We start from the raw sequence: 72,089 nt of genomic DNA on the forward strand, positions 1-72,089 counted from the left end.
CCGGCACCTGGAAAACCTCCGCCGTGGGGAGAATTGCCCGCAATTTTTAAAGAATCTGTAAAAGGGAGCAGAAATGAGCAAAATGGGTCAAAATTGGAAAAAGTCAACAAAAGTCAACCCTCGGGAAATGAAAAGTCAACAAAAGTCAACTCCCGAGAAAATATTCCAAATATTGAGACAAACTTACCTCAAGTGGCGAAAATGCAAAAAGAAGCTCCGAAGCCGGAATTTAATCGCTTCAAAGTGCTTGAAACTGAGTGTTTTTGCGAAAACAATTTGCACGGGGCGTTGGAAAATGCGCGTGAAACTCAGATCTGGAGAGGAAAGTGTTGTAGAAGGCAAGAAAGGGAAGGGGCCTCGGCTGCCTTTTATAGGCCTCAAGTCTTGGTTGAAGAAGCATGCAAAAAGGGAGTGAAAAAGACCAAAATACCCCCGGATAAGGCAAATGGCCGGCCGGCCCCTATTTCTAGCCGGCCAGCTATCTGCTTTTTGCAGAAATGGCCGGCCAGCTATCTACTTTATTGGAAACCGGTTGGCCACCTCCCCTTGGGAAGATAAACGGCCGGCCATGTTCCCCACATGCCCACCTAGCTCTCTGCAAATTTTGAGAAAGATCGGAGTTCCCGAGACCTGAAAAAGTTCAAGAAAAGTACACTTCCGGTCGCGAAATTGCTCCGCCGGGACTTCAGCTTCAAGTTCTGACATATGTCTCATCATCATTCATCGAAATCAAAGTGTATCCTTTTTGAATGAGTTGTAACCTTTCAGGGAAGTGGATCGGAGGCCGCGATTGAGTTGCCTTCGCCGAAACACGTGTTTCCGTACTCATTTCATGACAAATGAACACCCTGATTCATGCTCGTGTCACATTATCTTGCATTCTCATGAGCATACCCATTTTTTTATGTACATTTCTTGATATTGGCATACCTCCATGTTTGAGCATGCGTTGTCACGCATGTTCCACTCTTGCATTGCGATGCATACACTCACCGGCACTGCGTGTGTCGAACTTTCGAAATCACATTAAATACATGTTGTCAGCATATTGTATTTGTTGCAATTTCTTTCTTTTGCAGGCACGATATTGTATGTACGGTTCAATTGAGGCTGGTGCGACCAGACGAATCGCGCAGGTATCGTATCTTCTCCGTGTGAGACGTGGCGGGGATTGAATAATCCTCCGCATTCTTAACTGCATGAAATATAGTTGTTGCTTTGCATTCTTGCTTAAAACTGTTGCATCTATTTGCGAATTCTTGCTTCATTACAGCTTGCTGTATTTGCATGATCATTGGGTTACCTCCGGCTTCTTGCATATCATTTGCATTTTGCCCCCTGCCTGCGGGCATGCCTGCGGGCACATCTCTGTTTATCTTGCCTGTTTGTCTAAGTCTTCGGCCTTGTCAAAAATGGGTCGTCTCTGGGCTTTGACATTCACTCCCGTCACTTGTGACTTCCGAGTTCTGTCAAAGAGGGGCAACTGTAGACACCCCATTTTTGACCGACCTTAAGACTCAGACGTCACCGATTGAGTGCTTGGTGATGTTGCATAATGTCACGACCCGAACCCGCCCCCGTGGGTTAAGGACGTAACCGGCCAGTAATCATGAGATTACCTACGGCCTCAAACTGTTCTAAACGTATTCTAACAGAGTTAATGGGGGCCAAACGGAAGCAAAATTAAAAACTTTGTCCATAGAGCCGTGCTTATATGCACATCAAACAAACCATACTCAGATACGTTAATAACTCACATCAAAAGTACAGTTTCACAAAATTCATTACAGACAGGATCGTCCAAAACGGGTCAACCTATAACAGACTATGTACAGACATGCACTAGGTCCTTGCCAACAAGACAAAACATAGGTACATAGTAAAAGGGCAAGGATGGTCTCATGCGCGAGGCACAAGGCTGACTCTCCCAAAACTCCTGTTGTTCCTAGCAGACTTCACTGGGGCTGGGTTTGGACTTCCCTTGGCTCACCTACAAATACATGAATGAGCGTGAGCGATAGCCCAGTGAATAATATCAAATATAACAGTTACATAACAATATGTAGAACAACATGCTCCAAACGGCCTTGGGCCCAATTCATACTTCCGTTTAACAGCAAAATATATATAACTATACGAAATGCAAGTCAAGTAACTGTAGCTCCAAACATTCTGGCCTTTGGCCCATCCGGGTTTCCATTCATGGCAAAACGGCCTTCGGCCCATTCATTCATGTCAAACGGCCTTTGGCCCATTCATTCATGTCAAACGGCCTTTGGCCCATTCATTCATGTCAAACGGCCTTTGGCCCATTCATTCATGTCAAACGGCCTTTGGCCCATTCATTCATGTCAAACTTTTGTCCACAATCCCAATTAACAACTCATAATATTTATAGGGGAATAACAATTGGACATTGACAAGTTTTCAAATATTGATATTACTCACAGTGATCGGCTTGTGGATGCGCCCTGGAGCTTGACCCTACACATTTCATGAATACAAAAGGATCACTAACAGTTCAATTCGTTCTTTAATTCACATATTCCTCTTTAGGCTTTGTTCTTATCTCATTAACTCATTTACAATGCTTAACACATGCCTAAGAGTGCTTACAAGTGAAAGAGAACGGAAAACGAATCACAGAATGTATGAACAAAATTCCAGAAAACAGGGTCCCCGCTCGAGCGTAATATTCTCCGCTCGAGCGGACCCTTAAGGCCTGCAAGGTACTGGTTGCACAAAAGATGCGCTCGAGCTGAAGGTCCGTCTACAAAGATCCACGCTCGAGCGTGAAATGTCCCGCTCGAGCGGGCATCCAACTCTGCAAAAATGCTGGGAGCACGATTTTCCCGCTCGAGCGGCCATTACCCCGCTCGAGCGGACCTCAAAAATCTGGGTTTCCCAGATCGTGTTCTTGAGCTCCAAATCAGTTTTCCATCTACATTTCTTGCATGCAATGGTTCAAATCACACATTTACACATGCTAACATGCTACTAATGCAGATTACAACATTAGGAAGCTCAATTACATGAATTATCTACATGCATGTCCCAAATTGCCTCAAACCCATCATCAACATGCTCAAATTCAAACATTCAAGACTTATACTCCCATGATTTGTACATGCATGTGGGAGATGCTCATCATTCTCAACTTAGATGGTACAAATGGTGACTACAATATGAGCTTTACCCAAAACTCCACATGAATCATGTGTTTCAAGCTCAAACATGCAAATTCAAAGTAATTTCTTACATGCATGAGTTCTAAGACTTCAATCTCAACAAAATCAACTCATTACATGTTCTTGATCACAAACAACCCTTGAACTTACAGATTACAAGTAAGATTTCATGAAATCACTTACCTAAGAGCTTCAACACTCAAGCCCTAGCCAAGTCTTGAGCTAGATCTTCAAATTCCCAAGTCTTGAGCCCAAATTACACAAATCTCTCCCTTTTTCTCTCCATGGCCGGCCTCTCTCTCCCTCTCAATTGTCTAACTCAGATTTTGAGTTTTAAGAGAGCTAAAGGGGAGTGCAATGCAAATATAAAACAAGCCCCACTAATAAATATTTTAATATAAAATAATGGGGTACTTAATTTATCAATTTAATCAGTTTAAATTGGCCAGAATCAAATTTCAATTAAATTTCACCGTAGGCCCTAAAAATTATGCCAACCACAATGGCGTAATCAATTTCGGGTTCCGTGGCCGATAAGGCCCTCAATTAAATTTCCAAAACAGACTACTCAAACAGATATTCCTACGGTGAACAGATAAAATTTCAAACCACATATTTTCACATAGTGGAACACAAAATCATATCAAAATACATAATCACATCATGTTAAGGACTAATTAACATACTACGGAACAGGGGTGTCACAGTCTTCCCCCCTTTAGGAAGTTTGGTCCTCCAAACTTAACTTACCTTCGTCGGGAAACAAATGTGGATAGCGTAGACGCATTTCCTCCTCTTTTTCCCATGTAGCATCTGTCCCATAGTGTTCCTTCCATTCCACTTTCACCATTGGAATGGATTTGTTTCTCAATTCTTTCACTTGTCGGTCAACAATTCTTTCCGGCCATTCAGCATATTCCATATTTTCGTCAATAGCAATCCGGTGATAATCAATCACATGCAACGGGTCTCGGAGGTAACCCCTCAACATTGACACGTGAAACACATTGTGGATTTGCTCAAATCCCGGTGGCAAAGCAACTCTATAAGCAACTGGACCAAGTTTCTCCAAAATTTGAAACGGCCCAATATAACGGGGCGTCAACTTGCCCTTTTTCCCAAACCTGACTTGGCCTTTCATTGGAGAAATACGGATGAACACATGGTCGCCGACCTCATACTCAAGAGGTCTTCTCCGGACATCTGCATAACTCTTCTGTCGGTCTTGAGCTGTTTTGAGCCTTTGCCGAATAGTCTTGATCTTTTCAGAGGTGTCTTGTACAATTTCAGGCCCGAGCAAAGCTCTGTCCCCGACCTCTGTCCAACAAATAGGTGATCTACACCTCCTACCATACAAAGCCTCGTATGGTGCCATACCGATGCTGGAGTGGAAGCTATTATTATAGGCAAATTCTGCAAGAGGCAGGTAATCTTCCCAACTCCCCTGAAAATCCAAAGCACACATGCGAAGCATATCTTCCAAAGTCTGTATTGTTCGTTCTGACTGCCCATCTGTCTGTGGGTGGAATGCAGTGCTGAACCTTAGTTCTGTTCCCATAGCTTCCTGCAAACTCTTCCACAATCTAGATACAAACTTCGGATCTCTATCCGACACAATGGATACTGGAACTCCATGTAAGCGGACAATTTCATCAACATAAATAGTAGCCAACCTGTAAGCAGTAAATGTAGTTTTGACAGGCAGAAAATGTGCAGATTTAGTCAGTCTATCAACTACAACCCAAACAGAATCCATACCGCGGGAAGTCCGAGGTAGGCCAACAACGAAATCCATGGTCACATGTTCCCACTTCCACTCAGGAATGGGGAGAGGTTGAAGTAGACCGCCTGGTTTCTGATGTTCAGCCTTAACTTGCTGACACTGAAGGCACTTGGACACATGTTCTGCAATCTCTTTCTTCATTTTAGGCCACCAATAGGTTTGTTTCAAATCCCGATACATTTTATTGTTACCCGGATGCATGGCAAATACGGATCTGTGGGCTTCATCTAAGACCCTCTTCTTTAGCTCCGGAATAACTGGAACACATATTCGGTTTCGAAATTTCAACATTCCATTCTCGATACTGAACTCTGCTTTTGGGCTGACTTCAAATTCATCAATTACCTTTCTGAGGAACTCATCCTTTTTCTGTTTTTGCTTGATTTCATCAACAATTGCCGGCTCGGCTGTAATAGCGGCTATCAATCCGCCCTGTTCGCACACTACCACTTCAATTTCAGACTTTTCAAAGTCTTGCAAAATCTCCCTTTGTTCAGTAAGCAAGCAAGCCATACTCCCTGTTGATTTCCTGCTCAAGGCATCAGCCACTGTATTAGCTTTTCCGGGGTGATACTGAATTTCTAGGTCGTAATCTTTTATCAATTCCAGCCATCTTCTCTGACGCATATTCAACTCTTTCTGCGTGAAGAAGTATTTTAGGCTTTTATGATCTGTGTAGACTTCACACTTTGCCCCATACAAATAATGCCGCCAGATTTTCAAAGCAAAAACAACTGCGGCCAATTCTAGGTCATGTGTTCGATAATTCTTCTCATGTGGCCTCAACTGTCGGGAGGCGTAAGCAATAACCTTTCCGTTCTGCATTAACACACAACCCAAACCCTTATAAGATGCGTCACTGAAAATCACAAAATTTTCCGTACCTGAAGGTAGTGTCAAAATTGGTGCAGTGGTCAATCTTGTCTTCAATTCATGAAAGGCTGATTCTCTTTCACTATTCCACTCAAATGGTTGTCCTTTACGTGTCAATTGGGTAAGAGGCACAGCTAATTTCGAAAAGTCCTTTACAAACCTTCTGTAGTACCCAGCTAAGCCCATGAAACTGCGAACTTCTGTCACATTAGTTGGTGTAGGCCAATTCACAATTGCTTCTATTTTCTGCGGGTCCACTGAAATTCCTTCCTTGTTGACCACGTGCCCTAAGAAAATAACCTCATCCAACCAAAATTCACATTTCTTTAACTTAGCAAATAGTTTTCTTTCCCGAAGTATTTGTAAAACAGTCCTCAAATGATGTTCGTGTTCAAGTCTATCTTTAGAGTATATTAAAATATCATCGATGAAGACAACAACAAACTCATCAAGGTAGGTTTTAAAAATTCTATTCATTAAGTCCATAAATGCTGCCGGAGCATTAGTCACTCCAAATGGCATAACAAGAAACTCAAAATGACCATACCTCGTTCTGAATGCGGTTTTCTCAACATCTTCTGCCTTAACCTTCAGCTGATGATACCCGGATCTCAAATCAATCTTAGAAAACACCTGTGATCCCTGCAACTGGTCAAATAAGTCATCAATACGGGGTAAGGGATATTTATTCTTTATCGTTACCTTGTTCAATTCCCGGTAATCAATACATAGGCGTAAGGTACCATCCTTTTTCTTTACAAATAACACTGGTGCGCCCCAAGGCGAAGTACTGGGCCGGATAAACCCTTTATCAAGAAGGTCTTGCAACTGTTCTTTTAATTCTTTCATTTCGGCTGTAGCCATCCTGTAGGGAGTTTTAGAAATAGGTTGGGTGCCTGGCACAGTTTCAATAGTAAACTCTATCTCCCTGTCTACCAATTCCCCTGGTAATTCATTTGGAAACACATCTGGGAATTCTCTAACGATGGGAATATCATTCAATTCAACATTCACGGATTGTTCAGTCAATACATAACACAAATAACCCTGGCATCCCTTCCTGATCAATTTACATGCTTTCATTGCAGATATCAAATATGGTGGAGGTACTACCCCATTTCCCACAAACACAATTTCTTCCTGTTCTGGTGGTTTAAATACAACCCTCTTTGTCACACAATCTATAGTGGCACAGTATTTGGTCAACCAATCCATGCCCAAAATTACATCAAAGTGTCTAAAGTTTAAGGGCAACAAATCTACATACAGGGTAGCATCCTCAATATGCATGTCACAAAACCGATATATATAGTCACATAACACAGATTCCCCCGATGGAGAAGACACACATAACAAATATGGCAACAATTCTAGGGGTCTTTTCAGTCTAGATGCAAATGCATATGTCACAAATGAATGCGTTGATCCAGAATCAATTAACACAAAAGCATCCTGATTACATATCGAGATAGTACCTGAGACAACGGCATTGGCATTCCGTGTATCACCCGGAACGAGTGCAAAGACTCTCCCTTGTCTCACTGTATCCCCAGTAGTAGCAGATCTCAAAGTGTTTCCCGGCTTCGGGATCGATGCAGTGGAGCTAGCAGCTATCTTCCCACTATTCTGATTACAATCTCGGGCTATATGCCCTTGTTTCCCACACTTAAACAGGCTCCCGATGCACGGTAACAAACTCCACGGTGCCTTTTGCTACAAGTGTTGCACATGGGAGTCGTGTCTCGGGAAGAACTTGAGGTAGTTGAGGAGCCCGTGTTTTGCTTTTTCAGAAATTTCTTCTTCGAAAAGAAGCCTTGTCTTTTGTTGCCTCTCCATTCGGTTGTTGGCTTAGCTTGTCTAGCTATATTAGCCTCTGATATGATGGCCCGGTCAAGCACTCCAATGTAGGTCTCCAATTTTAGGACATTCACCCGCTCTAGGATGTCACTTCGGAGCCCACCTTCAAAATGCCTTGCCTTCTTATAATCAGTGTCAATTACGTGTGGTGCAAACCTGGCCAACTCAGTAAATTTGGCCTCATACTCAGCTACAGTCATACTGTCTTGTTTGAGTTCCATGAACTCTGCCACTTTCCTGTCCCGGACACACTGCGGGAAGTACTTGTCATAGAAGATTTCCAAAAATTTCGCCCAATCAATATCTCTGTGGTTTTCCCTCATCAACATCCACCATCTTCTCGCTTCATCTTCTAGCATAAAGGTGGCTAGAAGCACTTTCTGTGTATCCGAGCACGGAAACACCTCAAACAGTTTTTCAATCCCAAGTACCCAAGCTTCGGCTTTTAAGGGATCTAGTCCACCATGGAACTGTGGTGGTTTCATTTTCTTGAATTCCTTGGTGAGAGCGATTATCCGATCATCATTTTGATTATCTGGCACAGGTGGTGCCGGAGGTGGAGGTGGCGGATGTGGTTGCTGCCACTGTTGTTGCCACTCCTGTTGCTGTCTCAAAGCTTCTGCCATTTCCTGAATCAGTCTTTCCATTCTGTCCAGTCTGGCAGCAGAGGATTCCTCTAACTCATCACCTCTGGTTCTCACCATCTAATTAAACTTGCATTATATTCCATACCAAAGGTACACAAGTACACATACACTAAGGAGCACATATTTCCAGATAATTCGTAATGCAAGTAGTTCACAACTTACACATATAATTATTCATAACAAAACATTTAAGCATATAATCAATGCTTCCAAACTCGTATTTATCACATGAATGCATCCTAGATCTTATCTAGACGCTTATTGCTCCTTTTGGACAAGTGTGTGAGTTATTAACTCGTGCTCTGATACCACTCTGTCACTACCCGAACCCGCCCCCGTGGGTTAAGGACGTAACCGGCCAGTAATCATGAGATTACCTACGGCCTCAAACTGTTCTAAACGTATTCTAACAGAGTTAATGGGGGCCAAACGGAAGCAAAATTAAAAACTTTGTCCATAGAGCCGTGCTTATATGCACATCAAACAAACCATACTCAGATACGTTAATAACTCACATCAAAAGTACAATTTCACAAAATTCATTACAGACAGGATCGTCCAAAACGGGTCAACCTATAACAGACTATGTACAGACATGCACTAGGTCCTTGCCAACAAGACAAAACATAGGTACATAGTAAAAGGGCAAGGATGGTCTCATGCGCGAGGCACAAGGCTGACTCTCCCAAAACTCCTGTTGTTCCTAGCAGACTTCACTGGGGCTGGGTTTGGACTTCCCTTGGCTCACCTACAAATACATGAATGAGCGTGAGCGATAGCCCAGTGAATAATATCAAATATAACAGTTACATAACAATATGTAGAACAACATGCTCCAAACGGCCTTGGGCCCAATTCATACTTCCGTTTAACAGCAAAATATATATAACTATACGAAATGCAAGTCAAGTAACTGTAGCTCCAAACATTCTGGCCTTTGGCCCATCCGGGTTTCCATTCATGGCAAAACGGCCTTCGGCCCATTCATTCATGTCAAACGGCCTTTGGCCCATTCATTCATGTCAAACGGCCTTTGGCCCATTCATTCATGTCAAACGGCCTTTGGCCCATTCATTCATGTCAAACGGCCTTTGGCCCATTCATTCATGTCAAACGGCCTTTGGCCCATTCATTCATGTCAAACTTTTGTCCACAATCCCAATTAACAACTCATAATATTTATAGGGGAATAACAATTGGACATTGACAAGTTTTCAAATATTGATATTACTCACAGTGATCGGCTTGTGGATGCGCCCTGGAGCTTGACCCTACACATTTCATGAATACAAAAGGATCACTAACAGTTCAATTCGTTCTTTAATTCACATATTCCTCTTTAGGCTTTGTTCTTATCTCATTAACTCATTTACAATGCTTAACACATGCCTAAGAGTGCTTACAAGTGAAAGAGAACGGAAAACGAATCACAGAATGTATGAACAAAATTCCAGAAAACAGGGTCCCCGCTCGAGCGTAATATTCTCCGCTCGAGCGGACCCTTAAGGCCTGCAAGGTACTGGTTGCACAAAAAATGCGCTCGAGCTGAAGGTCCGTCTACAAAGATCCACGCTCGAGCGTGAAATGTCCCGCTCGAGCGGGCATCCAACTCTGCAAAAATGCTGGGAGCACGATTTTCCCGCTCGAGCGGCCATTACCCCGCTCGAGCGGACCTCAAAAATCTGGGTTTCCCAGATCGTGTTCTTGAGCTCCAAATCAGTTTTCCATCTACATTTCTTGCATGCAATGGTTCAAATCACACATTTACACATGCTAACATGCTACTAATGCAGATTACAACATTAGGAAGCTCAATTACATGAATTATCTACATGCATGTCCCAAATTGCCTCAAACCCATCATCAACATGCTCAAATTCAAACATTCAAGACTTATACTCCCATGATTTGTACATGCATGTGGGAGATGCTCATCATTCTCAACTTAGATGGTACAAATGGTGACTACAATATGAGCTTTACCCAAAACTCCACATGAATCATGTGTTTCAAGCTCAAACATGCAAATTCAAAGTAATTTCTTACATGCATGAGTTCTAAGACTTCAATCTCAACAAAATCAACTCATTACATGTTCTTGATCACAAACAACCCTTGAACTTACAGATTACAAGTAAGATTTCATGAAATCACTTACCTAAGAGCTTCAACACTCAAGCCCTAGCCAAGTCTTGAGCTAGATCTTCAAATTCCCAAGTCTTGAGCCCAAATTACACAAATCTCTCCCTTTTTCTCTCCATGGCCGGCCTCTCTCTCCCTCTCAATTGTCTAACTCAGATTTTGAGTTTTAAGAGAGCTAAAGGGGAGTGCAATGCAAATATAAAACAAGCCCCACTAATAAATATTTTAATATAAAATAATGGGGTACTTAATTTATCAATTTAATCAGTTTAAATTGGCCAGAATCAAATTTCAATTAAATTTCACCGTAGGCCCTAAAAATTATGCCAACCACAATGGCGTAATCAATTTCGGGTTCCGTGGCCGATAAGGCCCTCAATTAAATTTCCAAAACAGACTACTCAAACAGATATTCCTACGGTGAACAGATAAAATTTCAAACCACATATTTTCACATAGTGGAACACAAAATCATATCAAAATACATAATCACATCATGTTAAGGACTAATTAACATACTACGGAACAGGGGTGTCACACATAATGTGCTCGTTCAGAAGTTTCAGAGTCGCGGCCGTGAGCCCTGCCTCCGGACTTCCGAACCTTCTTCTGTGCCTTGTCTCGGTTTGCGAACCAGACTCGGTTTTCTCTGTTTCTTTTCCTGAGGGGAGGGAGAGGTCCCGTAGACCATCTCTCAATGTCCGTAGGCTACATTTGGTGGCCGTAGGCCATTTTGCCCATTTCGGAGTCCGGTTCCTGGTTTTCGGGACCGTTGGTCGTGTGCCTCGGTTCGGGACCGCTTAACCATCTCCTTTTGCTCCGGTTTTTGGCATACATCTTATTTAATCCCTTTTGAGGGACACTGGGGTCTGAGAAACCCACTTCGTGGCCGAACACCACTTTCGGTGTTTAACAGCCCATTTTCGGGACCCCGAACTGCGTGTTTTGGTCCCCGAGCATTCGTTTTGCAACGGTTTTCGTTCATTTTTGGCAGGTACCTCTGTTTTATCACCGGGGAGGTCACTGAAGGGTGGGAGGCCAGCAATTGTTGCAGCAACCAGTTATACATCCTCCGACGCCCTCCGGCGCCCGTTTTTTCGTACTTCCGGGCTAATGTTGAACCCCTTGGACCTTTTTTCTCGAACTTTGAACCACATATTTGTGATGTACACACATGAGAGGACCCTAAAAGTTCATGGCCGGCCAGTAATTCAACTTGACCCTTTTGAACCCCTCTTTCCGGGCCAATGTTGAACCCCTTGGACCCACTTTCTTGGAATTTTAACCACATGGTTGTGTTGTACACACATAGGAGAACACCACCAGTTGGTGGCCGGCCAGAAAATCTCATTGAACCTTTTGACCCCTAGCCGGCCGGCTAGGGGGTGTGGCCGGCCGGCCACCTGCAACAAAAGTACCAGGCCGGCCTGCTTCCTTGCACTGTTCCCTTTACAGCTGTGAGGCTTTATCCCCCAGAAAAGATCTTTATGTGGGGGATATTTCGTGGGGGAATATTACTCTCCTTTTCCCCCACCTTTACACCCCTTCTTTGGCCTATATAGCAAGCAAGCCTTGTAGTATTTTGGGGTTAGAAAAACTCTCCTTCAAGCCTCCATACACAACTCCATCTTCATCCTTCTCAATTCTTTGAAAAACCCTAAGTCCCTAACCATCATTCCTTCTACACCACCAAGCTCTACCACCACCACCTCATTTCCAGCAACAAGGAAGGTTTCTCAAAGGCTAAAGAAGCTGCAAATTCATCCAAGAAGCAACAAAAGTTTGAGTCTTCAAGGGTAAGCAATACTTTTACCCTTTTGACCTTTTTTCTTGATCTATTTCTAAGCCCCACTTGCTTTTTGTTTCAAGCTCCGGCCCTAACTAAAAAGGGCCCTCTTTTGAGCTCATCTTCACTTTTCATTAAGGGCTCAACCCTGTTTGAGCCCTCCATGACACACTTGCTTCATTGACCCTCTTGTATGTCACAATCTTGCATGCTATTTTTGGCCCATGAGAAATTTATTTTCGAGCATGTTGTAAACTGATATTAGGCTTATTTTGAGCCCCTCTTCAACATTGAAGAATGGCTCAACACCATTTGGGGTTTCCATGTTGTACCTACCTTTATACTCCTCTTTTCTTCCCCATTCTTGCATGCAATGGCAGCCTACCATGCTTTTGTTTTTGGCCATTTTACAGTTCTGAAAAAGTCCTATTTTGGTCCATTCTTCATTTTTCATTTAGGTCCTTTCATGGTTTGAGACCTCCATAGGTCACTTCATGTTATATCTCTCTTTTATTCCCCATTCTTGCATGCAATGTTAGCCTACCATGCTTTTGTTTTTGGCCATCTTACAGTTCTGGAAAAGTGCTTATTTTGGCCCATTCTACATGTTTTATTAAGGGTCTTTGGCTGTTTGGTGATTATTTTGTATACTTCATGTTGTAGCCACTTTTGAGCCTAATTTTGCATCACACTTTTAGCATGTTTTTATACTGATTTTAAGGCTGCCATAAACTGTAAATATTCATATTTTTGGTCCCTCTTCAGTGTTGTAGAAGGAAATTTTTCAGTTTGGGTTTTGCTTATATCACTTGCTTCATTTCCCCTCTTTTGGCCCCTATTCTTGCATGCCATTTTTGCCATACCTATGCTTGCTGTTTGGCCATGTTTATAACTGTGAAAGTGCCTTTTTTGGGACTGTCTAGCTTCTGTCTTTGCATTGCATGTCCATATTGTGCATGTTTGGCATAGCTATAGGCCATTTCGGGTGCCTAATGTTGCATTTCGGGACAATTCCTTGCATTTGGTATCATTTCGCTTCATTTCGGGACTGTTTTCCCCCATATTTTACTGCTGAAATTCTGTTAGAATGATTGCCATCCATTTCATGTCATTTCATTGCATTCCGCCATCGCCTCGGTTTGCGTGCCCGTGTGCACGCATTTCGAGGCACTTCATTTTTATCCGCCGGCATCCTATGTGAGTGTGGCTGAGGCTCACTCATGTTGGTATAAGCCCATATCATGTTTTCATGTCATTTCATTGCATTCCGCCATCGCCTCGGTTTGCGTGCCCGTGTGCACGCATTTCGAGGCACTTCATGGCATCCTATGTGAGTGTGGCTGAGGCTCACTCATGTTGGTATAAGCCCATATCATGTTTTCATGTCATTTCATTGCATTCCGCCATCGCCTCGGTTTACGTGCCCGTGTGCACGCATTTCGAGGCACTTCATTTTTATCCGCCGGCATCCTCTGTGAGTGTGGCTGAGGCTCACTCATGTTGGTAGAAGCCCATATCATGTTTCCATGTCATTTCATTGCGTTCCGCCATCGCCTCGGTTTGCGTGCCCGTGTGCACGCATTTCGAGGCACTTCATTTTTATCCGCCGGCATCCTATGTGAGTGTGGCTGAGGCTCACTCATGTTGGTATAAGCCCATATCATGTTTCCATGTCATTTGCATTGCGTATGCCATTGCCTCGGTTTGCGTGCCCGTGTGCACGCATTTCGAGGCACTTCATTTTCATCAACCGGCTTCTTATGTGAGTGTGGCTGAGGTTCCCTCATGTTAGTATAAGTCCATGTTGTGTTTTCCATAGCATTTTACCATTGCCTCAGTTTGCGTGCCCGTGTGCACGCATTTCGAGGCATCTCATTTTCATAGCATTTTTCCATTGCCTCGGTTTACGTGCCCGAGTGCACGCACTTCGAGGCACCTCATTTTCATAGCATTGTGCATACTAGGTTGTATCTTAGATTGCATTCTGTCATTTTCTCGGTTTGCGTGCCCGTGCGCACGTATTTCGAGGCATTTCATTTCCATAGTATTGTATATGTTAGGATTGTATCTTAGTTGCATTTCACGCATATCATGCATATTGCATCATGTCCGGAATAAGAGTTAGCCCAGGCACGGGAAACGAGGTGCATTTCGTACTCCGAGTGACGGAATGTGTCTCAATTCCCCAGTCACCGACACTCCGGATTATCCATGATGGAGTTAGGTTTTAGCTGTAGTTTCATGTGCATTCATTCTATATTGAGTTGTGCATTTCGACTCCTCGGCCATCATGCCTCGGTATGCGTGATTGGTGGCACGAGGATCGAGACATGCATATATCTGTGCAAATACATTGCTATGCCCCTTTCCTGCTCTCTGTTGCAGCAAAATCAGGAATCATCAACTTTCCGGGACTTGGCACGCATTTCAAGAACAGGTGTAAACAGAGGCTAATCGGGGCATTCCGGTGGATTTCTGCGCAAGACAATCCGGACATGCATCATCCATCAGAAGCAAGGCAGTCCCTGGCCTGCACGCCAGTTTTATTTGCTTTCTTAGTTAATTCATTAATTAATTAGGATTCTGTAATATTTTGGACTGTAATATTCTTTTATTCGGGACTGTAATATTTGGACTGTATTATTTATTCGGACCCTCTGCGCGAGGGCATAACTGTAATAAGTGTGCGTGTGTGTGTTGTATGTCTTCCAACCCCACGTCTTTCTTCCCTTTTATTTACCAGCTTACGATGGTTAGATTAGGGCATATTTAAATTAGCATACAGTATGACAGCATGTTTGCATTCATTCATCTGTATTGCATGCACCGGGCTCGGCGCATCATACTAACTGCATCGTACTTTCAATTTCAAAGTTGAATACATGATAGTTGTAACATTTCATATGCCATCTTAGAATAGCCGAGCCTGCTATAATTGCATTTTGCATGTGTTGCATTAGGCATTTCTGTATAGTTAGGATCATGCATGATTTCTAACGAATTCTTATTTTGGCTTGGAGTACTCGGTAAGCTTTATGCTTTAGCATCCTTGCATGCGTGTGAGTGACTGCCATGAATAGCATGCTTACCATGAGGCTATATGCTTATCTGATATAACTGCCTGAATGCCTGTGGGTGAAGGTTGGGTTATCTGAATTGGAATAAATCATCAAATGTTTCAAGCCTACCTGCGGGTAGCAAACCATTTTCAAAAACAAGCATGAAATGTTTTGTTCCAATCTGGGCGACCCGGTCTATACTTATATGCTGTGAGCATCACATAGTAACCTAGGCTAATAACCGGAATAAGAACTCACAATGTTTTCAAAAATTGATATCATGGTTAGTAGAGGCCGGTCTATGACCGGGCGAGCAGGGGTGCTCACGAAGTGACCTTCCCCAATCGTATCCAAGTTCCCGAGCCGAGGCAACTTTGGTGATGACGGACACGTGGCCTTTTGGCATCGAGTCAGGGTTTCCTAAATTTCCCAAAATAAAATATTTAGGTGGCGACTCTGTATCTGGCAAAGCAGTCCATGTTTGGCACTATTTTTTCAAAAATCAGTTTCTCAAAATGATTTGCCGGATTTGGACTCTTTGGTTCAGATTAGGAACCGTGACATTCAAGAGTCCGAGCTGTAGTGACCCCTAATGAACAGAACGGGAGCTAACCCTCCCGGGGCGTTCGGTGGACGTCTACAGGACCATTATCTTCAGATTAAATTATGTGTTATGTGCTTTGTTGATATCTATGTCATCTTGACAGGATGAGTGAATTTTGCATTAGACATCGTATCCAAGATCATGTATTTTCTATTTTAAATTATTTTCTATTTTTCGCTTAGTTGGAGTACTTAGTGAGCATCCCTACCATTTTCTTTGCATATCATTTAGTTTAGTATCTAGGATCACACATTGTTTTCTAACCTTTTGGCATGGTGCAGAGAAGTACGAGGTGAGCCCCTTTCATCTTTGCATCCTTCTTGTAATTGCTTCTTATTATGTCTAGCATGCTACCATGAGGTTATGTGTTTATTTGCTATATCTCCATGATTACCTATTGTATGAAGGTCTCATTGCCTAAGTTGGAATGATTCCAATCTCTTTGCGCGGAGGATGTCTCGATTTTTCATTAGATTTCCGCCTATTCAACACTTTGTTTTCAAAAAGATAGTGAGATATTAGAGTATTCCAAAGTAGGTGATTCGATCTATATTTGTTTGTTTCATATCTATCTGTATATATAAGGAAAAGGGACTTTTTAGTGAGAACCCTTCTAGGAGCTCCAAATCCTCATTCTAATTTTATTGATTTTCTTAATTTTAAATGAGTTTTTTAATTTTGATAATCCTACATCGGGAGAAGAAAAAAAAATAATTGTTTTACTCATATAAAGAGAATCTTATACTCCTATCTCATTTAGTAACGAGCCTTATGAGAATTTCAATATCTCATATTAATTTTCTTGATTTTCTTAATTTTAAACAATTAAGAAAATTTCTATTGACTAACTTTTATTTGATAATTCTATATCAAAAAAAAAAAAAAAAAAAAGGAAAAAGTGAATTGTTTAGGTTGGTATAATTTAGGTTGGAAGCTTTTATCATAGTTTAAGATGGTTCACCAAACTGTATGGTGAAAATATGCCTCTCTAATAGGAGGTTAACTTATATACTTTAAAAGCTTTTTTTAATAATTAATGTTATTATTATTATAATAAAAGGGATTCGAAATTTGGAGGCTGTCACCCATTTCCCCCAGTTGGGTCTATCTTGCTTGCATGACAAAATTAATTATATTTTTAAAACAATATTTTACTCCAAATGTAATGATGCAAGTTAATTCCACAATTATAACCACATGGATGACAATGTAACAAGGCACATGTCAAATAGAAGAAGAGGTCAATTGATTGATTTTGATTTATTTTCAGTTTTTATTAGCAACATTCTGAACAAATTAAAGTTCGATTTACTTTGAGCAAGACTATCATTTGTAATCACGTAATTTTATTATATTTAATTTTTAAAAATAAATAATATATATAATTTTATTAAAGATAAATACATTGAAATCACATGAATATGACTTTAGAATGAATTTTATTTTTTATTTTATTTTAATATGTTTATAAGTTTACAAAAGGATCGAGTATGATAAATTCACCAACCTAAACTATGCCTCTCTAATTTCCATTGTTTAACTTCCATTTACCTTTTATTTTACAATCCCACATCGGAAAAAAAAAGAAAAAGTTAATTGTTTCACTTACATAAAGTAAATCTTATGCTCACATTTATATAAGTAAAAAGAGATTTTTAGTGAGAAGCCCTATGATTAATATCTCATACTCATTTTTTTGATTTTCTTAATTTTAAATAATTATGAAAATCCTCATTGGCTAGCATAAACTGAATCTTATACTCCCATTTATATAAGCAAAATGAGATTTTTAGTGAGAAACCTTATGATCAATATCTCATACTCATCTTTTTTTTTTCTTCTTAATTTTAAACAATTAAGAAAATTCCTATTGGCTAGTTTCCATTTAGTTTTTATTTTACAATCCCACAAAATTTTGATTTTAAAAATAATTTTGTATGAGATTTTGAAACTCTCATAATATTTAACTTTAAAATAATTACAATCTTACATCGAGAAAATAAAGAAAAAGTGAGTTGTTTCACATATATAAAGTATTAGAATCTCACATCGGGAAAAGAAAGAAAAAAGTGAATTGTTTCACTTATATAAAATGAATCTTATAAAGAGAGTTTTAAGGGAGAAACCTTCGTGAAGGTCCAAATTCTCATTCTAAAATTATTGATTTTTTTTAATTTAAACAATTAAGAAAAATTTCCATTTCAATCCCAAATCAAGAAAATAAAGAAAAAGTTATTTGTTTCACTCGTATAAAGTGTTACAATCCTACATCGGGAAAAGAAAGAAAAAGTGAGTTGTTTCACTTATATAAAATAAATCTTATAAAAGGAATTTTAAGGAAGAAACTTTCTAGGAGGTCCAAATCCTCATTATAAAATTATTGAATTTTTTTTAATTTTAAATAGTTAAGAAAAATTTCCATTAGTTAGCTTCCATTTACCTTTTATTTTACAATCCCAAATGGGGGGGGGGGTTATGCTCCAATTTATATAAATTATTGAAATTTCTTAATTTTAAACAATTAAGAAAATCTCCATTGGTTAGCTTCCATTTAACTTTTATTTTGCAATCCCACATCGGGAAAAGAAGGAAAAAGTGAATTGTTTCACTTATGTAAAATGAATCTTATGCTCTCATTTATATAAGTAAACGAAGATTTTTAGTGAGAAACTCTATAATCAATAACAATTTTTTTTTTTTTTTTTTTTTTTTTTTTTTTTTTTTTTTGTGCGTGTGTTTAAGAACATATTTACAATACTCCTAACATATCACCCATGCTATGTGAAGGTGCTTTTTGTAAACACAGTTTCAATCTGCAATCCAATATACATATCCATTTAACTTTTATTTTATAATCCCACATCGGGAAAATAAAGAAAAAGTGAATTGTTTAACTTATATAAAGTGAATCTTATGCTCCCATTTATATAAGTAAAAGAAGATTTTTAGTGAGAAGCCTTATAATCAATACCAAATTTTTCTTTATTTTTTTTTTAATTTTAAACAATTAAGAAAATCTCCATTGGTTAGCTTCCATATAGACGTTTTGATTTTAAAAATAATTTTGTATGAGATTTTGATAATATTTAACTTTAAAATAATTACAATCCCACATCGAGAAAAGAAATAAAAAATAAGTTGTTTCACTTATATAAAGTGAATCTTATACTCTCATTTAATATTATAGTATTGTGCATGTTTCAGTTCAAGATAGTCTAAATTTTAAAATAAAATTTAAAGGTTTTAATTAATTAATTTTGTTGTAAATTGGTTGGTCTTTTGACTTAGCTAATTAGGCTGAATCGTTTTCGGTTTGACTGATTGACTGCTTTAACCACGATTTTAGCTATTTTATCAAAATATATTGTTTAGATTTGTTTGATTTGAAATAAATTAAGATTGACCTTATTAAAAAGTGAACGATTAAGATTGCTTGATTAGAAATGAACTTCTTGTCCAAACAACTGTTAACTTTTATTTTACAATCCCACATTAGGAAAAGGAGGAAAAAATGAGTTATTTTACTATATAAACCTTATGCTCTCATTTAATATTGTAGTATTATGTATGTTTTTGTGAGTCCCAGAATAATCCCTCACATGGACTGTTGTTGAGATTCAATAAAGATAGTCCCATGAACCTGCAAGAGATAAATATGGTTGATGCCACCAAACTGCGGTTACCAGCTGGCGACACTTCGATGATGAAGTTAGAATCCATGAATGAACAATATAGATCAAGAATTGTAAGTAGTGTTATGTGTGAAATGCAGGAGAAAAGGCATACCTCTTGTGTATGGGGCCTCCTCCTTTTATAGGGGATAGATGATATTTGTTTATGATATTTTACCCGTATAGCTAGGATATGTTTCTAGCTCCCACAATAGCCCCAAAACTTTCACTTTCTTTGACACAAGAAGTGGAAGTTTTTTTGTTCTGAGTTCGTGGCATAAACAGATGCTAGATCTTTGATGGATAATGCGTAGTTGATGTAGGTCTTACTCTTTGACCATATTGCCAAGCGATGTGGCTTGAATAAATATTAAATCCCCTAGAATGTATGTATGCATGTATGTATGCATGTATGGGAAAGAAGTGAGTTAAAGCCCAGTAAGTAATACTATCTCTATAACGATGGGCCATAGTATTATAACCTCCAAGCAAGGGTATAGGCCACGGTATTATAACCCCCGGGCGTGGGTGTAGGTTGCAGTATTCTCACCCCCAAGCGTTGGTGTAGGCCGCGGTATTCTAACCCCCGAGCATGGGTGTAGGCCGCGATATTCTAACCCCCAGGCATGGGTGTAGGCCGCAGTATTCTAACCCCCGAGCATGGGTGTAGGCTGCGATATTCTAACCCCCAGGCATGGGTGTAGGCCGCGGTATTCTAACCCTGGGCATGGGTGTAGGCCTTTGCTGATGGCGGTTCGTGCCGAATGCAAAGATTACACTGTATTCGAAGACTTTTGTTGATTTTAAGTGGCGATCAAATGCTAATATTGCAAGGATTTTGAATAATGCATCCCATGTGAATGATGGCATGTACCGAATGAGGTAGACTTGTTAATCACAAATGAGTGGAAATTGGAAAAAGACGATAAGATAAAAGAGCATTAAAAAGTAGCATTGCTTCCGCTTGTAAGGAATTGCCAAGTAGATTTGGGCCAATTAGCATTGCTCGGTTTGTAAGGAATTGCCGAGTAGATTTTGGGCCAACATTGTCGAAGAGTAAGCCGAGGTCAAATGGTTGACACAGATTCCGTGCCCCATTGCTTGTGAATAAAAGTTGTTATTCAGAAGGAATTTGGAATAAAATTGCCGAATGATGCGAGTTGTTATATAGGTGGGAAGACGTCAAAATTATTGAATTCGGCATTGATCAAACTCCAAGTTGGGCGGCAAAAGGATTGTTTAAGTTGCGATGGAGATGAGGCAAAGAATTGACAAATTTTGGGTATGGAATTGGAAAAATCAGACTATACAGATGTGTTTAGAAGGCTCTAAATAGTTGGACACAACTATTCACTTGTTATAATCGGACGCATGATGGCATCGTTGTAGCCAAAATGGATTAGAGGGCTAAGATCAACAGGTTGTAATTCAATGGCGAAGCACATGATAATTTCTTATGTTTGTCATTGCCAACTCTGGTCATCTTCTTCAGCAAAAATGGATGACTTCTGAGCAAACTTCGACCGGCTTGTACTTTTGCGTTTGAGCTCCGATTTTGACACGGTTTGTTGTGTTGGACTAGTCTCAATGAGTACTTCACACTGGTATAATCAAAACTTGATTTCAACAATGTTGAAAATTGCAACTTGTTAAAAATATGGGTTGTTGCGTAGCTATCGGCTAGTGTTCGCTAATCTTTGGCTTCTTTGGTTAGTGGCTTGAACTCCTTAAGTCGACGAGAATCCTCCGGTATTGTTAGATGTGGCTTTCGGCAAGCCGAGATGCTAGTTCTATGTCGATGTCGAGATTAGTGTCAAGTTGTTGCTGAGAAGTTAGTGCCAAATAAGTTACTGATGCTAGATAAAATGCAGAGTTGATGATATTAATATGCTCTTGATAATATGCCGAATGATATGCCGAATTGCAGCGGTAATATACCGAATAAGTTGTGAATTGATAATATGCCGATTTGCAGAGTTGATAAGATGCCGAGTAAGTTGCCGAATAAGCCGAATAAGTTGTTGAAGCCAAGTTATTGTCATGTAGAGTTAATAAGCAGTTGATAATATGCAAATAAAAATTGTCAAATAAGCCAATAAGTCGCTGAAACTCCTTGTTAATAATATGCCGAATGAAAGTTTCCAAATAAGTTTGGCTTAGATTTTGGTTGCCAATAATGTGCCAAATAATGGTTACTTCAAAATATGGACTTTCATGTCGAGCTAGAGATACTTCTGTGCCGAGTACAAAAATGATTTCCTGAACCAAATAATGTAGATATATCAGCCAAAAAAGTGGAAAACTACAAAAACTATAAAAATGATGGCACACAAAAATATGCAAAGAACTGCCAACTGCCGAGTGTGTAATGTATTGCCCCAAAATTGGCGCTTGCTTGGAGCTGTGTGACAAGAAGCGGGAGTTTGTAACTCAAGTAAATTTCATTATAATGTTCATACCAAGTTGGTCGAGTATGCATGTATGCCAGAGGTGCCGAAATGATGATCGATTGATATGCCCTAATTAGAAAGCAAAAAATTGACTAAGATGTCCCAGTGGGCAATAAATGGCCAAGGTAACGAAATGAATGATCGGGGAAGACAAAGGATTATTTTCTAGCCCCAAGATCCTGCTGCTAAAATTGCATGCCGATCGGATATGATTTGACCGTTGATTTTGCATTTAATGTTCCCAATTGGCCGATGTATTGATCTCAATATGTGACTTAGAATTTTCAAAATTGGATTCTAAAAATGGATTCTACATGGCGAAAAACTAAAGGGTTGTCGCCCCCAAAGTTATCGAACCACCCGATTAACCCAAACACCCTAAGATGTAATTGCACACATTGCGCCAAAAAGCGCACAATAAATTTTTATGTCATCTTCTTCATGCAACATATCGTGAAAATCAAATTGTTTTTTAGCTTCAAACTCCTAACTTTGAGCCTTTGTATCTCCCTCGTTTTAAGCCTGATTTGCCTCATTTTTGCAGTGTTGAATTCATCTCTCGGCCTAGTGTTTAGTCCACTATTTAGACATCTCATTCCGTCTTTATTGGATGCCGTCGGACCTCCAAAAGTTGACCAAAAACAAAATTATTCTATCACTTTTTTTTGGGGGGTGTTTTTCGGCTCTTGTCCTCGGTTAAAGTGTGGTCGGCGGAAAAAAGGTGTTGGGCAAAAGGTACTCTCGGCAAAATGCGCTCGGGGGAAGAGTGTGCTTGGTGAGGCTCACAATGTGTTCAAGTTACACTCAGTGATGAATAACTGGTAGCTCCTTGGTTTGTTGGATTGCCAAAACACTAGGTCACCATTTCAGCAATTCCTTTGGTTTAAAGAAACGAGACATTGCAAGCATTGATCTTTTGGCAACTCGACAACTCGGCAAGAGGAATTCAACTATTTGCTATTTGCTGCATGTTTGATTGGCAACTCAGTAATTCAACAAGATGTATTTGGTTTTGCTATGTTTGGAAATTTAGTCATTCGGCTACGGTAGTTAAATGACCGTGCATAGGCTATTGAGCTTGAAGCTTGCGGAGCGAAGCTGCCAAATACAAGAATGAATTACTGGAGGAGCCGAATAGCCTTGGTGTTCTATTTTTCTTGCTAGATAGCTTCCTAGAAAGAAGACATTGTCATTGAAGCTTCAAAGCATGGTTATTGAATTCTAGAGAGAGAGTATAAACCCAATTGTAAAGCTGTAGTTTGTCTTGCTCTCCATCCTTTTGTTTGTTTAATTAATATTGACAATCAACAATGATTTTCCAACAATTTATGAGGACGTATGTACATTGTGCCAAGAAGCAACTCAAAAACAAGTTTTGTGAGACAATAAATAAATAAAGACCCAAGGGTGAGTTCAACCGAGCAATCTTTGTTCTATTGCCGAAAAGTTACTTTCATAAAGAAGAATGTAAAACCCAATTTTAGAGAGAGAAAATCAAGATACAAAAGTAGATCCATAAATTGTGTTGTTTTAAACTTTTCCATCAACGTTCACAATAAACAAATGTTTTGACAAAGTTTTGTAAACAAATGTTTTGACAAAGTTTGTAAGCAGACACATATGTATATACAATTCAAGAACCCATTTGAAAATAATTTTAAAAATAAGTTTATTGAGAAGGTAGATCACCATCATATTGTTGTTGGAGTTTTACTTACTATAACATGTTTGCTATTTACTTCATTGAACTCTCTCAGATGATTCCCACAGACGGCACCAAATGAAGCTACCAACCCAACCCCACTAGCACAATATTGTCCGCTTTGGCCGCAGCCTCACGGTTTTGTTCTTCTTTAGAAAAGGCCTCACAGTTGACTGGCTCCAAGCGCCAAAGGACTCACATTAGAGGGAGTTCTCACAAACGGCACCAATTGTGAGTCCCAGAATAATCCCGCACACGAACTATTGTTGAGATTCAACGAAGATAGTCCCATGAACCTGCAAGAGATAAATATGGTTGATGCCACTCAACCGGGGTTACCGGCCAGGGAGACTCTGATGATGAAGTTAGAATCCATGAATGAACGATATAGATCAAGAATTGTAAAGAGTGTTGTGTGTGACGTGCAAGAGAAAAGGCATACCTCTTGTGTATGGGGTCTCCTCCTTTTATAGGGGATAGATGATATTTGTTTAGGATATTTTACCCCTATAGCTAGGATATTTTTCTGGCTCCCACAGTTTCAATTCAGGACAGTTTAAATTTTAAAATCAAAATAAAATTTAAAAGTTTTAATTAATTAATTATTGTATAAGTTGGTTGGTGTTTTGACCTAGCCAATAGGGTGAACCGTTTTTGGTTTGACTGATTTGCTGGTTTAACTGCGATTTTAGCGGTTTTATCAAAATGTATTGGCTAAATTTGTTTGATTCGAAATAAATTAAAGATTGACCTAATTAAAGATTAAACGGCTAAGATTGCTTGATTCGAAATAAACTTCCCGCCCAAACAATTGTTAACTTTTAAACAATTAAGAAAATCCTCATTGGCTAGGTTTCATTTAACTTTTATTTTATAATCCCAGATCGAGAAAATAAGGAAAAAGTGAATTGTTTCACTTACATAAAGTGAATCTTATACTCCCATTTATATAAACAAAATGAGATTTTTAGTGAAAAGCCTTGTGATCAATATCTCATACTAATTTTTTTTTTCTTAATTTTAAACAATTAAGAAAATCCTTATTGGCTAGTTTCCATTTAACTTTTATTTTACATAATATAAAAAAAATTAAATATAATTATCATATTTTTATTAAATAATATATTATTTTATCTCGTGCATAGCAAGGGTGATATACTAGTAGTAAATATAGCAATAATAACTGGGCTATATAATCATGTCATGTTAATGATTCCCATGTCATAGATTAGTAGAAGCCGATCTTTGATCAAGTGAGTGGGGGTGCTCAATTCATGGCGTTCTCCCTTCATACCTAAGTTCCTGAGCTGAGATACTTTAGTTACGACGGATCATGGCCTTTGGGTACAAGTCATAGGTTTTCTAGTTCTTCCCAACAGATTAGGTGGCAACTCTGAGTTTGGTGATGTAGTCCAATTTTGGTATTTCTTGTGATTAGTGGATTTTCTATAGAATTGCCAGATCTGGACTTTTATTCTGTTTCACATTGCACTTGTGGAACCAGACCGAGGGCTCAAACTGTCAAGCGCACTCGGACCCCCCGTCCGGTAAATCCCACAACTATTTTTCCCTAATTTCTACAAGCAATGCACTATCACCAGTATAAAACTGTTACAAATGTCTTCATGGTTTGTACCTCTAAAAATTTGCAAGCAGTCTCTCCACTCCTTATTTTTACTTTATAGAATGAGATGTGTATATTATTACTAAGAAAAATCAAGGAAAACACTGGTTCATAGTAGTAATAACTACTAAAGCTTTTTCTGAAGTAAGTGACAATGCAATACCCTTTCATTAAGGTTTATATGTATATAGATTTTAGAATTCACACCAAAACTGACCTTATCTTTATCAGTAAGATTCAACACTAAGCCATTGATGTGGCTTGTTTGTAGAAAATAAAATAGAAAGGTAATGCTTTTCCCTTTGCCTCTTATTTTCCAAAAAAGTCTTTTTGCTTCTAGAAAAATATAGCCACATACAGAATTGTTTTCTTGCACTTTGTCAAAGACTGAACATCAAGAGAACATAAGGTCACAACATTCGTGGCAAATACATACCTAATCAAGTATAAATATAGGCTACCTAAAAGCAATACTAATATGGAAGCCAAGGAAATGAGTCCAAATGCACCAATTTACATAATTTTATCACTTTCTAGCATCCATATTCGAAAAAGCCAGTCATAAAACGGACAAGTAGCTACCACACAACTCTTTGTTCTGCTTTCTTGGTATAACTTCCCTCTCTGCCAATCTACTCCATATGCAAGTGATCCATGTCTACTTTAAGTTTCATTCACCTCAGCTTTTGATGGAAAATTAAAATTTCCACTTGATGAGATATGGGAATGGGATTCTTTTGAGAATGGAAGAACAAACTATTTTATTTCTTGAATTTGTTGGATACTTGTAGTATCTCTTATTTTTCTTACAAATTGAGTTATCTCATGAATTAAAACTACAACCTAACTCATCTATTTATAGTAATGAGCCCAGTTGTGAATCCTTGAATGTTGTGAGCTGTTTCTAGCTCAATTTTCATATTTTTCACATTTCCTTCTTTGTTAAGCGATTGACCATAGAGCTTCCATGAAGCTTCCATGAACCATCTTCTTCTTTCTTCCAGCTTCTTGATCAATCTGGAACTTTTTTGTTGAGTTGGGTTTGTATTTTTTAGCATCCCCTCTCAAACCCAATTCAGTGGGTTTCTTCATTCTTTCAATCACTGCAAGCATTATAGCTTTCTCTTTTGTTGTGAGGATTTTTACTCTTGTTCTCAAGTGTTTGTATGCCATATATTTGATTATTCTCTTGTAGTTGTGGTAGACCTTCAGTGTTGTATTCTTTAACTGTTTTCCAATATGAGCAATGCACTGGACGTTCTTCATTCTTAGACATTCTGTGAATGTTTTTTCTTGATAACTTTTTCGATTTGCCTTTTGTTGAGATTCTTCAATTCTTTTTGAATCATTTCCTGTGAAGAGATAGAATAAATCAAAATCTTCATCAATGCGTCTGGTTACATCATAGATGTCATGAATTGGTGATCCTTCACTTGAAATGTTGTTTATCCCCCATTGCGGTAAGTGTGGGGTCATTGTGGTCTCTATGTCTGGTGACACTTCTTCTTGGCTGTCATCTAAAGGTAAGCTCTTCGTCTGAGCATTTGTTCATCTAGCTTCTAGCACTTTAGCATATGCTATGTAACCAAAAATTCCCAGATGGTTGACTTTTGGTTTGCTGTTGTTCTAGGTTTCTTTTAGTGTCTTGTTGACTTTGTATGCAAGCAAACTGGTAGATCTTGTGTCCACTTCTTTGATAAAATGGACTTTGTTTTCTCCAATGTTGGTGTTTTGATACCAATGGTCCTTTTTAGAGTGTCAAAAAATTTGGCATAATTAGCACTGTACTTGAGCTCTTCCAGATTGTTGAATAGGTTGGGTGAATCTTCCTTTTCCTTAACCTCTTTGGGGGTTCTACTAATCTCAGTTTGATCTTTTATCAAACTCAGCATCTGTTTGGATTTCTTCAGGAAGTTATGTTGCTTCCATTCTTGCTTCGTTAACCCCTTGGGTTTGCATTTATCCATCATCAAGTTTGATTGTACTTGTATTTTTTCTTTCTTTAGATACTCTTTCTTCTGAATTTCTTGCTTCTTCTATAGTTGGTGTAATTTTGTCAACACCTTCTTTATCTTGCTCTTCTGTAACCAATTCTCCTGTCATATTGGCCTCTTAATCTTTTTCTTCACTATTTTTTTGCACTTTTGTTCTCTTGTGCAACTTCGGTAGAATACACTAGTAGTGTATCTTCATATTCATATTCTTCCCACTTGAATTCATCTTCTGCAATGCATCCGACGCAATATTCTGTAGGTAGGACTTTTCCTGCATGTTTGGTGACAATATCGTCAACTGCTTCCCAAACTTGTTGTGGGCATTTGGAATCTTCAATATGCTTACAAATCTCTGAATGTATTGACCTTGTCAATAGTTGAAGTAATCTTGTCTTTTTCTTGTTTTGAATTCTTTTTGGCAAATATAAGACATCTTCTGAGAGCACATCTTGGATATCACATATTTCAAAATAGATGTAAAGTTCAATTTTTTTCTCCTGTAATTGGAGAACATTAACTTTTCTCTCGTTTTGTACTCCATTTCGTACTTCATTTTTATTGTCGGTCTTCAAAATAAAATTTGCAATTTTTTTTTTATTGAATTTGCAAATTGTGACCGCACGAATGTGTCTGAAATGATCTAAATAGTTGGAAATGACTATTGGATCATTGTGATTGGACTCCGGATGGCTTAGTTTTAGCCAAAAAAAATATGATGGCTTAGATGTTGAAATTTGTGCTCTGTGAAGCACTAGATAATTTCTTCTGTCTGTGTCAGGATTATGTCAATGTGATGTCAGCAACTCGGCGGCTCAACTGACAGCTCAGCAGCTCAGCTCGGCTCGATTTGACTCGGTTTGGCGGCTCATGATGATGTCAGCATTCGACGGCAATGATGTCAACAATTGGCGGTGATGACGTCAGCATTGACCATCTTCTCCAGTAGAGTTGACTTTTCTAGGCAAACTTTGACCGACCCATGTGGCTTCATTTTAGCTCCGATTTGTTTGATATTTGTGTCGTTAGAATCCTCTCGATGAGTACTTCAATTTGGTATACTCAAAAAATGGATTTTGAGAACTTTGATTTTTGGGTAAAATTCAAATTTTGCTCTATTCTTCCTTTGTTTTGCAGATTTTCTGCAATTTTAGGCTACCTTAGCTCTGATACCACTGATGGAAAATTAAAATTTTCATTTGATGAGATATAGGAATGGAATCCCTTTGAGAATGAAAGAACAAACTATTTTATTTTTGAATATGTTGGATAAATGACCGTCTCTTATTTTTCTTACAAATTGAATTATCTCATAATTTAAAATTACAACCTAACTCATCTATTTATAGTAATGACCCCAGTTATGAATCTCTGAAGGTTGTGAGTTGTTTCTAGCTCAATTTCCATATTTTTCACATTTCTTTCTTTGTTAAGCTATCGACCATGGAGCTTGCATGAACCATCTTCTTGTTTCTTCCAACTTCTTGATCAATCTGGAACTTTGTTGTTGAGTTGGGTTTGTATTTTTCAACAGTTTTTTCTCCTTTAATCTTGACAACTTTAAAACCGTTGTGCATGCAAGCAACAATACAAGTCCTGGTACTAGAGAGCAATGGTTCTTAATTCTCTAAACTCTACCACCTAAACGGATTGATGTTTCATTTTTGGGCTTTGAAATTGATCTTACATCCCATACCCTTAGGTATTCGTCGTAACTTCCAGTAAGGTATGAAGTTCACTAGGGCTCTTTGCAATGCAACAAACACCCATCTTAGGGATCTTGGAACTTTGGAATGCCAACTTATAAGGACAATCTTGCAAATCCCAACAACTGAATTTACAGTCATCTGAGCTAGTTTATGCCAGTTGCGGATGGTGTATATCAAAGGAAGTCGCCCAAAGCTCAAATTCATGAGCTTTCCATTCTTGTTGTATATATATCTAGTGTAAAACAAAGTATAACGCAGCGGATGAAAAGTTTTCATAGTCATACCTTTTCAGCAGAGTCTGAAGTGAAGGATCTCGTGGATAAATCACGTGGTTCCAGGGAGCGAACAACCAACCCAGCAGTGGAGTGATATTACAAAATGAATATCACCCACACAAATCACAATGCAAAATGGCTTGATCGTTGTTTTTTGGAGAGAGACAGTATATAGGAAAAACATAAAACATACGTTGTTTTTCTCTTAATCACCCATATCCCATATCATATCAGATATATAGGATAATATCTCATCTATCCATATCAGTTGATATGATAGACATGGATATCCTGAGTGGTTATCCAAATAAGTTTTGAATTCAAATTCAAATTTATATGGATAAGGTTCAAAAGGTTCAGGTTTAAAAAGTTCAAAGGGTCATGCCACATGGGCGCCCAATTTCTGACATCTCCCAGTTGCACATGAGTTGGCATGACACTGCCATATCTCTATCTCAATCTCCCAAAAAATGAACAATCTCATACTAGCCAATGCACCGTGCGACTGCTGAGAACACCTACATGTGGGAGCTCTATACTAGAAACTCAAAATGAGCCAGCATAGAGACATCAACCCAAAAAGAACAGAAGTAGTGTCTCATATACCCTAGTCCCATCTAATTACACCGGTCCAAAAAACATTTCTAATCCCTCAAAAAGAGAATGTTTGACCCTTTCAATTCTTGCAATATATTCACACTCAATCCGCCTCTCATACAGAGCGATGTGAGTTGCCGGCAGTGAATATACAACAGTGGTGTAATACTAGATGATCTTCCCTTTGCCCTCATGCCATTTAGTTTTGGATTGACCGTTTTCCCAGTGATGTCGCATAAGGCCGAATCATACATGACCTCAGGCAACATACCAAAGTAGCAGAACATCAACCCCTTACCTTATGACATAGTCAAAAGTCACAAAAGGGTACATAAATGAAAGTCATATCAATAATGACACGTAAAACTCACACGGTGAGGAAACAGGGATCCATTCTCTTACCTCATTACTCAGTCGCCAAACACATATAGTATGAATACATGTTACGCTGGAGTAACTCTTCCAAAAGAGTGACGTCATCCTCGATACACCGTACAGATATTAGTCTAGTCGCTTTCTAGCGCCTAACCTGAATTCTCTATTTGCTCGCCTTCTAGGCGCCAAATGAGATCTCGCATCTGGCTAATCATAACAGGCACAACATAGAAAGTGGGTACTAATATCCTTGTTTGATCCTTAACACGACCTCATCTTGGTTGTAACCAAGGCAACATACATAGTGGATTATTTAAGCCTCTCTTGGCTCCAAATAAAAATAAACCACTAGTCTCATCCTTGCTCGCTCCCAAGCGCCAAGGGCGATTGCTCGTGTGAGTGAGCCAATCTTGCCTGCTGACATCATCATCTGCTAATCATTATGACACAAACCATAATAGTGTCAACATCCCATCATCTCAACATAAGTGATCGATTTTAAAAAAAATTTGACCACAGCTTGCGCAATTCTAGATTCCAAACATAAGCCTTATTAACACCTCTTGCGATAAGTATATACAACGGAATCCACCATGCGCGCCTCACATGAAGTGATTCAAGATCACAATTCTAGATTCCAAACATAAGCCTTATCAGCACCTCTTGCGATAAGTATATACAACGGAATCCACCATGTGCGCCTCATATGAAGTGATTTAAGATCACTACCTCTTGTGCAATAACATTTCTAAAGATATTTTGGTGACCAATTTGCGTTCATTCTTGATGCGTCCAACTAGCGCATATGCGCCCAACTAGCGCATTGAATCTTACAAGGAGCAAATTAATATACTACTAGTAAAACATTTTATCCACAATCTAATGAACATGGTCAATGTCTAAACAACTCAGTTGACCATTTACCAAAGATAACACTTATCATGCCGAATATGCCCACATAGCGTACTTTAGGCTCCCACAACAAAGAAAAGATCAAGGAATATAGGTCATCTGTTTCTCCCAAAGACAATCCGAGGATTCACTCAATAGCTAAGGCTTTGACTTTTACCGATAGGTAAGTCAATGGGTTTGCAATTTTGCATCTAGAATCATTCTAGGATATTCCTTATGTAAGTCATCGAAGACAAAACAGGAATTCTCCCAAAACAATCCCTAAGAATCGTACATCCGAGCATATAAATTACATCACCCATGTCTATCATATCTAAAACAGAAGACTACCCACCCTAGGTGGCGACAACCGTATAAATTCTTGGCTCATAATGACTAAGTAAGGAAAAACTTCTTTTGGACGATTGATCATGCCTCAGTGGTCTTCATCGATCATCGTTGGCCTATCATGGCTTGACGAAATCTAAGAACCACTATTTGGATAACTGTTTTAGGCTGTAAAAGATTTATTGGAACTAGCAACCATTTTGCGCTCCTAACTTTTCAACATAAAAGTAGAAGGTAAATCCCTACGGATCTACTTATCCAATTCTCTAACGAGAAAATTGGTTCACAATGTCCACAAATCAATGTTCCGAACTTATGTCAATCATAGCCTATGTCAAAATAACCTCACTCCCTAGGAGGAAGTCTTCTCATGGTCTACGCTTTCCTCAATGGTGCGACTTTTCGGTATCTAGCGAGCCTTATGCCTCAACAATGACTATTCAAATTACGCATAATTTTAGAACAGTTTCGCGTCATAATGGAAAGTCAACCAAATTATAGAAATGGTTAATCCTTAAAGACTTTGTCTTAAACTGCGCAACATTAATCCACTTTCTAAAAGCAGGGGACTAGAGCCTTTGGCATTATCCTAGGCTCTTTATCATCTTGTGAAGCAATCATGAATGTTTCCCTCTCAATCACCCAGTGATGATGTGGAAAAATTTGACAATTGCTACCACGCAACTAAGAATGTAGAGTATTCTTCTCTAACGGATTAATCCATTAGTAGGCACATCGCTGCCACTGTCCCTAGGATATTGGAAATTTCTTTCCATTCTCAACTAGGCTACATAAAGCGCTATGCTTAGAATTCTCTATCTTATAGAGTTCCAAAACTCTATTCACGTCACCTTTACTAAGAAAACTTTATGTGACTTAGTTACACTACCACAAAGCTGCTTACCTATAGGCACATGACCTTGAGGGTTTACATGACCGCATACAATAATGCGCCACACGACCCTATGTGTTTACTAGACAGCATACAATAATGCGCTATAGAACCCTAGGTCTTAACTTCGCAATCTTATGAGAAGTAAAAAAAAAAATAAGCTACTTAACGGTTACAGATCGCCCATAGATGACTCTCTACAAACCCATTACTCAAATGGAGTGTAAAATTGTCACGCCCTCAAAATAACAACATTAAACCCATCCATATAGAGACATGCATTGATACATAAAAGTCCACATTCATCTATTCATCAGAGTATTTCATTACAAAAGTATTACATGGTTACAATAGAAGCAAATGCCTTACAGGCTTACAGCTTTCCAAGTTAACACTTGGTTACAAAAGAGAATGCTAGCTTAAATACACATTAAGTACACATTAAGTCCTAGGCTCAAATCTACATGAAATACAATCAAGAAAGAATAAGGCGACAAAAGTATGTCTGCCTCTAGCCTCCCAAGCTATGTCCTCAGAGGTGGCATGCTACCTGTACCTGAAAATGATGTTCCCATAAAGGGTGAGCCACAGCCCAGTAGAAATATACTAAACCAACTATGAACAATGACTAAGAAATTAGCAACTGATAGATGGTCAACACTGACACTTCCATTTACATCTTATTACGTTTCCATGACAGCCAAGTCTATGTTACAATTCACTTCTCATTTTTTTTTTTATTCAACTTTGAGTTTGAAAACAAGGCTCAGTGCTCTGGCCAAAACATTTGATGAGGTTATAGTTCATCACTAGAACACTTTCGAAATCCAAGGTGGATACACATTTTGGTGTTGTATCAATAACACATGAACTACTTCCATATTTCACAAACAATGATGATATACATTTTAGTGCTATATCAAATCAAACAAACTTTTCAATAGATAAGCATATGAGCTATATCACTACTACGACAGATAAGCATATGAGCTATATCAATACTTCAACAGATAAGCATATGAGCTATATCAACATTTCCAATAGATAAGCATATAAGCTGTATCAACACTTCAACAGATAAGCATATGAGCTGTATCAATACTTCATTAGATAAGCATATGAGCTGTATCAATATTCCAATAACCGGTTTAGAGGTACATCCCCCATCTTCCCCTAAACCATTAACCGGTTTAGAGGTACATCCCCCATCTTCCCCTAAACCGTGGAGTACATCCCCCATCTCCTCCCATACACAAGTAATGCATATAAACACAGAATCACATATGCAATCAATCAATACATAAAATTAATGTATTCTATCAACAGTCTACACATAATGCATATAAACACATTGGTCACATGCACAACCCACAGATACATAAAGTTAATGTATTCTATCAACCGTCATACTCTATGACACATTCAATTGATTAGTTTTAGTTTGCCTAATCATCATGCATTGTCTACAACAATCAACACTACCCTCCACTGGTAGCCCAAAGCAATTATTTCTAAGCAGGAAATAAATGCACACGTGGATAAAATACCAACATTTCGACTAGATGAGCAATAAAAGATTTGACTACACTCTTTAGTCTCATACATTCCCAACTTCAACATTCTCAATTCAATCCCTCATTTTCTTCAATTAATTAAATGCATTAATTAATTAAACCAATTAGGGCAAATTACCATAATTCACAAAACAACCCTAAGGTTCCATTTCCATCAATGTCCCAACATTAATCTCATTTCTCTCTTCCTAACATGCATATAGGTTTATATACCTAAAACCCCAACTTTTGTAAAATTTCACAAAGGCCCAAACTTTCTCAAAATTTCCCAACAACCCCCAACATATCAAAATGCTAAAATTCAAAGACAAAGTTCATAAGATGGAGTAGGTTATCCCTACCTCGAATGTTGGGACGCAACGAAGGAGATGAAGAAACGGATATGCTCCAAATCCCTAAATTTTCAGATTAAAAGATAACCCTCGACGATCAACACAACTTTTGTAAAGGCCCAAGGTGAGAAAACAACTCCTACTAGATCAAATCTAAGAGAGAAGGGCCGGTTTTAGAGTGAGAAGCTCTGAAAATGGCTTTTTGGAAAAGTAAGAGAGAGAAAAGATCTTGAAAAAGTGATCCAAAAGTCGGATCTCGGATTTATATAAAAGTCGCCCCGCTCGAGCGTCAAACTCCCCGCTCGAGCGTCAGTCACAGACTCCCGCTCGAGCGTCAACAATCCCGCTCGAGCGGCGGATACACACTCCCAGAACTTTTGCAGACAGGTCTCCCGCTCGAGCTTCCAACTCCCCGCTCGAGCGGCACTCACACAATCCCGCTCGAGCGGCCAATCCCACGCTCGAGCGTCGAACACTGCATAGGAAATACTGGATGGGTGAAACTCCCGCTCGAGCACCAAAACCCCCGCTCGAGCGGACAGGTCAAAATCTGGGCAACTAGTTTTGGTTTCTAATCTCAACCAACCTGTAACAAATCTGCCCAACACATCCTATAACTCAAATACAAAGTAAGAAAGGATGCACACCAGGTAATAATCAACTACTATCATCCACGGACACATGTCCGGATCATTGTACATCAAGGGTAAACCCGGGGTCGCTATAACCTCCCCCCCTTAAAGAATTCCGTCCCCGAAATTAAGGATACGCCAAAACAGAAGGCCAAATGATCACAGAGCATTCGACAACTGAGCCCAAGGAAAGAAATTACCTTCAAAACAAACCTCCGACTCACTCTTAACAAGGAAAAGACTAACCAAGGGAACACATCCTAAACAACACCACCTTAGGTGCGCAAGCCTGAACAAACCAAACCTCCCCCGAAATAATTCACCAATAACCGACTAGTGCTTCAAGCTAAGTCACTACTCAACAACACGATTAAAGCAAATCTTAAAGTAGATAATACGAAAACATTTTCTTGTTCGAGAGGCATTTCCCAAAGATGTTTAAATTTTCAACGTTAACGTTCCGGAATAAATCTTGTATTTTCCATACGAAAACTCAACAGCCTTGTAAACATTTTTCACAAATACGGTGTTACCCAAAACGCAGAGTTATCCACAGTTTATTTGCCCAAAAGATTAATCTGGAATTCTTTAAAATCCTTGAATTAAATCAATTTTTCAACAATGCATTTAGATGGCCCCAAACACTAGGAAAATTCTATTTTCCATTTTTTTCCAAAATAACACTATCAACAACCATCACTCACATAGTGATGCCACAACCAACACGAAACACAACATTTCTATAATGATAGTTAATAGAAATAACAACCGTACTATCAACACATAAGGCATAAGAAATTCATGGTTTTGCAATTTTATCCCACCTCCCTTTACTTAACCACTTTATAATCATAAACACGGCTCAGAAATACACAAATGATACACATTAAAGTGCTGTATCAATATCAAACTAAACACCATACATACATAATGTATAAAAAGCCAATCATTCACAATGATCAATCAATACATATATTAGATGTATTATTCCAACCGTCAGATTCAATCAACATACGGAGTCTACAACGAACGAGACTAAACTCAAGGTGACCAATGCCAACCCAAAACCCGATACCGACAAGCTGACTAATCAACTCAATAAACTCTACACTCAGTAATCCACACACTGATGTGCCACTCAAACCACTAACCCCAACCACGGAGTTCTCTACACAAACCACAAATTTTGGAATTTCACCGGATCTCTTAAAATTGAACCGCATCAACACTACGTCTACGGAAATCACCGTCCCCCACCATGACTATCTAGCAAGCCTGCTCGTTTCCTTGACTGAAAACCGATATGGTCAACCTTAATCACAACAACCCCAAACACGAAGGACTACTTTGACCAACGCTATACTCATTACTTTAGAACACGAGTTGCTCTTCCTTCAAAGAATGCTGCCAGCATCCACTCACAACTCACACCCAACAATAGGTAACCAATCATAATACGAACACTATCCCTATACAACCGATGGGGTCACCACGGACTTACTATCTAGCAAGGCCCAAAACACGAACCAACATACAGGTACCATTCCCACTAACTCGAGATACAAATCTCACGTTCCCTCGAACATTCTCACATAGTCCTGGCAACACCGCGCAACTCTCGAAACCATCACATCTAACACATTCAACCGTACTAGGCAAAACCTCCTTATTTTGCAAGCCCTCTTACTCCTACACCGAATCCCCCAATAACTCATAGGGTCCACTCGTTACTCTATATCTTACTTGTCCTCATCTCGAGAGTACCATCAAGAGACCCGGCCTCCGTGCTAAGCCACTAGTCCAAACTACCGCTAGGCAACCATCATGAACCAAACCCCGACACCGTTACAAGTCACCGATAAGGCTTCCAAAGATTCACTCTTCTAACTTTCCAGTGGAGTAAAAGTCCTCGCCTCCCTCGTCATTAACCCACATCTTCATCCGTAAACACAATGCCACTGTGACTCCATCCACGAGTCACACTCTAACCACGGGCTACATACCCAATTAACCCTTCTGATAACATCCTCTGACTTGACCAGTGCTAAGGTACGAACCTATCACATTCGATCCAAATAAAGGAATTTGAAAATTTAGGGAAACACCCATTATACTACTGCCCGAGATATAGTACCAGCTACCCACAACACATCGCTCCCGATACAACAATCACAACCTTATATAGGGACTAACACCCCCTCACTTAAAATGGCCAATCAGTACACTTGCAATCTCGGCAAGTAAAACAGTTCTCGCTCCAATAATGCCTTGGCTAGGACACGCACCCCTCGGTGGTTCTTCCAAATTTTGAAAACATGGCTCCTCAGCCCTCATCCTTCCCAACTCAAGTCACACGCATAATTTTTTTTTTTTTTTTTTTTTACAGCAACTTTATACATTAATAAAACTTTAGAGCTACGACATGCTCCAATTCACCCACTCCAGGGAAATTAACAAACAAAGCATATATGTATATATATAGATAAACAAACAGTTTAGATGTTTCAACATTCCCAAAACACATTGGTTACACAACAGAACCCAATGATCACAAAACAATAATCCACTGATTACAAAACGGATTAGTCAAAACAAACCATCCCATCAGTATTACTACTACTACCGTCCTTTGCTGGACCGCCGAAGTTGGTCATCCCCGAACATAAGGCAACCTACGAGCTTACTAACCACGGACAAGAACTACTGATGTGCCCCTTCTGTCCACACCTGGAACAACTACAAACTTCCCCAATTGGGGCTTGGGAGCTCGACTCTACTGAGGCCCTCGCAGTCTGGCTTGCTAGTTCCCCAAAACGATACTGTTCCTGCCCAGTCGAATGAAACTGAGCCTGGCTAGGTTGCAAAACCCCTAAAGAAGCCCCCGGCTGAGTACAAAAACGTCGAATATGACCCGCCTGATTACGCACCCAACAGGTAGGCGGTGCTTGAGCACGAGATTGGTTCAGAATCTGGGCTGATGAAGACCCCAACAACTGCCTCCCCACTGAGCATTTGATCGGTCCAAAACCCGGCTGGTTAGATGATCCTGGTGGTACAACTACTGGTTGAACTGCTAACCCCGCCCCCTTCTTCTGTGGGCAAACCGAAACCTTGTGGCCCAGCAGACCACATCTGTAACAAATGATGCCCCTCTGCTTACTTTCTCCCGAACCCAAATCCGACACTGGAAGGGTAGTTCTAGCCTGACCTCCCTGTTGCGGGTTTAAAACCTTCTGCTTCTTAAAAGGCCTACCAACACCCTGAGTCACAGAAGTCTCCGAGATGGCTTCCTCCCCACTCTGCCCCATTGCTAGCACCGCAGCCTCTACATGGGCGGCCACCTCAACAAGCGCCCTATATCTTTTATGCCAAGACCCCGCTATCCTCACACGGATGTCGTCACGCAGCTTACTCTCAAACTCGTAACAACGCAAGTCCTCCGTCTCCACCAATTCTGGAGCAAACCTCGACAGGTTAGCAAACCATCTTTCGAACCGCACCAAAGGTGTAGTACCTTGGCGTAACTCCACAAACTGTTTCCGCAGCTCTTCCCGAGCGGAAGGAGGGAAATCGCAACTTCCTCGCCTAGGCATCCTAGTAAAGTAACAGAGGCACGTTAGCACACTCATACATGTGCCGAAGCTAAACACTCACGTCCTAACGCATGGACAACTATAATTCACTCCACGTAAGCACATAAACACATAAGCACTTACGAATTTCATTTCCAGATAATGATAGTCCCGAGGCGTTACTAGAGTTCCGGTCAGAAACAGCATTGATCAAGTGCCTTTCCAACAGGACTCCCAGAAACCCAAGGATCCAATCAACATCCAAGAAACTACATTCCATACCCAAATAATCACATAAACATGTTATCACAAAAGTACGTAACATTACGTCTAAGTTTCTAACAAGCGAGACAAACCCATTGTGATACTAATCACTTCCCACGTACCCAAAGTATTCGAACCCGGTACGCTCTGATACCAAGTTGTCACGCCCTCAAAATAACAACATTAAACCCATCCATATAGAGACATGCATTGATACATAAAAGTCCACATTCATCTATTCATCAGAGTATTTCATTACAAAAGTATTACATGGTTACAACAGAAGCAAATGCCTTACGAGCTTACAGCTTTCCAAGTTAACACTTGGTTACAAAAGAGAATGCTAGCTTAAATACACATTAAGTACACATTAAGTCCTAGGCTCAAATCTACATAAAATACAATCAAGAAAGAATAAGGCGACAAAAGAATGTCTGCCTCTAGCCTCCCAAGCTATGTCCTCAGAGGTGGCATGCTACCTGTACCTGAAAATGATGTTCCCATAAAGGGTGAGCCACAGCCCAGTAGAAATATACTAAACCAACTATGAACAATGACTAAGAAATTAGCAACTGATAGATGGTCAACACTGACACTTCCATTTACATCTTATTACGTTTCCATGACAGCCAAGTCTATGTTACAATTCACTTCTCATTTTTTTTTTTTTATTCAACTTTGAGTTTGAAAACAAGGCTCAGTGCTCTGGCCAAAACATTTGATAAGGTTATAGTTCATCACTAGAACACTTTCGAAATCCAAGGTGGATACACATTTTGGTGTTGTATCAATAACACATGAACTACTTTCATATTTCGCAAAAAATGATGATATACATTTTAGTGCTATATCAAATCAAACAAACTTTTCAATAGATAAGCATATGAGCTATATCACTACTACGACAGATAAGCATATGAGCTATATCAATACTTCAACAGATAAGCATATGAGCTATATCAACATTTCCAATAGATAAGCATATAAGCTGTATCAACACTTCAACAGATAAGCATATGAGCTGTATCAATACTTCATTAGATAAGCATATGAGTTGTATCAATATTCCAATAACCGGTTTAGAGGTACATCCCCCATCTTCCCCTAAACCATTAACCGGTTTAGAGGTACATCCCCATCTTCCCCTAAACCGTGGAGTACATCCCCCATCTCCTCCCATACACAAGTAATGCATATAAACACAGAATCACATATGCAATCAATCAATACATAAAATTAATGTATTCTATCAACCGTCTACACATAATGCATATAAACACATTGGTCACATGCACAACCCACAGATACATAAAGTTAATGTATTCTATCAACCGTCATACTCTATGACACATTCAATTGATTAGTTTTAGTTTGCCTAATCATCATGCATTGTCTACAACAATCAACACTACCCTCCACTGGTAGCCCAAAGCAATTATTTCTAAGCAGGAAATAAATGCACACGTGGATAAAATACCAACATTTCGACTAGATGAGCAATAAAAGATTTGACTACACTCTTTAGTCTCATACATTCCCAACTTCAACATTCTCAATTCAATCCCTCATTTTCTTCAATTAATTAAATGCATTAATTAATTAAACCAATTAGGGCAAATTACCATAATTCACAAAACAACCCTAAGGTTCCATTTCCATCAATGTCCCAACATTAATCTCATTTCTCTCTGCCTAACATGCATATAGGTTTATATACCTAAAACCCCAACTTTTGTAAAATTTCACAAAGGCCCAAACTTTCTCAAAATTTCCCAACAACCCCCAACATATCAAAATGCTAAAATTCAAAGACAAAGTTCATAAGATGGAGTAGGTTATCCCTACCTCGAATGATGGGACGCAACGAAGGAGATGAAGAAACGGATATGCTCCAAATCCCTAAATTTTCAGATTAAAAGATAACCCTCGACGATCAACACAACTTTTGTAAAGGCCCACGGTGAGAAAACAACTCCTACTAGATCAAATCTAAGAGAGAAGGGCCGGTTTTAGAGTGAGAAGCTCTGAAAATGGCTTTTTGGAAAAGTAAGAGAGAGAAAAGATCTTGAAAAAGTGATCCAAAAGTCGGATCTCGGATTTATATAAAAGTCGCCCCGCTCGAGCGTCAAACTCCCCGCTCGAGCGTCAGTCACAGACTCCCGCTCGAGCGTCAACAATCCCGCTCGAGCGGCGGATACACACTCCCAGAACTTTTGCAGACAAGTCTCCCGCTCGAGCTTCCAACTCCCCGCTCGAGCGGCACTCACACAATCCCGCTCGAGCGGCCAATCCCACGCTCGAGCGTTGAACACTGCACAGGAAATACTGGATGGGTGAAACTCCCGCTCGAGCGCCAAAACCCCCGCTCGAGCGGACAGGTCAAAATCTGGGCAACTAGTTTTTGTTTCTAATCTCAACCAACCTGTAACAAATCTGCCCAACACATCCTATAACTCAAATACAAAGTAAGAAATGATGCACACCAGGTAATAATCAACTACTATCATCCACGGACACATGTCCGGATCACTGTACATCAAGGGTAAACCCGGGGTCGCTATAAAAATTTTATATGGAGGACACCTAGTTAGGGATATAGGCAACAAACTAGTGCAATTCCCAATTGAGAAACATTTTGAGCCATTATCCACCTAACATTAACAATATTTAATTCCTTATCTTTACTACACCATTGTGTTGTTGAGTACTAGGAATAATCAATTTTCTAAGCATCCATTTCTCTTCATAAAGCTTTCTAAAAAATAACTCAAATAGATACTTGCCACCTTGGTCAAAACTTAAAGCACAAAAGTTGTTGTCTAATTAATCTCAACCTCATATGTGCAATGTCAAAAATCATCTCAAAACTTTTGACTTGTGGGAGATCAAATAGTCTTGACTCAGATGCGTATCGTAATCTATAAATGTGTCGAGATTGAGGCTTAGCTATCATACCCTTACATATATCTAGTCACAAATATCATAGTGGACTAAATGCGCCAAAACAAATGACTTTCTAACGGCTTTCCTACTTACTTGTGCGCACCCATTGCAAACAAAGTTACACATTCACATGAGAGCAGGATGTCATAAGCGAGTAGGCCCGAGAAGGCCTACTCAAACCATCGTATCATCATCTCATTAATGTGATTAAGTATAATAAGCCACCGGTTCATGACTAATGTCATAAACTAATTCCAATCATCTTAATGTGTGAGTTCTCGAAGACAAGTTTTAAAGGTTTAGACTCAACTAGGTAATGACTCACGACTAATTCATATTCACTAGATCATAAAAGGATCTCATGGAGATACCAAGTGCACCTAAGTCGCAGATTTAACTAGTAAGTGCTAATCCCCTGCACCTTCAAGTCAATTTTATTCTCCATACATTTTACTGCATCCAGTTGAAAGATGATGATACTCCTCTTGCCATCTCTGTTTCTCGCTTCATAGTTACTTGCAATTAATTCTACTATCCACAAGAATGAAAGAATAAGCTATCAATCTATGACAGCTCCTGAAGTAACTTAAGCGCGAATTAGGCTAAAGAGTCTAATTCAACACAATGCTCTCACAAGCGATGCGTCAAATTCTTAGAGTCATAACAATTTTGTCAGCCTTGACCTTTTCATTACTATGCTGCAACGTTTGCGCTTAGTGGTAAACGTTATTCAAAACAAAATGTTAGCCTAGTAAAGGAATCACACAAAGAAGCACCTTATCATGTCTCACACTCAAGTGTGGAAACAGTAAGTGTCCAGACTTAGACAAGTTGGCCATGCTAATAGATTCTGCAGTCACTTGGCGCTAATCTTTTTACTTAGTGTTAATATATTTTGCTACTACTAAGCGCTAATCTTTTAAATTCAAGTGATACTTCAATGCACACTATTATAGTGCGTGAAATTTTGCTCCATCCACTCCCAATAAATTGGGTCGAGAGCAAAACACTGCTCATACTGGCTACTTGTCTTACATTTAATGACTAATTTAATTAAGCTCGCATTTCTTGGATGACGTGACTTTTGAATGTTACTTCATCCAATGATGTAACATTATTTACAAGTCAAATTACAAAGTCAATCCGCGCAGCTCAATAGTCAAGATCATATACAGATCTATTGAGGGCTTACTAATTTCATAACTCCAAAACTCGCCAACCAAAACTACGTAGCATGCCACTAACCATAGCGCACACATTAGTTTTTATTGTGCCAAACAAAGCAACAAAACCACGACGACTTTGAGTCATGTTTCCTTACTTTGGCTCGATTAAGGTCTAACCTAAAGTCTCCAAGACTTTTGCTCATCTAAAGAATAGGATTACATTGTTCACATTTGAACATCTCTACTAAGTCTAGGTCAACCAATTAACTTCCATAAGCTAAGTCAATTTAGAGAGAAATTCGTATTGGGATTAATTTTGATTAGCATAATATAATTTTGTCGCAAAAATCTAAATTAAATAGTGAAAATATTACACAAGTCGCAAGATCTAAAATCCGCGATGCTCGTAATCATCTTTTGCGCCACAGGTGACAATTTAATTCATGCGCAAAAATATTGGTTTTCGGGAGTAAATCTATAAAGATTTCTCTCAACCGAACAACCTCCCACTGACTATGGCATGTCAAAACATGATAAATTCCATACAATAACATCTTAATGTAAATTTACAAATAACTCATGCTATATTCATGTAATAATGGAATTCAAATAAATAAATAAATAACTAATCATGCTTCTTTAATTGCAACTATATTACAAACCCAAAAAATAGTCTGTATTCAATATTCAGATTATGCCATAATAAAAAGTACATCATTCTGAAATTTCTGAAATTTTCTGGAATTCTAAATAACTAATAAACACACATAAAATTAGAAATAAAAAATTCTAGAATCTGATAAATTGAAAAAAAAAATATACCAGTAAACAGTAAAACATTTGAGAAGTCTACAATAGAAATTTCAACCCCAGAAAATTATTCATGCAATACCAGAAGCATTTTAAAGCATAAATAATGAATTATTCTCACAGAAAAAATACTTTTTATTTTCATAAAAATTTCAAAATTTTATAGAACATGGAAAATTTAATTCTGAGTCTAACGATACCAACCACGCATAAAATAAATCTATAAAGAATTAATTATGACCATTTAACGTGATTCAAAATTTAAAATAGAACAAACAGCGCCTTAGTACCAGCAGCCAAGCCAGCCAAGCCGCGGAGGAAAACGGCGCGGCTCAGCACGCGGTGCGCATGCGTGGCGCGGACGGCGAGCGCGTGGACAGCGCCGCTGATGCGCTCGTGGAAACGCGTCGGAAGCGCGTGGCAGCGCATGTAAGCCATCCACGGCGTCAGGTGGCGCATGCGGACCACGTGCCGCCTTCCAGGGTGTTTTTTGGTCCAATTTCGGTACTGATATTTTTATGTTCATTAATGTCATTTTTAATACCATAAATGATTTTATTTTGGAAAAAGGAGTCTGGCAGTACCGAAATTGGACCAAAAAACATCCTGGAAGGCGGCGCGTGGTCCACATGCGCCACCTGACGCCATGAACAACTCAGCACGCAGCTCAGAACACGGCTCAGCGCGCGGCACGCATGCGTGGCGCGGACGGCGCGCGCGTGGACAGCACCGCTGATGCATACGTGATGGCGCGTGGAAGTGCGTCGGAAGCGCGTCTGGCGCGTGGCAGCGTGTGGCAGCGCGTGTAAGCCGTTCGCGGCGTCAGGTGGCGCGTGCGGACTACGTGCCGCCTTCCAGGGTGTTTTTTGGTCCAATTTCGGTACTGCCAGACTCCTTTTTCCAAAATAAAATCATTTATGGTATTAAAAATGACATTAATGAACATAAAAATAGGGTTTTTTATGCTTTTAATCTAATGAGAGTTGACATTTTCCTCCTTTATAAACATTCATGTATATAATGTGTACATATATATAAAAATATACACATGATTAAAGAAAACACGAAAATACCCATTCATGCTCTGATACCAATGTAAAAACAAAGTATAACGCAGCGGATGAAAAGTTTTCATAGTCATACCTTTTCAGCAGAGTCTGAAGTGAAGGATCTCGTGGGTATTCCAGAAATTTCAGAAAAATTTCTGGAATTTTTCTAGAATTCTAAGGGTGTGTCTAGTAACGTTTACGTTTTCAGTTTATATTTACAAAAATTTTATAAACTGGTTTTTGTTTATTTTTAGAAAAACATAAACTACAAACACGTTTAGTAATTGACAAAATGTTTAAAAAATTTTAAAAATATAAAAAATAGTGAGAAGTGGCAAGTGGCGGCGAAAGACGGTGATGGAAAGTGGTAACGGTGGGTGGTGGGTAGCTAGTGGTGATGGGTGGTGGTGGGTGGGTGGGTGATGGTGACAAGTGGTGGGTGGTAGCGAGTGGGTGGTGGTGACGGATGGCGGGTGGTGGTGGCAGGTGGGTGGCGGATGGCTGGTGATGGTGGCAGATGGTGGGTGGTGGTGGTGGGTGGGTGCGTGGGTGACGGTGGCAGGTGGGAGGTGGTAGCGAGTAGGTTGTGGTGGCCGTGGCGGGTGGTGGGTAGTGGTGGCAAGTGAGTGGCAGATGGCGGGTGGTGGCGGGTGGGTGGTGAGTAGTGAGTGGTGATGGTGTGTAGGTGGGTGACGGTGGCGGATGGTGGGTGGTAGCGAGTTGGTGGTGGTGGTGGTGGCGGGTGGTAGTGGCAGGTGGGTGGCGGATGGCGGGTGGTAGTGGGTGGTGGTGGTGGTGGTGGTGGTGGGTGGGTGGGTGGGTGACGATAGCGGGTGGTAGGTGGTAGCGAGTGGGTGGTGGGTGATGGTGGTGGTGGTGGGTGGTGGCGGGTGGGTAGCAGGTGGCTGGTGGTGGTGGGTGGCTGGTGGTGGCAGGTGGCTGGTGAGTGGTGGTGGCAAGTAGGTGGTGGGTGGTGGTGGCGGGCGGTGGATGGTAGTAGCGGGTGGTGGGTGGTGGTGGTTGGATGACAAGTGGGTAATGGATAGTGGTGGTGGTGGTGGCGAGTGGGTGGTGGCTGATGGATGGGTGGTGGGTGGTGGTGGCGGGTGGGTGGTGAGTGGTGGTGGCAGGTGGGTGGTGGTGGCGGAAGACGGTGGTGGAAAATGGTGGCGGGTGGTGGCTAGTGTTGGGTGGTAAAAAAAAAAATGAAAACTCAAAATGGAAACACATTTTTTGTGTTTTCATTTTTTGGCCAAATTTATAAACTGAGACTACTGATTTATAAATCAAAAATTTTACCAAACAAGTTTTTATTTGAGTTTTTTAAATTTTTGTAAATATAAACAGAAAACTGAAAACGTAAGTGTTACCAAACGGTACCTAAATAACTAATAAACACACATAAAATTAGAAATAAAAAATTTCAGAATCTGATAAACTGAAAAAAAAATATACCTGCAAACAATAAAACATTTCAGAAGTCTACAATAAAAATTTCAACCCCAGAAAATTATTCATGCAATATCAGAAGCATTTTAAAGCATAAATAATGAATTATTCTCACAGAAAAAATATTTTTTATTTTCATAAAAATTTCAAAATTTTATAGAACATGGAAAATTTAATTCTGAATCTAACGGTACCAACCACGCATAAAACAAATCTATAACGAATTTATTATGACCATTTAACGCAATTCATAATTTAAAACAGAACAAACAGCGCCTTAATACCAGTAGCCAAGCCAGCCAAGCCGTGGAGGAAAACTGCGCGGCTCAGCGCGTGGCGTGCGTGCGTGGCGCGGATGGCGCGCGCGTGGACAGAGCCGCTGATGCGAGTGTGATGGCGCGTGGAAGCGCGTCGGAAGCGCGTCTGGCGCGTGGCAGCAGTCCACGGCGTCAGGTGGCGCGTGCGGACCACGCGCCGCCTTCCAGGGTGTTTTTTGGTCCAATTTTGTGGAAATGTTAAATGCATGACATGAAATTCATGGAAGTGTTTCACTTTTTAGTTCATTTCGAACAGCTTTGTCACCTTCTAAGGTCACCACAATATCTTAAAGAAAAATAATATACACATCCACTTTTTAGACCTACTTCTTAAATTCTGTGATGTATTAAGAAAATTATTAGTTGATAATTAATAGAAAAAAAAAATACAATTTTCGATGATTGTGTATGGTTAAAAAAAAATGATTTTGTGTAGTACAAACCCTAAGTTGGCCTTTTTTTTTCCCCCTTCAAAGATAGGTAACACGAGTAAATTATATGAGCTTATGAGAAATGAGTAGCATGTATAAATTTAGAACTTCTATATTTTAATTAGTTCCACTGATTTATATTAATGTCTCGTTTGACAATATTACTTTTTAGTCTAAAAGTTAAAAAAATGTTAAAAAAATTAAAAAACCAACAACCTATACAAAAATGTCAAAAATTTTCTTTTCTCTGTACTATTTGCACATCTTTTCGTAAAAAGTCAAAATATCATCCCAAACAAACTAATTTTTTTTTATATCATATTTTAGCCAAAAAATTAAAAAATTATTTAAAACGTCTATTTTCAAACGAGGCCTAAATAATTTTTAAATGATTTAAAGATAATCGTGAAAAAAATATTTAGTCCAAAAAATATTTAGTCCATAATGTTGGGCTGAACAAAATTTTTAAACCCATTTAATTTTTGAATTAGGTTTGAGATAAAAAGTTTTAACACAACCTAGTCTGGTCTGACACGCCCACTTAGAAAATATTATTTTTAATTTTTATATTATTTCGTTACAAAATAAATTAAAAAAATAATAAAAGATAAATAAAAAAGAATATATACATATATATACCTTTTTCCATAAGTTAAAGCACTTTCTTAAAAATTATATTTATTTTATAATTAAAATTTATTAATACTTTAATAGACACTCGGCTCATAAATTCAAATTAAAATTTTTTTTTGGTTTAAAAATCTTTGCACTAAACTATTTACTCCATAAGAACATACTTCTACAAAATGACCAAACTACTCACACATATTTGCCCCTATCAACCACTTCACGAAGGCGTGGATTTATTTTTCAGTAATAGCAGCCTCTCTCTCTCTCTCTCTCTCTCTCTCTCTCTCTCTTCCCCTCTTACTCACACAAACCAAAAAAGCTTTGAGTGCAACAATGACAATGTGGACAGTTGCCAGCAGATATAGCGGAGATTCGGCAAATCCAGGCACAGCGAGCGACGGCGACAAGGCCAAGGATACAGATTAGGGCACAGAGTAGGTGTTGGAAAAATATGGTTTTTATAGGCTTATTTTGGGCTAATTTTGAGCCCAAATTTGAGTGGGGCCCACACGTCTTTTGGGGTGAGTCCAAAGAGGTGACGTGTTCCTTACCACATGGCAAGTCACATGGTACAAATGGTTAATCAAAACCATTTATGAGTGAATGAGAACTTGACGTCATTTTCAGGTTCGTGGAATGGACAATTAAAGAAGTAAAATGTGAATTTCCTTGAAATAGTTGTCCCACATTGAAAGTTAAAGAGAACTTATGTGTGTATATAAGTTCTAGGTAAAAATACTTGGGTTGGGTCCCAAGGGGCACCCCAAGTTTGTAGAATGGAAGAGTTACGGATAAGGTAAGCCTTGGCTCATATAGCGATCCCGGTTTCCCTTCATTGGTTGTTGTATTCCGGACTCGGTTCCGTGGATGTTTGTTATTACATATGTTTCATTTCCATCCTTAAATTCCTTGTATTTGAGTTTTGGGATGTGTTGGGCAGGTTTGTAACAGGTTGGGTGTGTTTTGAAACAAATGGTTGCTGCCCAGTTTTTGGTGTCTTCGCTCGAGCGAGCTCCTTGTTTTAGTCATTTCGCTTGAGCTAGGGTTCCTTCGCTCGAGCGTGCGTCTGCGTCTAGTTTTGGACCTGAAGGCTGTGTTGCTTGGCTCGAGCGAGTGAGGACTATGTTTTGGGTTTCTTCGCTCGAGCGAGCTTTTCTTTGCTCGAGCATGCTTCTGGGTTGCAGACCTGAAGCTTCGTGTTGTTGGCTCGAGCGAGGCTTTCTGCGCTCGAGCGAGGTTTCTTTGTGTCTGGTCGCTCGAGTGACCACTCATTCGCTCGAGCGAGTCTCGAATATATCAGTTCGCAGCAGCAGCCTCTTCTTCACTTTTTCACCATCTCTTTTACACAAACCCTAGATTCGGCTGCTCTTCTCTCTCTATACACATTCTCTCTAAGAATACACCTAGTTCTAGTGTGTTTCTATCCTAGTTCCTTTGTAAGAAAGGTAGAGCTTGGTGTGGGCTACGTTTTGAACCGAAAATCATTGGGTTTGGAGCATCTTGAGTTTTCTTCATCTTCTCCATTTGGTCTCTTCATTTGAGGTAGGGATACCTTACTCCTTCTTATGAGTTTTGACATAGATTTTAGTCACTTTGTATAAATGGTGGATTATGGTAATTTTAGGAAAGTTAGGATTTGTTTTGAAATTATAAAAGGGGGTTTTCAATTTGTTGAGCTCCACGTGTATGTGAGGTCTTGAAAAATGGAATTATTGTTGTCGAATTGATAAAATTGAGCCTTAGGGCTGATATTTGAAAAAAGGAAAAAATGCCCTAATTAATGTGATAAATTAATTTGAATAATTAATTTGGGAAAATATGAAATTGAGTTGAAAATCATGAAATTGGGAAATTATGAGAATGAATGGTGTAGTTGGATTGATTAATCACTCACCTATAAAAATGTTGATAATTTATCTGTTTGATGAATTTATTATCTGTCTAGAGATAACTGCTTTGGGCTATCAGTGGAAGATAGTCTTGATTGTTGTAGACACTGTATGTTGATTAGGGAAAACTGAAACTAATCAAATGTGTTATGTCATTGAATATGACAGTTGAAGTGCTACATTGAATATGTACCTGGATTGATCATTGTATATGATGAACTGTTTAAATACATTGCATATGTATCTTGTTTGGGAGGAAATAGGGGATGTACTCCATGGTTTGGGAGGAGATAGGGGATGTACTCTCAAACCTCTTTGGGAGGAGATAGGGGATGGACTCCATTGATAACTAAGTTGGCCGGAGTGTCCAGGGTGAAAGTCCCGAAATTCTAATTATGTTTGCATAACGTAAATAATTGAAGTAATGGAAATGTTTTAATACGAGTTGTAGTCTCATTCAAATATTGGATAATTGGAAGTATTTTTTATATGAGTTGTAGTCTCATTTAATTATTTGGCTAGATAATGAGCCATGTTTATAAATTTGAATTGGTTAAGTAAAGAAAGGTGGAATGAAACATGAACGTATTTGTCATAGAACTAAAAAGTGTTGTAAGTTGGTTTACAAGTGTTGATCATTTATTGAATGCAAATGTTTTAGTTATCTCTCATAATTGGTTTAGTATATCTCTACTAGGCTTTGGCTTACCCTTTATGGGACATCATTTTCAGGTACAGATGGTATGCCACCTCCAAGGACGTAACTTGGGAGGCTTAGAGGCCGAAAGATCTTTTGTTGTTATCTTTTTGTATTACATTTAAATCAAGCCAAGGGCTTATTTTGTATAAAGAGTTAGAACTCTTCTTTTGATGAACCCAAGTGTTGACTTGGAAAGTTGTAAGCCCGTAGGGCATTTACTTTTGTTGTCAACATGTAATACTTTTGTACTAAATACGCTGATGAATGGAAACATGCTTTATTCTCTTATGTCTATGAATGTCATGAATATTGGGTTTATATGCTTTATTTTGAGGGCGTTACAGCTCAAACCACCACACACGCGCACCGCCGCTGCCATCCGGCCTAGCCCGGTCTTAATATTAATTTTTCGGACAAAACTTATTTGAATTTTTTCCAAATATTCTGCAGGAAAATTATTTTTCTGAATGAAATTAATTCAAATTTTTTGCCAAATTTGAATTCAATTTTCTATCCAAAACAATGCCTCATCCGGTCCAATTTCCAACAGTCCAACAGATAGATTCCAACTGTGCACCGAACATGTTCAATTTCAAACCATACCTGTTCAGTTTGAACCATACCTGTTCGATTTGAATTTGTATTTGTTTAATTCAAATTCGTACCTGTTCAGGTCTGTCCAAACAGTCACCACTTCCCCATAAGTATTGGATCATTCCAGCAGATTTCTACATCCAAAAAATTCATTTCTCTTCCCAGTTTTGCTCACTTTGCATTATTCTTCATACTAGTTTCTAGAGAAATTTCTGAGAGTATAGAACACCGGTTGTAGTTCGCCGTACAGATTGTTTAGAGTGCTACTACAATCTGTGTAGATCATTGTATCCTGGGAGATAGACGCCATTTATCCGTAAGTACCGAAGCGGGGCGAATCTGTCTTAAGGACAGAATGTCACACACTCAACTTGATCAATTTTTGTACTTATTCATTTCAGTAAATAAATTCTGTAAGTAATTTATTTTTAATTGTTTGATTTAGTTTCAAGTTATTTATTTTACACAGAAGATTGTTAACAATCTTAAGACATGGTTGAATTATTCTATTTATACAGAATTTTTTGTTTGTTTCTCTTTCTTTCTTTCTTCTTCCTATAGAAATTATTTTCTGTGATTATACAAAGTAATATTCTGGTTGGAAAATATAAATAGTAGTAATATACTATTTGACAAATAGTAATAATATACTGTTTTTTTTTTCTTTGACAACTGGTAGTAATATACTGGTAGTCATTAACAATTTCAGAATATTCATTTGTGTAGTTGGTCAGAAATTAAGTTTGGTTTTTAGAAATAATTTCGAAAGTTTTCATTAATTAGAATTCTGTTTTTAGTATTTTAGTTTTTGAAGTGTTACAAAAATATTTTTCTGTGTGGAATTAATTTGTTTAAATTAAATTTTATTTCCAAATTAATTGGAAATAAAAGTTACAATTCTTGCTTCTTTTATTTTTAAAGAATTAAATTCTGTGCTTATGGTTTAATTTTCTATGTAATATAAAATTCTAATTATAATTTTGTTTTATAATTTAGAATTCATGGCTACTGAAACTAATGTTCAAACAAGTACTGGGATGGTGACTGCAATTGCTCTAACCCCTCCTCCTGTTGTGACTGTGCTAGTCAATCACGGTGAGAAGCTAGAGAAGTTCTTAGGAACTGATTTTAAAAGATGGCAGCATAAATGCTATTCTATCTTACTACTCTAAACCCGACGCATTTCCCCCTGTAAGAATGCTCCTACTCTGAAGGAGGATGAAACCAACCGACAAGTGGTTACTGCGGTCGATGCCTGGAAACATGCTGATTTCCTTTGCTGGAACTACATCTTGAATGGACTTGATAACACACTGTACAACGTCTATAGTCCTATCAAGATGGCAAATAAACTTTGGGAGTCTTTGGAGAAAAAATACAAAACAGAAGATGCTGGCTCGAAGAAATTCATAGTAGGCAAATTTCTGGACTTTGTGATGGTTGATTCTGAGACTGTGATCAACCAAGTTCAAGATCTCCAACTTATTCTGCATGACATTCATGCAGAAGGCATGTCTCTCTGTGAATCCTTCCAAGTTGCTGTCTTAATTGAAAAATTACCACAAGGCTAGAAGGAATTCAAGAACTACCTCAAACACAAGCGCAAAGAAATGACTTTGGAGGAATTAATTGTGCGTTTAAGGATTGAGGAGGACAACCGTAATTCTGAGAAGTGGGCTGGTAAGCATCTCTAAGGCAAATGTGGTGGAACATGCTCCAAAAACAAAGAAACGAAAATATTCTAAAGAAAGTTCTACACAAGGCTCTAAAGAAGGAGAAACTAAGAAGTACAAGTTCAATAGAAAATGTTATATTCGTTACAAAGAGGGACATCGGGCCAAAGATTGCCGAAGCAAGCGCAAAGGCAAAAAAAGATCAAGCAAGAAGCTTGCTTAAGCCAATATGACCGAAGTGGACAAAATTTCTAATGGCATAGATGACATAAATCTTTCTGCAGTTGCTTCCGAGGCAAACCTTGTCAGAAATCTTAAAGAATGGTAGGTGGACATTGGTGCTACTCACCACATTTATGTTGACAAAAAGATGTTCACATCCTATTCTGTGATGGACAACGGCAAACAACTTTTTATGGGCAACTCTTCGACTTCTAAAGTTGAAGGACAAGGAAAGATTATTCTAAAAATGACATCTGGAAAGGAACTCACTCTCAACAATGTGTTGCATGTACCGGACATTCGCAAGAATCTAGTCTCTGGATCTCTGTTGAGTAAAATGGGTTTAGGCTAGTTTTTGAAAGTGACAAATTCTTACTTACCAAAAACATGATGAATGTAGGAAAAGGTTACATGTCTAATGGCCTTTTCAAACTAAATGTAATGACTGTTGTCTCCTCTGTTATTAATAATAATACATCTTCTTCTTACTTGCTTGAGTCTTCAAATGTGTGGCATAACAGACTAGGGCATGTTAATTATGGATCTTTGCGTAGATTAATTAATATAGAATGTTTACCTAAATTTGACATTAAGGTAAATCATAAATGTGAAATTTGTATTGAGGCAAAATTAACTAAAACTCCGTTTCATTCAATTGAACGAAGTACAGAGCCACTTGAATTAATTCATAGTGACCTTTGTGATTTTAAATCAATTCAAACTAGGTGGGAAAAAAATATATTATCACTTTCATAGATGACTATACTAAATATAGTTATGTTTATTTAATTTGAACCAAGGGTGAAACTTTGGAAACTTTTATTCAGGCCTCGTTTGAGAACAGGTTTTTTAGTAACTTTTTGGCTAAAATATGATGTAAAAAAAACTAGTATGTTTGGGATGACTTTTTGATTTTTACGAAAAATGTGCAAAAAGTATAGAGAAAAGAGAATCTTTGACTTTTTGGCATAGCTTGTTGGCTTTTTGATTTTTTTAGTGACATTTTGACTTTTAAACTAAAAAGTGATGTTGCCAAACGAGGCTTCAATATAAGAATGAAGTTGAAAATGAACTTAGTAAGAAAATTAAAAAACTAAGAAGTGATAGAGGTGCTAAATATGAATCACCTTTTGGTGAATTTTGTAAAGAACATGGAATAATTCATCAAACCACTGCTCCTTACTCACCTCAGCAAAATGGAATTGCTAAAAGGAAAAATAGAACTTAAAAAAAATGATGAATGCCATGTTAATAAGTTCTAGATTACCTCAGAACTTGTGGAAGGAAGCAATACTTTCTGCTAATTATATTTTTAATAAAGTATTCCAAAAGAAAGTGAATCAAACACCTTATGAAATGTGGCATAGGAGAGTACCATCCTATAAATACTTGAAAGTGTGGGGGTGTTTGGCCAAAGTGGCTATTCCTAGTCCTAAAATGATAAGTCCTAAAATTGTTGATTGCATATTCATTGGTTATGCCAAGGATAGTAATGCATATCAGTTTTTTATTTATAAATCAGAACATTCCGAAATGCATGTAAATAATATTATAGAATCTCGTAATGTATCATTCTTGAAACACGTGTTTCCTTATAAAACTAGATAAGAGACTAATACTAATAAAAGATCTTATGGAAAGAGGCTATAAATAGTGAAGTTGAATCCATCTTGCAAAATCACACTTGGGAATTTGTGGATTTGCCATCAGGTTATAAACCTCTTAGGTACAAGTAGATTTTCAAGAGAAAAATGAAAGCGAATGGATCAATTGAAAAATACAAGGCAAGACTTGTGGTTAAAGGATATAAACAAAAAGAAGGTCTTCATTACTTTGACACATACTCACCAGTTACTAGAATAACATCCATTAGAATATTAATTGTCATTGCATCTTTAAACAATCTAGAAATTCATCAAATAAATGTGAAAATAGCTTTCTTAAATAGTGAGTTAATGAAGAAATTTACATGGAACAACCAGAAGGATTTTCTGTTCTAAGAAAAGAAAAGAAAGTATGTAAATTGGTTAAATTATTATATGGTTTAAAATAAGCACCAAAGCAATGACGTGAAAAATTTGACAAGGTAATAACGGCAAATGGACTTAAAATTAATGAATGTGACAAATGTGTTTATATTAAAAACACAAACAAAGGTTATGTTATAGTATGTCTTTATGTGGATGATGTGCTCATCATAGGTAGTAATAAAGACATGATTAAAATTACTAAGAAAATGTTGAACAAACATTTTGACATGAAGGACATGGGGATTGCTGATGTAATTCTTGGTACGAAAATTACCAAAACATCAAAAGGTTATGCTTTGTCACAATCACATTACATTGAGAAAATACTTGACAAATTTAGCAAAGATGATGATCATTTTGCTAGAACACTTGTGGATATTAATTTGTTTCTTTTTAAAAATGTACAGGAAAGTATTTCTCAATTAGAATATGCCCAAATTATTGGAAGCTTAATGTACTTGATAAACTGCACTCGCCCAGTTATGACTTATGCAGTAAGAAAATTAAGTAGATATACGAGTAATCTAGGAGTGGAACACTGGAAAGATATTATAAGGGTTCTAAGATATCTCCGATTTACTCGTAACATTGGGCTAAATTATACTAGATATCCAGCAATACTTGAAGGATACTGTGATGCAAATTGGATATCGGATACTAGAGACTCAAAATCCACCAGTGGGTATGTCTTTACTCTTGGTGGGGCGATTGTATTTTGAAAATCTTCCAAACAGACTTGTATTGCTAGGTCTACTATGGAATCAGAATTTATAACTTTAGATAAATCTGGGAAAGAAGCAGAATGGCTTTATCATTTCCTTAAAGATATTCCAATGTGGCCAAAACAAGTGCTTGCCAGATACATACATTGTGATAGTCAATCAGTCATAGGTAGAGCACAGAGTCATATGTATAACGGTAAGTCACAACACATTCGTCGTTGACATAACACCGTGAGACAACTACTCTCTAATGGAATTATTTCCATTGAGTATGTGAAGTCTAAAGACAACATAGCGGATCCACTATCCAAAGGGTTAGCAAAAGAGTCAGTTGGGAATTCATCGAGGAGAATGGGACTTAAGCCTATTAAATAAGAGTTACCACAACGGCAACCTAGCCTAGTTGACTAGTGTATACACCCCATTTTTTACTGCCTTTAAGACTTGGACGCCACTGATTGCTTACTTGGTGATGAAAGTTATGCAGTGCAAAGGTTCAATTTCTTCGGCAAGAGGAGCTCCAAATCCTAACCTTACACCCTCTTTTTGGACCAAAAGCCATTTGAACAAGATGATTTTAGACCTTAAAACCCTTTCTTTCAAAATATTTTTGAAAAAAATTTCTACAATGTTCCGAGGCTCGCATTTCGTTAAATGTTGCACTTTTCGGTAAACCGAGCAAGGACAAAGTGGAAATAAATGAAAGAGAGGTGAACTCTTTGAAAAATATTTCAAAACACCTTATTTAGAGGTTTGGAGTTGAAGAAAATTGGAGGAGAAGGAAGAAACCAAGTTGGGGAAGAAGTTGGGCGTGAACTGTTAAGAGAGAGAGAGAGTCGAGCAGCCCTCGCTAAATCAGGCCTATCCTTTTGTACACTTGGATTTCAGCTATGAGACCATCACCATTGGAAATTGGACTTCCGGCGCTTCATTTTACACTCAAGAATCTCCTAAAGCCGAGTCCGGATGAGGGAAATATGGCTGGTTGAAGTTGGGCATCAATCCGATTAAGACCAAAATTGAGCAGTCTTCACTAAAACAAGCATATCTTCATGAACACTTGGAATATTGGCATAAGGCTACCACCATTGGAAAGAATACTTCCGGGGCTTCAATTTAGGCTCAATAATGACCTGCAAAGGAGTCCGCACGAAGGAGACATGCCCATTTGAAGTCGGACCCAAAAGGTAAATTTTCTGTCCAGCCACTAAATGAGGCTTGCCAGCCATATGCCGACCATGAATGGCCATGTGTCGGCCAGGAGTGTTGCTACCGGCCAGAAACGGACCGTTGCCGGCCATTGGTGAAAAAAGGCAATTTTCTGCAGATATTTGTCCGCCAACTGTTCTAGCTGTCCATTTTGAGATATTTTCGACCTGAGCTCTCATTTTTCTATATATAGAGGGCCTCTATTTTTTTTAAGGTTAGAAAAATTTGGGAGCCTCTCGCTACAATTCTCTCTCTCTCAAGATTTCTCTATCTCTTACCCTTTTATGCATCCAAGTAGAAATATACTTCTAGTTTGACTGGCAACCCTTAATCAAACTTGACCACCGTTGAGTTGAGGTTACTTGAGGCCTTCTATGAGCTCTAGAAGAGGATTTTGGCTTGATTTAGCTTGTTTTGTTGCTCTAAATTGCATCTTGTCTTCAAAAGGTAGAACACTTGTATTTTAAGCTTGTTTTAAATACTTGTTTTGCCATCTTTACATACTATTTTTGGTCTGGTTTTGAACTCCAAAAACTCTATTTTTGTGGTTTAAAAATGGTGGTTTGAGGCTTATTTTGAGTTAGGGGTAGTTCACCCTTTTGTTTCTTTGCTTGTTAAGCTTTTGTGCCATCTTGCAAGGCTTTTAAATAAACTTTTTTTAGCCTTTTAATCATTGAATTTCAGAGTATTTTTAGTGGTACAAAACATGTTTTGAAGTCCAAAATTGGAGGGGTTAGCCTTTCATCCTTCTGTCTCGCTTGCATCCCTAGTTAGCTTCATATGTTAGCATGTTTTTGTAGCTTAACTTAGCCTATTTCCAGCATATTTTTGCTTTTGATTTGGGCTGCTTTGGCTCTATTTTGGGCTGTTTGTGTTGTATGAGTAGTGTTTTGCATAGTTGTAGTGTAAAGGGCTTCACTAGTTTAGTGTTTTAGGCCTTTAAACATTAATTGCATGAGTTGCTCGCATGTTTTAGTGTTATTTCGCACTCTATTTCAGCACTGAAATCTCTGCAATCTCCCTCTATTCTTCACTCTTTTGTTTACTTTGAAAGCTGTTTTAAACCCCTTGTATGCTTAAGTGTAAAATTGAGACATTTATGCTTTCGAGAGTTCAATATCAACGGCATGAGGTCTCTTTCACGCCCAAGGCACTTGTGGTCTAAGCCCTCTTTCCATTAGAGGACACTCACTTTTGGACTAATCAATTAAAAAATGGATTGGTAATCTAAAATGTGTAAACAAAAATGGACAAGTAAAAGAGGCAAGATAACATCTTTTTGTGTTGCATTGCTTGTGTTCGGATCAGACGTTAATTCGAACACGGAGAGAATGGGACGTTTCATATTCAAAGTGATGAAACGTGCCACTTTCCTTGGTCACCACCACCCTTTATCATGCATGATAGGGTAATGGTTTTATTGAGTCTTGTTTTGCACTCATTAAGCTTGTACAAGCTTGGTTCCTTAGCCATCATACATGGAAAATGCTTGGTTGATGGTTTAAGGGCCAAGAGCTACACTCCTTTGAGCTTGTGTGATGATAAGGAAGGTTGCAGTACATACACTCCTTGAGAATACACTGTTTTGCCTCTGTTTGCTCTCTATGGCAACAAAAAAGGAAGTTCAAGAAAGGGGTGGCCGACTGGCCACCAGTAGCAGCCGACGGCCACCAGTAGTAGCCGACCGGCCACCATTGGTAGCCGACCGGCCATCAATGAAGAAGGTTGCTCTGTGTACTCCGAAAAGTGATCAAAGGTGTTCTAGGAGTTGGCACAATTTTCAGTGATCAAATATGTGCAAACAGAGGCTGCAATGGCAAGGCGGTGGCATTTTCGGGAGGAGAATCTGAGCATGCATGCATCCCTCGCCCCTCGAGGCCATTTACTTGCTTTGTAATTAGTTAGTTAGCTTAGAATAGTTAATTAAATATCATGTTGTAATAATTAGTTAACCAGAATAGTTAATTAATTTGTTGTATAATAGTTAGCTTAATTAGCGTAGCTAGTTGGTTAGCTTATTCATTCAGACCCTCCTTCGCGATGGCATAATGTTGTAATAAGTGTGCGTGCGTGTGTGTATGTTTTCCAACCCCACGTATTTCTCCCTTTTATTTAATCGCTTTCAATGGTTAGATTAAGGACATTTTCAATTAGCATGCTTTATGCTCACATGTTTGCATCCATTCATTTGTCTTGCATGCACCGAGGCTCAGCGCATCATTCAAACTGCATTGTAATTTCAATACTTCTTTCAATACATGTTTAACCGTATGTTGTTCAAATTGATTCATATGTCATGTTAGTAGCCAAGCCTATTAATTGCATGTGTTGCATTAGACATCTCAACATAGTTAGGATCATGCATCTTTCTAACTAGTTTCTGTTTTGGCTTGGAGTACCCGGTGAGTTTTATGCTTTAGCATACTTGCATGAGTGTGATTGCCATGATGCCATGTTTCGCATGCTTGCCATGAGGCTATGTGCTTACTTGCTAAACTGCATAAATGCCTGTAGATGAAGGCTTATTGTTTGAATTGGAACGATTTAACAAATGTGAGTTTTAAGCCCACTTTGTGGTGGCAAATCATGTTTTAAGCCCACTTAAGGTGGCAAATCTGCATCTTTAAGCCCACTTGAGGGTGGCAAATTCAAACCCTTTTCGAAAACAAACATGAGTTGAGCTGTTCTAATTTTTACAATTTTAGTCTATACTTGTGTGTGAGTGTCACATAGTAAAGCTAGTTTAATAACCGAAATAAGAACGCATAATGTTTATAAAATGACATATCATGATTAGTAGAGGCCGATCTTTGATCAGGTGAACGGGGGTGCTCATTTCAAGACCTTCCCCTCTCGTACCCAAGTTTCCGAGCCGAGGCAACTTTGGTGATGACAGACACGTAGCCTTTGGCATGAGTCAGGATTTCCTAAATTTTTCTAAAAACAAAATATTTAAGTGGCGACTCTGTAATCTGGCAAAGCAGTCCAATTTTGGCATTATTTGATTTAAAATCAATTTTTCAAAAAGATTTGCTGGATTGGACTCTTTGGTGATTATCAGTTTCACATTGCACTTGTGAGACTAGATTCAGAACCACAGGAGTCCGAATTGTGAGGCCTTCTTTTCAAACCCTTTCCGAAAGGTGGGGCGCGAAAAAAGGCGAGTCCACAGATTCTAGTGACTTTGCTAGGGATTTAGAGAACTTGACTCGAACTCATGATATGTTGTTTTATCTACACTTATGTGTTTCTTTGCATTGCATTTGCATTGGTGTGCCTAAGTCACAGTGTTTGCCATCTGCTATTCCTGAGCGGTTTGCTGGAGGCTTGCTTGGAAAAGCTTGCCAAAAGGCTGACCGATTGCGGGCTCTACCATGATAGGAACACAAGCCTTGGATCTAGACTACCGTTGTACCGTTTGATCCTCCTTTCACTTCTCGGTGTCAGGTGTGAGAGGTATTTTAGGTAGTCTTGTTGAGGTACCATTTTTGATCAATTGACCTAGTTGCATATCGGAAGCCTTAAAGACTGTTCCAAACTAGGGCAGGTTGCTTACCCGAATACAGAATTGTATGAAACCACTTGTTTGCGTAGTGAACCCTTAGTTCCTGACGAAATTAGGACAGGGTAACCCTACCCCATCATAGAGGTGTTTTGGCTCTCACTTTCTTGATACGTGCTTTTTAGAGTGAAACTCTCCAGGAATGTATGTATCAATTGCAAGTCTGGGTATCGGTTTTGGGACATAATTCAGTAAAGAGTACAGTCATTCAGCTATACTCATATCTGTTCTAGTGAAACCAGGCTGAGGTGCTGTCTATTTTCTCTTTTGCAAGGTAGTCTTGGAACCATAACTTCAGAAGGCTCCGATATCCCCCAGGTACATTGGACTTGTGTTGATAAACTTTGTCAGGCCAGAGATTTGGTTAAGAGACAACCAGTGTTTCCTTCGCCAGTGGCAGGGTAAAGAAGGGCCAAACAGAGCTCACTGGTTCAACTAATCCGACAGCCACCAGTTAGATCACCTTTGCCAACTCAGCAGACCCCTGATGACACAAAGTCTAGAAGAAGTTGTGGCCATGATAGCGTCATTAAACCAGGGAATCGCCATGCAGGATGAGACCAATGCTGAAATACAACGCCCATGTAGGGCACCTACCATACATCTAGTCTCGGGACCCCAGCCGAACTTTGATCCACCTCCGCCAGCTGAAGATTCGCATGGTCCGGATCCTTGAGAAGGGTTGGCTCAAGCTCAGGTTTTCAAACCCCTGGTGCAGCCTAATGAAGGTGTTTTTCCCTTTGATATTGATGATCTTAATCTGACCTCGGTAAAAATTACGAACCTTGATAAACAATTCAAAAAGGCACAGGGCCTTAACTCCATTCCCGACGTTAAGGATGGGTACACCGAGGCTGCTATAAGACTTCCAGACATATTCAAAATGCCACATATTGACCGTTTCGACGGTTCTGGAGATCTTATGGTACATGTCCAGATTTTCTTGGACATCCTGAAACTGATGGGTCTGACTGAGCTTCAGAAACTCTCTGTATAGAAGAACCCTGTCGGCATAGCAGCCACTTGGTATGCCAAGTTGGAGGATAAAGTGAAACAGAACTAGGAAGAGTTGGCTGAGGCCTTTGTCAATCAGTACTCTTTGACAAATCGCCCAAGTTGAAATGACCACACAAGAGCTTGAAGCAACCCACCAGAATCCTACATAACCTTTTGTGGAATTTGTTGCAAGGTGGAGAGAAAAGGCAACACAGATGACAAATCGCCCTTTTGAGATGGACCAAGTGCGAATAGTGGTGCAAAACCTTGAGCCTGATATGTTATAGAAATTAAATAGTCGTTCCACTGTTTACTTTCAAAACTTTGCATGAATTAGGGGTTCAGGTTAAGAGTGCATTCAACAAAGGGATTATTCCCAGAACAAGTGAACCAACAAGGAGGGTGATTTTTGGGAGTACCAATGTTGGCGGTAGCACAATTCCCAAACCCACTGAAATCAATACAGTCGCCACAGCTGACCCTTTTGCCAATGCCAACCCACAAACATCTGGCCCAACCCGAGCTCAAGGCAAAACTTTCACCCCCCTCTATATGAGCCTAACCAATGCCCTAAAAGTCCTGATGGAAAGAGGCTATCTCAAAGCCCTTAATCCTCAACCTCTGCCTGACCCACTCCCTGCTAGCATAACCCCACCAAATACTGCGTGTACCATCAGCAGCGCGGTCATGGCACCGATCGTTGCTACCGCCTTCGTCATGAGGTTCAGAACCTCATCGACAATCAGATGATAGGTCCACCTCAAGACCCTAATGACCAAGTACCTCATCCACACCTCAATCTAATCCATACATTGCCATCCATCTACAACCCCAGCATATACATCACCCCGGCCCATTTACCCAAGCCTGAGGTGTTCATTCCAGAAAGCACGAACTTGTGCATGATGGATGCACTTGAACCCCAATCATCTCAAACCCATGAACCCACTACTTCTGAGCGCACATGGCCGGCAAGCCTCATTCAGTGGCTGGACATAAAATCTATTTTTTGGGCCCGACTTCAAATGGGCATATCTCTTTCATCCGGACTCCTTTGCAGATCATTCTTGAGCCTAAATTGAAGCCCCGGAAGTCTTCTTTCTAATGGTGGTGGCCTTACACCAAAATTCCAAATGTGCAAGAAGATATGCTTGTTTTAGGAGAATGATTGAAGATCTTCAGAGAACAATGACAGATCTAGCCTTTGGGATATTGGCTCCGTCATCGCCCACATCACATATAGGAATTTCATGTCAAAAGGCTCCCCAATCTTGGGACGGGTTGCATTTGAAGAAGGCCAATCCCTTGGCAAAATGGAGGCAAATGGCAAGAACAAGGTAGGGGCAGGCATTGGAGCCTATGAACATCATCAGTGGGCTGCTAAGGCATTGAAGGCTGAAGGACTGAACAAACAACAAGTGCTCGCGGTTGTAGTAAAGACTGTGGATAAAACTTTTGCCATTCAGGATGAGAGCAATCTGAATCAAGGGGTAAGCCGGGAAAAGGGATGTTGTACTAGAAACTCCCTTTCAGCTTCAATCTTACGCTCGGAAGAGATCATCAAACCCAATCAGCACCTGTCTATAGACGGGCCCGCGTGAGGCTCTCGTGCTACAGTTCGGACTCAATTTGTGTCACGGTTCTTAATCTGAACCAAAGAGTCCAAATCATGGACTGCTTTGCCAGATACAGAGTCGCCACCTAAATATTTTGTATGGGGGAATTTAGGAAACCCTGACTCGGTGCCAAAGGCCACGTGTCCGTCATCACCAAAGTTGCCTCGGCTCGGGAGCTTGGGTACGATTGGGGAAGGTCAGCTATGAGCACCCCCTCTCGCCCGATCCGAAGATCGGCCTCTACTAACAGTGATATCCGTTTTTGAAAACGTTATGTGTTCTTATTCCGGTTATTAGCCTAGAATTACTATGTTATGCGCACAACAAACAAGTACAGACCAAATCGCCTAGATTGGAACGAAACATTGCATATCCGTTTGTTCGGAAAACAATTTGAAATTTGCTACTCGTAAGTAGGCTAAAAAAACACGAATTTCAATGAGTTGTTCCAACTCAAACAATCCAACCTTCACCCACAGGCATTCAAGCAGTAATATCATGTAAACATATAGCCACATGGCAATCATACTGTCATGTTAACATTCACACTCATGCGAGATACTAAAGCATGAATACTTACATCGTACTCCGTGCCAAAACAAAGAACTCGTTAGCAATCAATGCATGATCCAAGTCCATGTTTAAATGCCTAATGCAACGCATACAGAATGTCACTAGTGCAGGCTCGGCTAGTCTATGAATGACATGTGAAAATGCACAGGTAGCATGTGTTCAAGTTAGATTTGAAATACTAATACTGTTAGCATGATGCGCCGAGCCCGGTGCATGCAATACTGATGAATGATGCACGCATGCATAGCATAAGGTATGCTAAATTAAACATGACCTATTACTAACCATCAAAGCAGGTAAGTAAAAGGGAGAAAGAAGTGGGGGTTGGAAGACATACACACACTCACCCACACTTTATTACAAATTCGCCCTCGCTCGGAGGGACCGAAAGAATAATACAAATTAACTAACTCGCAAGCTAATTAATTATTACAAATCACCTAATTAATTAACAAATTAACTATGCTAAGAAAAGTAATAAAAAAAAAGGGCCTCGGGAAGAGGGTCTAATGCACGCATGCTCGGGTCTTGCTCGGAAGTCTAGTGCCATGCACAAGCCGCCTCTGTTTTCCCTGCTCTGCTTCTCCGAAGACTACCAAAGTCTCAGGATGTGCTCACTGGATGTTGGGGAATGCCACCGGCTGGAGGGAATCATCATCGGCTGTGATTTGGTGGTCGTCGGCTAAAGATGAATCCATCGGCCACAGATGGATTGCCGGTCGGCACTCTGTGCAGTCGATTGGCAAAACGTTCCTGCAGAATCTGTTTGACAGCAGCAGAGGACAGAGCTTTGCATGGCAATGCAATTCAAGCAATGTATGCACCAACCATATTCCTTATCATGTTTATGACTCAAACGAACATGGTCCTTGGTTCTCAGACCATCAATCGCGCATTTCAATGCGTGATGGCCCAAGAGACCAAGTTATGCATGTTGATTTCAAATGCAATGCAAACCAACAAACAAAGGCCCAACTTCCATCACTAAATCAAGGAACAAGGCATGCATGCTAGATGTAGTGCAACCTAGGCATGTGAACTAGCATGGAACATGGGCATACAATGCATTTATGCAAGTATGCAAGCAAACATGCAAGGTAAGCATGCAAACAAGCAAAGGATGGACTTAAGCTCGTTTGGGCAGCCCTTAAGGAAGCCCAAAACAGTGGCCATCAACCAAGGAAATGAGGCCAAATGCACATGAAAGCATACATGACAACATGGACCAACATTTAGGTACATAAAGGCAACTTTTAAGCGCACTTTAAAAGAGGCATAGCACGGACAATTAACATGCAAATGAAGCTCTGAAAATCATGCTATAGGAGGTGCCAAACCAACTAAACAAAGCAAGCAAAACATGCCACAATGGCCCAAGTACTTAAGACAAGCCAAGGAGGCTTAAACCAAGGTCAAGTCCACCAAACCTCACAAGGCTAAGGGGACTTAAAACAAGTCAAATGCAGACTTAAACAAAGCCAAGGGTGCACTTAGATGGCATCTAAGTGGTCTAAAAGTGCAAGCATACTCCGAGGCCTAAACAAGGGGCATAAAGTAACAACCTTTAAACACATTGAAGGAGGATTAAATGCAAGCATATAAGCATGTCATAAGGACTAAGATAACATGTTAAGCGGTTTCAAACCATTGAAATGATACAAACAAGGCATGCTACACACTTATATACTTAAGGCCAACAAGCCCAAAATGTAAAGGGGGCATGCAATGCAAGCTATGGTCGACCAAAACAGCCAAGGACAGACCTTAAACATGGAAAAATAAATATGAAAGCTTCACAAAGCTAGGCCTAAAGCATGCTTGAACAAGGGTTAAAACCTAGATGCATGTTAAGGCAACAAAATGGCATTACAAGGCATGTATGCTAAGCAAGCATGGTGTACCAAAACCAACATACAACAACGCTATATTATGACATAATAAGCATAAAAAACAGCCAAGGCATGGTCAACATGAGCCTAAGCTAGGTGCTCCCTCAAGAGGCAAAAAGTGCCCTTTTCAAGGACAACAAGGAGAGGGGGTGGCCCTCTCCTTCTTGGGACCTCAAGACACTATCCTCACCTCTGAAATCCCTCAATATTTCAGTGGTGAGGAGGCCCAAACACCAAGGTCTCGGAGCTCACCCAAAATAGCACAAAACAAGGGCCAAACAAGGCTTAAGAGGGGTCAAACAACCCCAAAGCTTAAAACACTCTTAACAAACTATTTAGAGGCCTTAAAAAAAGAACTTTTATGTATTATATTCAAAGCCAAAAAACAGTTGCAAGATAGGTAAAAGTAGTGTGCAAAAATGGGAGGATAAAAGGGAAAAATGATTACCCTTGTAGACCTTCTTCAACAATGGAGCTCCAGCAACTTCTTGAGGTTGAAATCAACTTCAAAACTCTAAAAACAACCCTCAAGGGCCTCAGCTCCAAGGAAAGGTGTGGTAGTGTGTGTTTGTGTACAAAACTAAGGCTTAAACACACACAATACAAGAGAATGAGAGATATAGATATAGGATAGATACAAAACCCTAAACCTAGAACCAGAGCTTCTCTAACAATGTTTTCTAACCCTAATGCCAAGAGAGGAAGCCTCTTCTTATAGGCAACTCCCTCTTGTAAGGCTTCCAAAACAAGCCATCCAAGAGGGAAATCCCTTCATACACGTGTATGGAGGGGAACAGAGTGGGTGCCAGCTATCACAGTTGGCACAAAATATCTACTAAAAGTAGATGAACAGTGATCGGCCATCCAAAATTGTCACTTTGACAAAATAAATGACCGATCAGCAACAAAGAATGTCGACCGACAATATATATTGCCGATGGCATAAAATCACTGGCTGGTGGCCTCGAGCCATGGCCGGTGATGCGTGGGGATGCCTCACAAGGCATTTCCTCCCCCTTCAAGGTGAAACACCAGTGTTTGGTGCAAAACCAGACACAAAACAGTCGAGTCGAGAGGTCCTGAGGCAAGGCGCGTAGCCGAGACCTCCGGGAACTCAAGACGAACACAAACATGGATGATCACCGAGCGTTCAGGCGGTGACGTCCAAGTCTTGAGGACGGTCAAAAATGGGGTGTCTACACTGTCACACCCTTTGCCGGTACATCTGATACAACTTCACAAACCTCGAAGCACCAACCCCGAGGCCAAAGGGTCTTTACTCCACTTTACATGTCCTTATCCAAAGCCATGGGCATGTTGATAAAAAAGGGCCATCTCAAATCCCTTGAACCTCGGCCTCTCCCGGATCCCCTTCCAGCCAAGCACAATGTTGCCAAGTAATGTGCCTTCCATCAACAAATTGGTCATGACACTGACAGTTGTTTTCGTCTTCGCCATGAAATTCAAGATCTAATTGACAGCGAGGTCATCGTGGCACCAGGTCTTGCAAAGTCTATCGGTACTGGATTGATGAACTTGAGGGATAATATGACTATGTGATCGGGGACGAACCACCTGCTGATGGTGCTCATTTTACTTCAAACATGGCGAATAGCACGCACTGTTTTGAGCAATATGCAAATGCTGGTTATTTTACTTTCTGACTTGGGTATTGAGTCAGTTCTGTTGTGTTATATTGAGTTTGTCTTGTTGTATCGAGCCAGTCCTATTGTGTTAGAGTCAGGTGATTTCGTGGGTTTTACCTCGGATATCACTATCTTGTTTTATGTTTGTCTTTTACACTCTTTCTTTTGTGTTTGTTTCTGCCATTGAGCCAGTTGCGCCAGAAGTTCTGAATGAGATGGCAATAATTGACCAAAACTGTGCCTTTTCTATGCCTTGAAATCATTGCATTGACCTAAGTTTTCAAAAAAATTTCTAACACTGTGATGAAAACAAAGAGGGAAGAATTCCCCGGGATTTGCAAAAATTTGATCAATGGAGAGAAAGAGAGGCATGCTAAGCCCTTAATGAATGAAATCATGTTGTTAATGTGAGTACTAAGAAGGATCCTGGCTTAGTCCAGATTGGTTTTGCATTGTCTTCAGAGGAGCCTGAGCGACTAGTCGTTTTATTAAAGGATTTCAAAAAATATTTTGCGTGGTCCTGTGAAGATATGAATGGAATTGATTTTGAGATTGTGCAGCATAGGATCACTCTCGACCTTAAGACTCGACCCCTTTTGCTTTCAAACCTTGAACCTTGACTCAGAATGTTCAACGATCAATCACAATACGAGGTTTGCATGATCAGATTAGAAGCAACCCTTGAACTAGGGGCAAAAAGGTCAGATCAAAAAGGTCAGATGTCATCAAAGGAAGCTTGCAAACTTAGATCAGAAGTAGCCCTTGAACTAGGGGCAAAAATGTCTGATGTGCTCAAAAATTCAAAAGATGGGTCATTTCGCAAACTAAGATTGGAAAGAAAGTCAAATCCCAGAATGGAGAGAAGAGAAATTATTGCTGAAGGACAATCAAGTTTCTATCCACAACACTAGGGGCAAATTCAGACCCCAATTGGATGGGCTCTTACATCATCAAGAATATTTAGTCAACAACAGCAGCCATTCTCATGGAGTCAATTGGCTAGAGATCCTACGACCATTCAACATGGACAAGTTAAACTTTTATATCCTTGAGAGACTCGATGGGCTGAAAACTCGGAAGGGCGACCCAGGCAAAAGTTAGAGCAAGAAAAAAAAAACAGAAATGAAAAAAGGAAAAAGAAAAGAAAAAGAACAAAAATGAAAAGAAAAGGAAATGAAAAAAAAGAAAAGAAGAGAAGAAAAGAAATGAAAAGAAAAGAAAAACAAAGCTCGCAAGGTTGAAAACCCGGAAGGGTGGCCTTGGCAAAAGTTAGAGCGTAAAAGGAGATGTCAACACCCGAGTGAACCTTAACCCCGGAACTACGTACGACCTGATTCCCATTTTTGGGATACGTAGGCAACTTCATCTCGAAGTTCTGCCCCAATCATTTTCAGTCTGCTTGTCTCATCCATGTTGATTGGCTTATCCTTGTTCAACTCGGCTATCTTATCCATGTCCAATTGGCTCGTCTTCATTCAAATTCGGTTATTCTATTCCGTTACAAGATTCAGCTGCAGGACAATTCAAGTTCAGATCTGAGGTTGTGCATCTCGAGAGTAGATTCCGCGTTGGTTAAGCAATGGCCATTTGCAAAAAACAGTTTTGAGGATTTTTAGTGAGGTTGACTAGTTTTCTCAAAAATTATTCCATTTTTCCAAGACTGGACCATTTCTTGGACCCAAAAATGAAACTTTTCAATGCTCACAACCTGACTTGCATGATTTCAAATCAAAAAATCGAATAATCATGTTAATCTAACTCTCATGTTGGTCAAAATTGTTTTAGTAGAAAGCCAAAAATAAAAAATGGTCAAAATAATGAACTAGGGCACAATTGAATCAGGTTTTCTGTCTTTTCCCCATTATCAATGTATTCACCAGAAAAGGCACAACTGAAGCTAACAGTAGAGGGCTGAAAGCTTTCTCATCCTCCAAACAGCGAGGTATCAAGCCAAGTGCGAGACATGAACAGGAAATGGAGCTGGATATTCGATCCCCTCATCTAGACGGGTTCGCTCACGCTCAAATTGCCATCTGACTCGGAATGGGGATGTAGAAATCGCAATGTGTGAGACCAATCAAATTGTGTACCTGGCCGAAGAGACGTATTGTAATTCATCTCGGTCAAGATAAGCCAAGGGCATCGTTAACCGATGTCAATTGCAGATCTGCTATACATCAGTCGCATCACAACCCCTCTGTAGGAAAGATCATTAGTTGTGGGCGAAAGAAGGAGAATCTAGTAGAATACTAGGGGCAACAGCCCACAAACTTCCTGCTTATCCATCAACCACTCGGGGGAGGGATAAAAAACAAGAGAGATTAAAGAATAGAGAGATGTGCGCTGAGAAAAAAAGTGAGGAAAGGGCTTTTTCAGAAAACTAGAGATTGAGTGCCAGAGTGATGTGAGAATCACAGATAAGAAAGGGTGGGAAACAATACCCGGAGAAGTAGGCTCCTCGTGAATTGAGAGGTCTCTCGCCATTAGAACATATCCGAATGTTGTGTTCGTTGTTTTTGTTTGTTTCAATTCTTGTTTTGAGTCATTTACAGTTGTGTTGTTTTTACCTTGTCTTTCCCTCTGTTGAGTCGCTTTGACTGTGGTCAGTCGTAGGCTTAATACCCGGTCAAAAACTCATTCTCAATCTCAATTTCAAAAAATCGTTTTGTGCTCAGAGTGCTGTGACATTCCCAACATGGTGTACAAAACAGGATTCTTTCTTTCATAAACCGCAGGGTTCAACCCAGGTCATTGTGAGAACAACAGAACCAGGACCTATCTGAAGCTATATAGGTTCCAGACTGCAAAGCAAAAGAAAAAAGGGAAAATTTAGAGCATCTGAGTGTGTTTCAACTTCAGCAAATTCCAAGGCCTCGCCATTGCTTTGGAATATGAGTGCGCCTCAACCCCGAGTTTAAGCCTGCTTCAAGTCAGAGTGGCAGTCCAAGCAGCACCCGTGGTTTTCACATGCAAATGTTACCCCTCGCCAATATGAACGAGATGTATCTTTTTTTAGCTGACCATGTTGCAAAGTCCTCTGAGAGGTAAATTGGAGGCGCCAAAGTACATATTTGATGCCCTTCTATTGCATAGAGTGTGCACTTTTAGATACACTTCTATTACATACGTGCCACGCATCGTTTATAAATCATGCATAGAACGTGCTTTTGATTTCGCATAGAATATGCTTTCGATTTCACATAGAACATGCTTTCAATTTCGCATAGATTATTCTTGTCTCTTAGAACATGCCTTCAATTTTGCATAAAATATGCTCCTCTCTCGCATGGAATATGTATGGTCATTATATTGCATTGTGAACCAATCAGTCATTTTGTGCATCTATCGTACAATAATCTCACTTCTATGCATCTATCGCATAATAATCTTACTCAGTACATTTATCACACAATTACTCACTTTGCTCACACTATTTTGTGCTTTTGTTTTGTTCGCACTATTTTGTGCACTTCATATCACACTCGCACTATTTTGTGCAATTTACACTCGCGCTTTCTTGCGCATCGCACTATCTTGTGCATTTTATTACATGCTCTCATCTTGAAATGAAAATGCTCGTATCTTTTGCATAGAAAATGCTCGTATTTTTTGCATAGAACATGTATCGCGCTATTTTGCGCACCTTACTTGCACTTGTTTGTGCATTTTTATCGCACTTTTTTGTGCATAGAACATGCATTTTATCACACTTTTTTGTGCATCTTTCTTGCATAGAACATGCATTTTATTGTACTTTTTTGTGCATCTTACTTGTATAGAACGTGCATTTTATCGCACTTTTTTGTGCATCTCTCTTGCATAGAACATGCATTTTATCGCACTTTTTTATGCATCTTACTTGCATAGAACATGCATTTCATCGCACTTTCTTGTGCAAATTACACTCGCGCTTTCTTGCACATCGCACTGTCTTGTGCACCTACCTCGCACTATCTCGTGCACTTACACTTTGTATTCGCACTTTCTTGTGCAATTCACACTTTCTTGTGCAATTCACACTCGCACTTTCTTGGACATCGCACTTTCTTGTGCAATTCACACTCGCGCTTTCTTGCGCATCTCACTGTCTTGTACACCTACCTCACACTTTCTTGTGCACTCCTTTGGTCTAGGAGACCTTAAATCCTCTAAAGGTGCAATTCCTTTGGTGTTTGTCGTGTTCGAACGACTTCTGGTGGGTTGGTATAGGCACCTGCCTGTGTTTGCGATGAGTTCCTAAGAAATCAACTGAGACGGTAGAAACTAGAGTTCGAATGGCCGATGCCTAGAACGCAAAGGTTCAGAATTTCTGAGACTAAAGTTTGGTTTAAATATCCAGGGGTGTATCCTCGGCTTGAAATTTGTATGGTAGCCCCATAGGTTGAGGTAGTGTGTATATGCCTCAATTCTGGATACTGAACCAACCTAGTCTATCACCTTGTTGGAGAATAGGAAAAGTTGCGAACATAGCCAGGGAGAAAAGTAGTACCTGTAGTTTAAAAGCACAAGATGTAGAAGAGGAAGATCCACAGTAGCATAAGGTGAGTCATCACTGATTGCCCCTGTAAGGTACTTTCGAGAGCATCACTTTCTAGTTTCATCATCATATTTATCATAATCTATTACTTCTGTCGAATTGCATATAGCATCTATCGCATGCATCTACTGCATTATCTATTTTATCGCTTGCATCCTTTCCATGTTAAGCTTAGTTTGGCATGTGCTCGTACATTTCCTTCGTTGAAGCATATCTCTACATGTGTACACGCCTATTCCACTAAGAGAATTGTGGTCTGAGGGTTTCAGCACCTTTTCTGTGTTAGACATGGTCTGTTTTGTGTCCATACATTTTCTAAGTCAAATGTGGTTCGGCTTACGCCTTATTCATTGCATTCATTGTATCCATTGCATTGTACTTTGTTTTGTTGCATTCAGCATTTAGGATCATCATCTTTCCCGAGCGTATCATTCCTCACTTATATAATACCACCCAATTACTTGTACTCTTTCTCTTTCTACGAAAAACATAGTTCTGCATGTGCATGTACCTATTCCGCAAGAATTGTGGTTAGAGTGCTCCGGCTCCTTTTCGATATAAAACGTAGTTTGATTTGCATCACCAATCCTTTATGATA

General features: G+C 39.4%; 1 pseudogene; it reads right to left on the bottom strand.

Moving 5' to 3' along the window:
* Positions 1 to 25,899: 25,899 nt before the first annotated feature.
* Positions 25,900 to 38,310, bottom strand: LOC114270785 (uncharacterized; annotated as a pseudogene).
* Positions 38,311 to 72,089: the final 33,779 nt, after the last annotated feature.

This window comes from Camellia sinensis, chromosome 15 (genome assembly GCF_055761805.1).
Source record: "Camellia sinensis isolate YWXY chromosome 15, ASM5576180v1, whole genome shotgun sequence".
NCBI lineage: Eukaryota > Viridiplantae > Streptophyta > Magnoliopsida > Ericales > Theaceae > Camellia > Camellia sinensis.